The sequence below is a fragment of the Cataglyphis hispanica genome, chromosome 12, assembly GCF_021464435.1.
Source record: "Cataglyphis hispanica isolate Lineage 1 chromosome 12, ULB_Chis1_1.0, whole genome shotgun sequence".
In the NCBI taxonomy this organism is placed as follows: Eukaryota; Metazoa; Arthropoda; class Insecta; order Hymenoptera; family Formicidae; genus Cataglyphis; species Cataglyphis hispanica.
The window spans coordinates 3916447-3988535 of NC_065965.1; the positions used below are offsets into that span (position 1 = coordinate 3916447).

Genomic DNA, 72089 nt, shown 5'->3' on the forward strand with positions numbered 1-72089 from the left:
ACGCGCACGTTTTATAAGTCCGCGTATCCGCGCGCGGGTGCTACAGTAATCCGAAGACGAGTTTCAGCCGTGCGGAATCCAAGAGATTAGAGCTTAATCGCGAGAGTCTAATTGCTCCTCCGAGGCTACGGTAACTGTTCCAGACTGGTACGTTGTGTGCCAAGAATACCGGATCTTCGTGCACACATACCAAGGCTCGAGCACGGCTCGGGAGAAAGTCCTCCGAACGTGCGATATCCACGTTACCGTTTCGTAAAAAAAAAAAAAAAAGTATTTCCAACACCCATATGTCCCGCGCGATTACAATGTCGGAGACGAATGAGTGATGGCATTCATGTGGCGAAATTGGATTCGCATTGAAGATTAATAATTTCACTTAAACCTAAACCTGGATTTAGCTAATAAAAGAATATTGACAGAAATAAACAAGCAAAATAGAATTTTGACATATCACAGGCACATAGTAGAGTTTACGGTATCTCTGGAATGTTTCTCAACGTTAGTTTCTACAAGACTACTATAGAATATAAATATAATATATATATATATTGATCCAAGCATTTAAGGAAATGATTTTCACGACAGGAAGCAATTATTAAGACAATGCTGTGACAATGCTTGGATAATGTATACGGATGATAATGTTCATGGATCTATAATAACAAAATGCGCAAAGCATCATTTACGGCAATGATTACGGTGTTCTTTGTCAGAGTAATTTCAGAGAGATATGGGTGTGTATAGTTTCTAGGATAACCCACTTTTTGACTGAATGAAATATTAATGAGAAATGTTTTGAAGATTTTGAAACCGATTTTTTCAATTAAGCAACACATTCTTATAAATTAATTCATTATGGAAATATTTGTTATTAATTTTTCGAATATTAGTTTCATATAATACTGTCATTAAAAGAGATAAAATAGCTACAATGAAATATATAATTTAATATATGATTTATGAAATATATTTATTATAATAGAAGGTCTGTTGACAATTCACAAATATCAAATCGTATATATAATATATGTTTACTATTATTTATTACTCTTATTTATTGATGACATACTCGTGTGTCTAACTGCCCAAATGTGCTTTCTTTAACTGTAGACTGTAGACTATTGATTTTTGGACTTGGCCTATTTTTGCTCCGAGGTCTGCAGTTAACAACTGCGATTTTGTTTTTTTTTTCAGATGACAAAAACCACCCAACCTTGATATGAATTCAGTTTCTACGAGATATAGAATTTCCCAGAAATACGTTGGTCTTTCAGTTAGAGAGATTAAAAAGAAAAAAAAGATTAAAAGTTAATTTTTCTTCAAAATTAGACTTTAACAAAATGAATTCTTTAATAATTTAATAGAAATTCATTATTTATTAATTTTAAGTGTATTAAAAATTGTGCATTTTATTAATTGGATCTTATATTTATTTTTTTTATTTAAATAGAACACAATTTTTAAAGTCAAAATTTACTCTTTTTTTATTTATCTAATTCTTAATATATGATATATATTCTTAATATATAACATATATGATATATATGATAAGGGGTACATGATGATTTAATCTTCAACGCTTCGCAATAATTGGCATGGAAACTTTGACAATGAAACAATCATTATCAGAAAAGATATTCAGTGGGTCCAGAACACCCACTGTGAGGACGAAATTTATTTGTTGCGATCTTTCCTTTCTTTGCTCGTGCTCTCGCAATGAGTCTACTTATGTAGGTATCTAGACAACAAAACAAGATCCGTGTGAAAGCCGCACGGCGCTCTCTTGAATGGTTGCTGACGTCAGAGCACGAGGAAAAATTGCGCAATTTCACCATTCCGGCCGAGGCGGAATTTGTTCGCGCAGCTTTCTTCCGGAATTGGATCCGCTCGAGGAGACGGAACGAGAGAGGAAGAGAGAGCCCAGTGAGAAGGAGAAGAGGGAAAGAACGGGGGTGAAATGGCGATGATTCGTTTCGTAAAACACGCGGCGTATTGTTTTGTCTGGCAATGCCTACAAAGCTTTCAATTAACATACATTAGGTATGCTAATACAGGATAATCAGTACACCGAGCCGTAAGAATATAACAGAGAATTCACAATATTTTATTTATAGGTAAGATTCTTTAAATTCTAAAACTAATATTACTTTATTATAATAAATTAGATACGCTCATGTAAAGTATTGATTTTTCTCGTAAATAAAGAGAATTTTGTAGCAATTTATTAACTTGCATCGATAGAATTAAATTTTATCGTAAATACATATTTAACGATATTTAACATGTGCTAATTTCAGTGTGACGAGTGTTTTAAATTAGTAGAGTATTTATCATCTCAAGCACACACACACACAAGCTTGTTACCGCTATAGATGACACTTCTCCATTCTCAGTGACGAGTAAATTGGATAGTTTCCTTGACCCGAATAATCAGTAGATTTACATAGCTACTTAATGTACTATTATAATAGCCTGTTATACGTAACCGTTTCTTCCTTATGCACGGATGAGCGAGTTGCAGCAAACGATCGAGAAGAAACTAGTTACTAATAAGATCGCGTGCACCGTAATATGCGATGACCTTTACCTAGGTACACTTCTAATGATCATCGGCGGATGTTACTTTCCTTCCGATATATCCGTCTTTTGAAAATATTTTTCGGCCTGGTTCGTTGCTCTCGAATCTTTTTCAAAATAAATTGTTACAAACGAGATAAAGCTATCCTTTTGAATTCTGTTCTTTAATCCTGGAAAGGATCACTCCGAGTTTGAAAGTTCACTCCGAGTTAACTCTTGCCCTAAATTTCATACTTATCTTGAGCAAAAGGAAAGGAGAAGTAAAACTTTGCGAAACTTCTTTAAGATAGCTTGATTTTGCTTTCTTAGTGATTGTAGGTAGCCCGAGATTGTTAAAGAGTTTAGATTATCAAAAGATGATATGTGATTGATCAAGGTTCTTGAATAAGAATAGTATTTCTAAGTTTCAGTTTTAATCCTTTCACAGGCATAATGTTTAATATATGATATTTATATTTTTCATTAGTGTTTTAGACTTTTCATGCATGAATGTTCATGTAACTCTCTTATTATATTTCTCAAATATGAAAATTAAAAATTAAAAATAAAAGTGCACAAAATTGATCCCGCATAATTTCTCTTTAAATAATTTCTCAACTTTAATAATTTATACATATAAGTATAGTAACAGAACTTAAGTAATATAGTAGTATAAGATAAGTAATTTTATCTTATAGTTTGTGATGATGAAAGAAAGCATAAAGACAAATATTAAAATATATTTTAATATAATTGAAAGAATTATTCTATTCATTATTACACGCAATTTATCCTTTTTTATGCAAAACATACAAAAAAATTGATTCTACAAAAAAATTAATATTTTATTAATTATAATGATAATTTTAAAGTCAAATGCAAGAACAATAAAAAAGTCATACATGGATATAATTGCAAAAATTAATTTGAGTTGTCTTTTTTTCACTAACTCTTTTATTAAATTTAAATAGAATTCTTTATTTGCAATTCTATGCATGTTAAGAATTTAATTTTACACTATTCCGTTGTATTATTTTTCATCGTATTTATATAAATTGAATTTCCTTGTATAAATTGAAAATATCCCACATATGATAACTAAATAAGTAAATATCAGCATATTGCATTCTTCGAAGACCCTGGTGGTGGCCCTGAATGCAGCACGGAGAACTTTCACTGGCATCCGGTCTGCGCTCGACTTCCGCCGGTGGAGCCGAGGTAGAATGGACCTTACCAAATTCGAGCTCTTGATCGATGACTCAGACTACCTTAGTCGTACCACCCAGCTCCACGACGATGATTAATAAAATAGAAAGTCGCGACTTACGATCAAATAAAAGGTTCGAACTTTTTGTCGCACTGCTTATATCTGAACGGGGAGAAGAATCGCGGAGAGCGGGTTTCTTTTTCTTTTTTCTCATAACAATCGGGATCGGCGAGACGATACGTAGAATTTCGATTTTTCCGCTAGGCGACGATCGTACCTCTCGCAGTGGCCGAGGTGGTTTTTGGTGAAAGCCGACGACTCCGAGAGGGGAGAGTATATAGGCCGCGTGTTGTTTCAAGCGTGCTCACAACTAACGCACTCGTCAAAGTCGCCGGTGTCCTTCGAAAATACTCCGACAATCGAACCCGAGTATCGACATATTTTTTCTCCGGCATCCCGCTCGCGTGAAAAAAAAAAAAAAAGAAATAAACAAAACTCTCTCTCGAGCTTTTCGGCCGGTTCCAAGGTGAAGAAAAGGTACGCGCTCTATAAGGGAGAGGACACGCGGCAGAAAGAAGTCACAAGTGCCAAGTGTGTGTGCCAATAGGATTATAACAAGTCCTGCTTGCTGAATCAGCTGAATCACAGAGGAAAAGAGGTTTGTGATTATTCGATATGTGATCAGTGATACTGTATTCTGTTAATTGTGGTGTAATTTGCAAGTTCCATTTGATATGCAACGGTTGTTTTGCGCTTTCGAAAGAGGTGAAAGACACGTTTGACATACACAGATGACAGATATAAATAGTGTTCATCGAACAGTTATAAATGATATTTTCCATTATACGCGTTACCAGAGAGAGAGAGAGAGAGATTAATTGCTCGATATTCAAATTTTTTTTTTATTTATGAAGGAAGAAAAGAAATATATATACTATAATAGATGACTAATGCTCATCAAATTTAGCTCTCTTTTTCTCTGTCTTTCTCTGTTGGAACTTCTCATCAGAAATTAAACTTTCTTCGATTTTAAAATTCGCACATTTACCTATTTAATTTTGTCAAGGATATCTTTCTTCGGTATATTGTCTTTCGTAAAAAAATTTTGCCGAAAATTTACGCATCCGCATAACTGTGTGCGGACTTGTCAAACATCGCGACTTTTTTTGTCATCGATAAAGAAGAGCAAAAGAGACAACAAACGCTTCCTCTTTGGCTGTCTCTTTCTCTTCTCATCTCATCTCCCCACTCGCGTGGTTCCGTGCAAGCATACGTTGAAAAGGCAAAAGGGTATGTGGGGTAGCGAGTCAGTATGTCAGCGTACTGGCATCTCTCTTCGCGCGGAGAGGCGCGTCCTTCCTTCTCCGGCTCTATGTCAGAAATAAGGCCGCGCGTAGGTAGAAGGAGACCATATGTTATGCGACGCGGCAGTTTATAAAGAGTAAAAAGAGGATGAGATCGCGTCTAACTTGTGATAGAAATGTCATATCGAATCCGATTGAAACCATACTCTAAAAATCGATATCGTATATTAATCTGACAATGCAGCCAGCCAGAAATTTTAATATCGTATAATATATATAAAATACACTATAATAAAGTTGATTATAGCTAAGAGAAAGAGAAGGGCACAATAGTTCGAGAGATGGAAGAAGAGAGAGGGAGTCGATTGAACTTTATCCTCTGATTGCCCCCTTAGCCGCGTAAAGCAGTCCGTTATGCTTTCTACTAGATTTCCACAAGTTCCTTTTGTCGCGGCATGATTTTCCGCTTTTCTGGCCACGATTATGTGATCGCGGTGAAGCTCGTTAGCCGTTGAAATTCAACGCCATGTGATGGTTCCTGTGATGTTAGAAAGGCCACCAAATGCAATTTCACGCGCTTAGCAGAACGGATCTAGAAATTACTCGTCGTCCGACAAAACAGATCTTTAATTTTGAAAAATTATTAAATCCACGTGTTGATTTCAGACAGGAGCCAAAAATTTTATTCAAGACAACAGAATTTATAATTATGATTATGATTATTATAACTTAAAATTGTCAATAATTATTAATTATAAATTTTTAATATAATTATCTTTTAAATTTTGAAAAAATGTTATTTAATCATTATTTTTTTATACATAATTATAATTTTTTTTATTCTGTATACGAAGACAAATAACGAAAAATATAACTGACACACATAATGTTTTCTTAGATGAGTTTATACAATTTATTAAAAATGACATGTAATAGCAATTATGTTAGATGACTTTGATTTATTATCTATGTTGAATATTTCTGAATAATAAGAGAAAATATTTCTTTTATTATTATATATTGTATATAGCATTTTTCTCAGAAATACAAGAATAATCTGTATATTATAATGTATACAAAAATTTAGTATCGTTATAAATATCTTGCAATTGCACCGGTATGGTTTATTCTGTACGGAATCTTGCTTCCCATTCGAGTCACTTTCACGGGAGTGCAGAATTTGGTGCACGATGTTTCGTGTCACGTCACATTCTTATAGGGTTTCACCTGGTGTGTGTCCCGCGTATAACGGTACCGATGTTACGTCATGAACACACACCTGTCACGCACGCGTTGTGAACAAAGGGTTGCACCATGCGGCCTGGTAAAATAATAATACGGAAGGAGGGCCTGCTACTGTCACTAGATATCTGATTTCCTTAATGTGGAACTTGGACGTTACAAGAGAAGTTTTCTTTGCCAAAATATATGGCAAACATCTTATCTTTCTAAATTTTATTCTAATCAAATTAATAATTCATTTTTCTAAGGATTAAAAAAATTGTTTATTCATGTTAATTAACATTGCAAGCAATTTTGATTTGAAAAAATAAAACCAGTGTTAAATTAGAGTGAATATTGATATAACTAGCCAGAAATAATAGTATAAAGGAGAAGAGCGAACGATCAATAAAATTACATAGATAATGTAGAATTGTCTGCAGAGAGAAAGAAAATTAAAAGGAAAAATTCATACAAGTTTGATTTCATGTATTTAATTTATTTATGATCATTTTTTAAAAACTATTAAAAAACTACACATTGCAACTTATGCAATATTTTACGGAGGACTTTTTCTTGAAGGGACTTGACATGATTATGTAATCTATTTTCTGATTAGCAGAAAGAAATCAATAGTAATTATGTATCGTTGATAAGAAACAGAAACATGTTTCATTTTATCGCTTTCTCGTGGTTTCATGTGTATTAGAATTTAATATTTATTTAAATTTTATTTTTCTCTTTTGCCTTATCCTTTTTATATTTAATATTTTTCTTATGTTCGAATGTTACAATTATGATGCAAACTTGTCATAGACAATTAGATTTACGATCTGTATATTAAGTTAGATAACACGTGATTAAAATGAGTTAAAAAATTTCTGACAAATTATAATATACTTTGTATACATCTGTGTAACTATTCAGATTATAAATTTACCGCAAATTGCTCCTTAAATTTGAAAACACGATAATATCTAAATTCCGACAAAACACCGCATTTTTTAAGACGTACTTGAAAACAGGATTCTTACTCGCATGTGTCTTAGATTCCATATACAAATGTCACTCTTCTCTCTCTGTCTCTCTCTCTCTGTCTCTGTCTCTCTCTCTCTCTCTCTCTCTCTCTCTCTTTCTTTCGAATATCAACTACTTGACTGTTCTTCGTAGTGGTTTCTCGAGAGTCGGGCGTCTATGTATGTATGCATACGTAAATACCGTGTACATATAAAAAGCCGGATTTTATCGCATGCGTAAGTAGGCAATCCTCTCCTTTTCTCTATAGAAGATTCTCGTCATTTGGGAGATTTGGGTCTTCGAAACGAGATTCTTGGAGAATCTGGTTTGTTCGGAATAGGCCATATTGCTCGGACTCACGATTTTCGATAGGGTACATGATGATTAATTTTCGAGGCCGCTTTCTCCTAATAGAACCCGCCTTTCTACCCATAGGTACAAGTCCCCCTTTTTTGGGACACCAGTGAGTCTGTAGATTTTCGTTTCGTTACTCACGTTCTTTATATACGATGCCCATAATAATCACATTCTACTTTCTTTTGTTACATTATTTGAGAATATGCAGAGAAAAGGCCGTTTCCTTCTTTTAAATAAAATCTATATAATAATGTAATAAAGAAAGAAAATACATTTTGTTAAAAAGTTTTGGACGTTATAATACTTTTACATACAGGTTTTAAAACATAAAATAAAATCTGTATTTTTATAAATATTATTTTTTATAAATAATTTATAAATGTAAGCATAAATTATATATATAAAGTAAACATAAATTGTATATATAAAGTAACTCGCTGGCATATCAAATAATCATTAGATTAATGTTGTAAAGCTATAAAAATACATCTTGCGCTGTAATTGCATAAATATGTACCTGTGGTAACGGATTAAGAAAAAACAAAAAAATGTCTGATCGACTTTAAAACATTCTCCAATGCGTTGCGTTTTCTGTGTGTATGTGTTGATTGGACTTTTCAGTCGAGGAAATTCAAGTAGAAGAATATAATTGCTTGATCGAATTTAATTCTCGAATCATGTACGACATAAAGCTTCGACAGCGTAACTATTGTTCATATACAGACGGTTGAGATTCAGTTGAATATTGACTAAACTTGTACGAGCTTACGATGGACGACTCGTCTAGATTAAATGGTTGAAGAAGCAAAGCGACGGTTCACAGTGACTGAAACTCGTCCGTGAATTTCTACTTTTTTTTCGTTCTTAAATATTTTGTGGAAGCTTCAACACTTTCGACGGAGCTTTTAATACGGCATATATACGATATAGTTATTTAGGATGCCCGTAAGTCGACGAGCGTATAAGGGATCTCACATGGTCTAGCGAAGAAAAAAGGCCAGCCGGATGACTAAAAAAAAGCCGAGAAAAATAATCGGAGTGAGAAAATTCGATGAATGAAAGTAGTTTGTCGGATCTTCCTTCCAGAAAAAAAAAATGCATGAGCAGAAAGAATAACTCTTATACCGGGAAGAAGAAATGTTTAAATACTCGCTCTCGAATAGACCGTTCGTGAAGTTACACACAATCGATCAAAGTCAAATAACGCTATTAGAGTATACATTTGTCAGTCATAATTTTAATAAACATACATGGACGCGTTATGTCGATAGTAATATTATCTTCCAATCAATTGGAGTGAATTCGCATTCTGATAATGTCAGTTTCCTTGATAATATAGCGTTATTAATTAGATATTCGCATAAGAATATCTTTTTAGTTCATCAAAGTATTCAGTAAATTATAATTTGCTCAATATTTTATAGAATTCTAATATTTAAGATTAAGCAGAATTTAAAATATCCATAAATGCGAATACGAAATCTAATCCCGCACAAGAAGATCTGTTTATCGGAAATAGGTTTGCGTCGTTACTCGAATAATGTAAACGTCGAAAAAAAAAAAAAATTGCGAAAGAGAATGTTCACTCGCACTTTCGCGTATTATCTACCGTTTGTCGTTATCCCTCAATGTGGGCCGGTTACCGTAAGCCATTTCCGGATGGACGAGTTAGCACCATGCGGGTGAGAAATCCAGGTCAGCTCACTGTTGTCGGTTAGCTTTCGAGACTCGCTCTTATCGGTCGTGGCATTACGCAAATGCAGGCATATGCAGACCGCAAAGATTTCGAGAAGTGAAAAGGAAAGTGCGAAAGGCAAATCGGCTAAGACGAGCGCACATTCGATAAATCATTGTCATCATCATCATTTGATCGTTCATTTTTATCGGGTCTTTTCGTTCAGTTATAAAATATTGTTATATATGTTTAAACGAAGGTGATATTAGATGTGTAGCATGTTAATCAAGATAATTAGACGTCTTATGAAGTACACAATCTGTTTCCCCGAAAAGTCATAATAAATTCACCGCGAGTGGAATTTTTGTATTCCACGTGAGTATTGCGAAATCTGCGTTGCTCGCGCAGCTCTTTACTTCCGACGCCGGGTTATACGACGCTGTGCGAAACGACGATTCGCGAAATTGGACTTAGGAGAGATCAGCAGAGTCCGTATGTCGTGACTCAATTCTCAAGCGGAGAAACGACTCCTCGTTTCAACGACTTCTGCGACGTCCTTCGTGCGATTTTTTGAAATTGGAGCCAGTTCGGCGTGTCAGTGTCGCTTCTGGTTTCCATCGCGATCCCATGTTATTCGAGTCACGAGTCGAGCATCCATATCCTTGTCTTTCTCTCTCCGTTGCTCCGAAGATTTGTTCTCTTTGCAACGACCGTATGACGGATGGCTCGCATTCCATTGTCTCGTTCTCTATCGGGAAACTGATCGATGTGATAAAAAAAATTTTCAACTTATAGTGACGCCAAAAATCGACGACTCCGCCCCCGCAGCTATTATTGGCATCGCATAAATTTGCAATCTCCTCGTGATGCAGGCGCTTCAAAATTTCACGTGTAGTTTTCATTTCGTTGCTTGCGCATTTCGATTTTACTCTATATACAGAAGTGACATACGCATTGCTACGAATTGTTATCGCGAGAATGCGAATGGAAACATTATATATATATTACTTACGTCACTTTCTCATTACGGCATCTCTAATTTTAACCTTTCCATTGAAAATCTTTTTTCAATGAAAACTTTATTTGCGCGGGCGACGCGTGTGACGAGATATCTCGTCCAGCGCGTGTCTTTCACCTGTACTGTAAGATCCCTACTACTCTTCGAGGAGAGAAGAAGAGAACGAGAGAAGGAACACGCGCGAAAAAAGAGCAGGAACGATTGAATGTGTGGTAGGGGCACCGCCGTCGACGGCGGTGGGCCTGTTTGGGCCTGACGTCGCGCGTAAGATAGAGGACGAGAGGGGCGATGGACGAGCGCGATCGAGATCTTCAGTAGGTCACTGGGACGTGGCTCATGGCTGAGACGAGTGTGGCTCGCACCTTCAGTCGGTCCCCGTCGACCAGGAACACCACCTCTGGGCCCGTCAAATCCTCGCGATCAGACACGAGAGCACGACGGTAAAAATAAGAAAAAAAAAAAAAAGGAAAAACAAGAATTGGGGGAAAAGGAAAAAGCGCATAAGCGGGCCTAATGAGGACCAACTGACGCGAGTTGTTGGAGCCTTCCCGTTGCGGTCGGTGCATTCGTGGGTTCGTTAAAGGGGAAGAGCAGGTGGCTTTCACGGGGGGATTGTCCAAGTGCTTGCGCGTTTCTTCTGTAGAACGAGGCTCTTAGGAACCGGAAGGATACGCAACGAGGTGCATCGATTAATTGTTCTTCTTTCGAAAGACTTTCGTTCTGGACGCGTTCCTCATTCCGAAAAAAATTCGTAATCATGCGTGCTTTCGTTTGCTTACGAAAGATATATTTGACGTATTGAATCGTCATTGTCGTTACAAATCTTCGTACGAGAAATTACAGATTTTAATTTTGATTTCGATAACCAGACGAGCATAATGAACGTATTACTTTTCATTATTGCGGATTGTGATTGTATTTTATAAATTTTGCAAAAGGCACGACTCTCGATGGACGTGATATATAATAATTTTTTTTTCTTACATTTTTTCAGAAAAATTATAAAACGAATAGTGTAGATTTTATACTGTGTTATGCAAGTGTATATTTATTTTCGAGATTGAATAGATTTTCGGGACGCTTCTGATCGCAAGTTCCGTATTTCGAAAGATGTGGGTTAAATGTTGATTGCATAATGCGTTACGTATGCAGCGGTTGACAAAGAAATATGTCACTCTTGCGCGTCCGACTGGCGATTGACGGTTATTCTTTGACTGCGTCGTTTTTCCTGCATACTTTGAATTTCACCTGAATTCCTTGTTTAAATTCAATATAATTTTGTTTAATTATATATTTAAATCCAATTATATTGTAAATTTAAACAAATTTATTTTAAGATTTTATTTATAATTAATAAGATTTTATTTAATTATTTTTTTTACCAATCTTATATATGTTATCGAATCATTTTAATAAATAATTTTAATAAAATTGTTTTATTATAAATTCATATAATTATGATATAAATACGATTAAGATTGTTTGAAATTTTATCCTCTATATATCGATAGATAATATGACGCTTATAACTGCTAAATTTGTTGTTTTTCTTTTTATTACAGAGAGGACACGCACATGATGGAGAGGACGTGGCGGAATATATGGAAGACAGCTTTTATCCTTTTGCTGCCCTTATTATTGGCCGTGAGTAAAGTACTTACCTTAATCTAATAAAATTAATCATACAATCAACGCGCATTCTTGTGTACTAACAATAATTGCAAGTTGAACATAAATCCAGCAAAATCGTTTTAATATATTTTTTCCAATAAATTTTCAAATACTTAGTGATTCTATTCAGTTATTCTTTTTTTTTTGTACGTGAAATATAGAATAAATTCGAATACATAGTGTAATGGATTCTAATGCTGACGTTTTGCACGTTAATCTCGTGTAAATGAGCCGAAATCATCCATGCCAAACGCATTGCCAATCTTCTAATTCCGCCGGGAGGTTGATTACTGCATTCCCGCGTGCATGCGCCTCGCGCGATACTACACATCCGTTCATAACGCCTCATAGCAAATCCGCATGCCAACGACGATCGACAGTGTAATTTCACTGCGCAATAATTTCTCAGTTGAACAACGGAAGATTATACTACTCGCGGTTAGCGCGCATTCTCTCTCTCTCTCTCTCTCTCCTCCTTTAAAGTGACAGACAGGTCGTTAATACGGTATAACCGTTATGTGTCGCTGTTCAAGTTATTTACGCACCTATGTAGTGTGTATCTTCGCGTGACGTATTGTAAATTATATGTTTAGAAATGAAATTATTAAAGCGATTCAGAAATATAATTATAACATGCATTTCGTCGGTATTTTTCATATGCCTGTTTGTCTGAATATTGATTAAGTCTGTTTTTATTCGCGAAATGATATATAATGTTATGTTTATGAGATTTTTCTTATTAATATTGTACATGGATTTACTGATGGTATGAATAATTTTTGCATTTATTTTCCGGATGATATATATAATCGACTTTTTTGAAGATATCAGAAACTAAGAGGATTTGCATATATCTCCGGTGTGGAATATCTATTGAGCTCGTAATACGTTGTCTTTCTTTCATCAAAAATATTATCTGTTTCTGCTGTACGAACATTTTCAAATCTTTGAATCTATTTCGCTGTCTTCGCATTGAAAAATATCGTCCCGCACAAAGTTGCAAATATCCGAAGGAATTCGGAGACAAGAGAACAAAGGAGCAAGAAAGAAACAATCGTCGAAATGTTAAAAAAGAAACTAGTGTAATCGTTAAAAAAGATCATTCGGAGAAAAGTGATACTTCATTGATGCTCGTCTCCCCGAGACCGCTACGCGCCGTGGTACGTGCCCGTTGGCCGAGAATCAACACGACTTTAAGTTAATGCTTAAGAAGAATCACTCGTTGCCGCGGGCGCTACCTGTGCCACATATATAGCCGCGGCTTTCCGAGGCAAAAGTCTGAATGAAGCATGCCTGCAACCGCGTCGGATAATCGGTAAATACGGATATGGCTGGCGGGGACGCGCATTCAAGTCAGCGTCAATGATGATCGTTTCGATTGTTTTCATCAACACGTGGGAATTGACTCTTCCACGTGGGAATTGAATCAATCGTACGAAAATTCTCATCAACGACAGTGCGATTATCTGGTGCATCTATGTCATATATTATATATATTTTTGTTAACACGATCGCGTTTATTGAAAAGTACTGCAAACAAGATGATACGTGCAAATTTTTTTTGGAGAGAGAGGGATAGTAATTCAAAGAAATTATAGAATCAAATTTATTTTTTATACTTTATACATTTTTTTTCTCGGTGTATTTTTTTCGTGATATTTTTTTTTTATTTGTATGTGAGTTCTCTCATTGTAGATTCCATTTTTATAGAGGTTTACCTGGTGCATCGCACAGCTTCTGAATTAAAAATCAGTTGCAGAGGACATGTTAACTTCGATAGCTTTGATCGATCGTGACAGTTTATATACTCTTGCAGAGCTGCAAGAGCTGCTCTAGTTTTCGCTCTTGCAAAAATAATGAATGAATAAAGAATAACTGGCAATACCGAAATTTTATACTATGACATACATTGAATTTTTGAAAGGGTGAGTATGAAAGAAAATTAGTTTTCTTATTTCGCAGTTTACGGAGCTCTCTTGTGAGCTCCTTTTCCCTCACTAGTATTATTTATGCAACATCGTTCTCGGCAACATAGCGGGAAATATAAGAAAAATGCGAGCACAGCGAGATTTAATGCGCTTAATAATTGATGAGAGAAAACATGGTAAAAGAACCAAATAAGACTCGCGTTTGCGAGAAACTGGTGTACATACGGATTCAATTTGTAATTATCTCCGATATATTTTGAGATTTATCGAAGAGATGAGAATGGGGCGCGTCGAGAGGAAGATATGCATGTGGTATAATCTACATGTTTCCTTTCGCACACGCAGCGTGACAGCATGACACGCAAATGTAATAACGCCGAATGCAGTCATCAGACGACGACGAAGGATAAAGTAGGAGGAAATAGGCGACCGGTGCATCCACATCAACGCCATGTACGCACATATATATCTGCATTAGTGTATTTCTGTTCCATGTATACGCTTTATACACTCTAACGACATCGGTTGTCTACATAGCCGAGCCGTCGAACCGAAGATAGTAGGTCACTGCGCCGGACGCGATGCCCTCTCTTTCAACTATACTCTCTAGACGGTGCTCTCTCTTCGTCTGTGTTTCCCACTGTCTTCATTTCATTCCCTCTTTCTCTTCGTCGTTCACCGACTTCCTTTTTCGTCTTCTCACCTGTCTCCGCTTCTCTCACGCTTTTTCTTTTCTTCCATCATCTCTCTGTCTCTCCTTGGATTTCTATTTCTTCCCTTCCCTTTCTTTATTATGAGTAAGCACGACGTATAACTTTATACCATATTTGTATCAAACAATCGGTAGTTAACTTCCTTGAGAAAGCTTGCGGACAAAAATACTCGAGGGATCATTTGTGAACATTCTGATTGGAGAGTTCACATTGTTTAAATCAAGCATATTTATTTTAACGTCAAATTTAATAAGATCTATCGCCTGTTTATCAAAATTCTTAATTCGAATAAAGTAAAATGTACAAACGCACTTTTTTTTCTAATAAAAAAAATTGATTATTCTGTGATATAAAACTGAAAAATTTTTAGGAAATTTATTATCGAAATGAAACATTAAATAGAGTTTTCCTTAATACGCGTAGCTGATTCCAGCTGATTTAGTTGCGAATGAGAGAGTGACTTTGCTTACCGTGTTGAGTCAGGTAGCGAACCCTCTTCATAATTTTGACGAGATTAGAAAAATCTTCAAAGGTGCCATATTATTGGGACGGGGTTGTGGAGATAGAGGGGTGCGGTTTAACCGTAGAATCTAATGCATCTCACTAATTCACCCCGGCTACAGTGCATAATCTTTTGAAGTTGCAATACCTTTGATTCTCGCGCATTATTCAGTCTTTATTTTCTCTGATATCACACGCAACATGGAATGAAAAAGCAATCTAAAATAAGTGCTGCTAAAATTAGACTGACATTAATCTGCAAAGTTAATAAGAAATTAGCATGCGATTGCGACCACGTCGTTTCCTAAGAGATGACAAGTATTATAGAAACGAAGAAATTCATTATTTCTGATTTTCATTTATTTTTGATATATTACGACTTATGTCATTTAAATGCGACAAGAATATATAATGCGAAAAAAGCACAGAGACCAAAGTAAGACTGAAAATATTAGAGGAACAAAGATATAACAAACGGAAGTGATTGTTTCGTCTTTTAAAGATACATGATTCAGTATTGAAAGTACTCTTAACCGTAGTATCAGACCGCCATTGACAACTTCTAATGAATGGGAATAAAACTGTCCCTGTGTATTTGCGACTCTTAACAACGTGCAATCTTGCGGATGACCACGAAGTCTCATGCTGCACTCGTTCCGCCAGGTAGTTTAGCGATCTTGTAATTTGACATCGTTACCGGCCTTTTCCATGTTGTGTTTCAACTATCGATGACGATCCTATAATCAGAAGATTGTCTTACGCGAAACTGTTAATTTTAATTGCGTTTTATTCGTTCTTAACAATCAAAACGCAATTAAAAATCTGGTTCAGAAATAGATTTTTCTCTTAAAATAAGTGCGTTTGAGAAGATAATGGTATCATTTTTTGCGCGCGCGGATATTATTATTTTTATTTAAAAATGTGTGTGTGTTATAGATTATGGATGATATGCAGTAAATGTTTTTTATAATTGTAATAACAACTTTATATTTTTTAGAATTATAAATTGATTTATTAATTTAATAAATCTAGGGACCTAATCGTAGGATCTTCAAATCTAGATTTATAGATATATATCATTATGAAGATGTTTATATATATTATAATGTCTATATTTGATTAATCTCTTTTTTCTGATGCTATAATTAATAATAAATATAAATATAACAAAGAAGTAACTTTTTTACTGAGTTTTTTAAAAGTATTATCATTAATCTTTATGTATTGATATTATTATCAGCTTTGGTGTTTTATTATCTTGCAGCTTTATATATAATTGGCAGTTACCGCAAACGATTGTATAGTAATTGAATACAGCCTTCTAAATAATTTGATGACGATACTTAAATCGTAAAAGTATGGTTTTGATTCAGAGAACAGACTAATTTGCCTCTGGCGGAATTAATCTATTTTAAATCCCTGCTGTTTATAGTAATTTGATTGCTCTTTTATGAGGACAACGCAAAGCTCTTCGTTGTTATTAAAACGTTCCAGCTTGTATTTATTATTGTTTGTCTGAAGGGCAAGAGCTAACATTAATATGAAATATTTTGTGATATCCGTATCCCAGGAAAGGCATCGAGGAATTAATTAATAATACAATTTTAATTGTAATAGATTAAAAAAGTTGAAGTTAAAAATAAAGTATGCTACGTTTGCATTACATCGTATATTAATCGTTAAAAAATTTCGCTTTGAAATCCTGCGTATCAGGAATTATAATTGCTTATATATCTTTTTACGAGAGAGGATTATTATTTTTTTTATCATATGCATATATATATATGCAGAAGCTGGGTACACCCTTATATGAATGAGATTTCCATAACTGTTTAATCGCGAATACTTTCTCGTCACGGTAAGGCACATCAAAAGTTCCAACAATCTAATCCACGGCGTTTTACAACCGCCGTTTCATAATCCACGAGGAGTTGTTGTAGGATTAAATTTAATCAGCATCCGCGAAATGAAATTTTAATCATGAGAAGAGGGTCATTGACACGCGAGAGGGCCGCACAAATGAACGTTGCGAGGATTACCGCGGATAAAAGTTAGCAGGAGTTGCCGCGCGATTACTCGGCTACCGCCGCCGCCGCCGCCGCCGAATTCGCCGTGACGTTTGCGCATTCGATGCCTCGTCGTTTCGTAGTGTCGCGCCCATTTCTGCTCTATCCACACACAGGTCAGTGTCCCTCTTTAATTAAAATCCCGGCCGACGAGTTTTATTCCGCGAAAGTGCACGCCCGTCGCGGTTCTCAGCCTGGTTCGCACGCGCTTTTGTACGCTTATGCGCTAAGGCATTAATCGCTATACTCTTAATTAGATCACGCATCATCTTCCCGCGCTCGCGATACCTCGAAAAAAAAAAAAAAACGTGGACAATTTAGGTCCCTCTCTCGCCCTCTTAAGGCGACTAATCTGTAGATCAGATCTACGAAGCGTTTGAATGCAATTTATTCCACTCTACTTGGACTTTTCATTCGTACCGTTATTATAAAAATGGATCAGATAAAGAGCATTAAGTCTCGGTAAAACATTATTGTCTTCAATTTAATAATGATCTTGCCTGATTCTTACTATTTCGTACAATTTCCCTCGGTAAAAGTAAGTTTTAGATTACAATGAATGATTCTTATAATGTGTACTTATTAATTTCACTAATTCTGTTAATACTTGGATATTATCATCTTAAGCTAGAACGATCAATGATCTTTTAGCTTAGCGCTTGTATAAAAATAAACGTTCCATATGAATAGTTTATTTGATCTTCTATTTCCAAAGCACAGCGATTGTTCCATTTCCATATTCTCGTATATATGTTACACATTTATACCCGTATTTATACATATGTAATATTAATTATTAATATGTAATATAATTTTTTATATATTAATTTTTGCAGTAATATTATTCCTCTTAATGAAAATCGATTAATTAACGCTTAAGATATAACCAGAGCTTGTTTTAAAAATGTACAAGCAATACGTTACGTGATTGAACGAACTCATGCTGTATCATCTTGCAAAACGTCAAGGAATTTTTTTCGCCACTGCTTCGATTTTGACGTTGAACGTTCCGCATAATAGCCTTATCGAAACGTACAACGCGACATGTAGGTATCGCCGTCTACGTTGACTGACCCGGCCTACTTTTTCGCCACCATATATAGCCGAAGAGACATCGCTCGTATTACGACTCGAAAATTTCTCTCTGTGAAAATTTGTTATCTTATTTTTGATAGCGGGCTGTGTTACGTTATCGAAAGCGTTGCACGGACCCGCAGAAACGCGATGCTTTCTAAACGAGAGAGATTCAATAGTTTGTCATCAAATTTGTCATATGTGTATATCGAAATTTCTTTGATAATTGGAATATACTACGAACAGAAACGAATCGATAGCCATCTTGATCTTTTTGTATCTTTAAAATTATGCTAATATGTTTGATATTGTATCTATATTAAATTAAATGGATTAAGAAAAATATATTAAGATGTAAATATTAAATATTAATCATATATAAATCCATATATCAACCCAATATATGTATGATTTTTTGAAAGTTGATATTCGCAACTCCTTACTATGCATATAAAACGAGAGAGATAAAAATACCGTCAGCGTGAAATATCGGACACCGGTATCCGTCCGTAGCACTCAACCTATTAAACAGCGCGGCCAATAATGCTATTGTGTAAAATTGCATGCAATTAAAGCGGAACATCTGAAACCGTCGCCAACGGATCTCGTATCGAGCCGTAACATCCGTGGCAATTAAGATGCTCGTTCTGCATACGCGATTTAGTGAAAGTATATACATAAATTCGTTGTCCAGTCGCGAGTAATTCAGCGGATGACAATGGAAAAGTGAAATCAGCTTCTTTTTTGCTGTGATCGCCAAATGTTCTTCGTCTTTCATGCGTCTTTGCTCGAGTCTTAAAAAGAAGATAAATTTAATCAATTTGTTGATTGTTTATTTATTTTAAATCTTCTAATAAATTAACCTAGCTAAATTCACATTGAATATTTTTTATATTAAATTTTATATTGCTACACAATTATTAAATAGGTTATCAGCTTTAATATGATGACGTTCTATTAAAGTTGACAATTTGTCATAAAAGTTATATTTGATATTAAGGTTAACGATTCATCGTGAAAGTTATTTTTCGCTAAATGTTAGATTTAAAAGTCTCGAGTTTCACCATTCGCACAAGAGTTGTAATCGTATCTCTAATCCATTTATATGCACAGGAAAATTAGCAACGTAGCACGGAGAAAGAAGTAATAAAATAAAAGTAGAATAAAAAGCTTAACAAAGTAAAAGTAATGAGATATAAAAATTTAGATATAAAAATATAGATAGCGTGGATATGTTATTCATGAGGAGACTGTACGGACTAATTAACTCGGATTTTATATTCTGACCTATATACTTGTTACCATACTCGCGTTCAAAATTCGACAGACCGGCAAAGATACCAGTTGCATTTATTTAGTTTCATATAATCGTGATGTATTGCATTAAACAGTATTTTTTATCCCCGAAAAGAATCCCCGAGTCCGATAAGATGTAGAGTGCAAGTAGAATAAAAAAAAAAAACGGGCAAATATGCTCGGTGAATCTGTTGTCACGATTGATGCCATCGAATTAAAAAGATAGTCTCCTGTTTACTTCTCTCTTAGCGTTTTTCAAATTAAAAATAAAATAATTGCTTTGGTTTTTTTGGGGAATCTATAATCGAGTCATCGGAACGAGTGAAAGAGATAAGAAAAATACGAAGAAAATAGGATTTTTCTCTCTTGAGATAGAAAGTTTAAACAAATTTTATGGCTCGATTCTTTTAAGAGTTTTTAAAATCCCTCATTCCGAAAATAATCTTTTTTACAGCTAATAATTCATAATATTAAAAATGTGCATATTTGATGAAGTAATTATAGGTAAAAATTAATGTTATTTATATTGTCTAAAGATTAACAACTATACCAATTGTACGCTGTTAAGATTTATGCGACCTTACGCATACATAAACACGAACGTTTGCTTCTGTAATTAGCTTATAATGAAAACTGTTGCAATTGGCACACGAGACGATCTAGTTTTATACAGATATCTCTGAATATACACTATGTATATTTTTTTTTCCGCGCGCCACTTAATTTTTTTTTATACATAATGAAACATGACATCTTAGCACGCAAATATATCTGAGACTACATTTATGATCGTTAGATCGATATATTAATTGTACGTTTATTTTTAGTCATTGACATGTCAAAAGATTCATGTCGTGCTATCAAATGGAAAACGCTACAAATGCTAAATTTTAGATATTAAATTAATGACGAAGCAGAATATGCATATATATATATATATATGTGTGTGTGTGTGTGTGTGTGTGTTTAGAGTTGCGTGTCAAATTGGGGAAAGCATAAGAGAATGGGATAGATACAAATAAATTCGCATTTAGAACGATCTCCCTTGGCGGAAGTGAAGACGTTGTTTCGATACGCAGGTATAATTACGTTTCTGCAACTCTGCGCTAAATCGGAATACAAAATTGCCCGAGGGAGCCGACTGAACATAAGCCCGCATTCGATTGCTCTCGACGAATCCTCCTCCTTTCGCTAACAGTACACATGTTTTCGGTCACATTTTTTGTCAGCATATTCTCGAGCATTATTAACATACGGTACCTGATGTGTCCTGGCACAAAAGTCTCGACACCATTCGATTCACGATACAAATCCAGACTTGTGTATAGATTGTAGCGTGCTATTGTGATCAGAAGATTAATATTTACAGAGCATGTTGTAAGAATTAATATTGAACAATTGTTTTAAAGTGTGAAATGGACTGTTAACATCCACAAGAAAGAGAAATTAAAATATTAATAGTTTTCAATTGCATGATACTTATATTATTATGATTTAAAATCTCTACTGCTTAACGAGACAAAGTTGACTTTTTAGAAATGAGAGTATCATATAATTTTATTAGAATTTACTTGCGCATATATTTTTACTTGTTTTAAAAATTAAATTTGTACAAGAGAGAGAGCAAGAAAAAAAATGTACAGCAAAGAGTAAAAACCTTTTATTCACGTACATCGGAAATTTTCTCGTCCTCAGTAACGAACTTTCAGGATATAGGATCAGAGACGCCTTTCTCAAGGTCAGATAGTGCTTTCTTTCCGCGATCCTATGGAATTTCGTGTACCGTAAATCGTGTTCGATTGGCATTCCGTTGCAAAGATCGCAAGGGCCGAAAACATTCGTGGAATTCCTAATACAGCCTCGCTTCCACATCGTGCCATAGGGAATAAAGAGTGTGACGACGAAAGGGAGAGACGTATTACGTACGACTCGTCATTCGTTGTAATTCCAGAAAGACCGTAGCTTTCGTCGAAGAAAAAAAAGAGTCGAGAAAGACGGCGAATCGTTGCTTTTCGTCACATTTAATGCGATTCTGTCGAAATTTTAGTTGAATCTTCCGTTATAAGAACTACAGAGCGCTTTCGAAAGGCGTACGTGCAGGGTCTCGAAAAGGGCACGCGTCTCTTGGAATTGTTGCAACGCAGCTGAACAATATTTAAAGTTGCGACACAATATTCGTTTTATGCTGTTTGTATACTTGATGAGTAGATTGAAAAAGTTTCGTTCAAACAACTACATTTGTATCTTAAAAGAATGACTGCGGCGCAACCGATTCACGATTAATTGCATCATTGCATCTTAAATTTCATGTAGTTTTGCCATTTACTTCTATCGCTCTTTAAAAGGAATATTTTTATTTATTCTAGTATAAATATTTTATTTTCATAATAAGCAATTATTTTTTGATGTTTCAAGACGCGTTATTTATTCTTGTTATCAGGGCGTACGGAGTGAAGCACCGTTGGTCGACAGCAGCGCGCTACCACTGGAACACAGATCAGTTTATGGGGCCCCGGCTCAGTACGGCCCGCCGACGGTCCACGAGGAGAACTGGCCGCTGGCGTCGCCCGATACTCCGCAGATCAAGCATCTGCAAGTGCAGTGCGAGAAGACACACATGCGGGTGAACATCGAATTCGATCGGCCGTTCTACGGTATGATATTTAGCAAGGGCTTCTACTCGGATCCGCATTGCGTGCACCTCAAACCCGGCACCGGTCATCTGAGCGCGACCTTCGAGATCTTCCTCAACTCGTGCGGCATGAGCTCGTCGGCGAATCACAACGTCGCGGCTTACGGTGCCCCGACGCCATCCGGCAGCTACGTGGAGAATACAATCATTGTACAATACGATCCGTACGTGCAGGAAGTGTGGGATCAAGCGAGAAAGCTGCGTTGTACCTGGTACGACTTCTATGAGAAGGCGGTCACCTTCCGGCCGTTCCAGGTCGACATGCTGCACGCTGTCACAGCCAACTTTCTCGGCGACAACCTGCAGTGTTGGATGCAGATACAGGTCGGCAAGGGTCCATGGGCCAGCGAGGTGTCCGGCATCGTGAAGATCGGCCAGACCATGACAATGGTTCTGGCTATCAAAGACGATGAGAATAAGTTTGACATGTTGGTGAGAAATTGTGTCGCCCACGACGGCAAGAGAGCGCCGATTCAGTTGGTCGATCAATACGGTTGCGTCGTTAGGCCAAAGATTATGTCTAGGTGAGCCTAAGTGCTATATGTAATTTAATATTGCTTTATTATTTTGATAATATAAAATATATAAACGGTACATTACAATAACGTTAAAATACAATATAAAAGTATAAAATAAATAAATAATAATATAAGAAATATATTTTTGCATATAATATGAATTAGAGAGAGAGAGAAAATTGACGTGGTTTCCAAGAGTGAAGAATAACGAGGCTGTTTCTTCTCTAGGTTCCAGAAGATCAAGAACTTTGGCCCGAGCGCATCCGTTGTTAGCTTCGCCTACTTCCAGGCCTTCAAGTTTCCCGACAGCATGAACGTCCACTTCCAATGCGTGATTCAAGTTTGCCGGTACAATTGCCCCGAGCCTAAGTGTGGACATCCTGGTCTCGAGTACGGCGCACCTGTCGCCGGCATCTCTCACGAATATGGTGCACCGGTCTCGCAAGGTCTTTCTTCGGAATACGGTGCCCCGCCTGTGCCCGAATACGGCGTGCCACCGGCTTATCCGGATCCGCGACATCCCAGCGGACCAGCTGGAGCGTACAGGTGAGAAAGCGTAATTTCTGTTTAAAGAAAGCTTTTCTACGAAATGGGATTCATTGAGATTCATCAACTCACGCAAAATGAAATCTGCTAGATCACGTCCAGAATCTAGCAATTTCTTCTTACTAAAAAATTATAATTTTTATGGAAAATATTTATTTTATTTAGCAATATAGATGCATACATAATATTTAATAATTAAATAATTATAATAATTATATAAAAAATTAAAATATGATTATATCATATCATATTAAAATAAAATATATATACATATATTATAAGATCGAAAATATTTTTTCAGATTATTTCACTGATTTTTTTCTCTAATTTTTATGTATAGGTTTATGAAATATTTTTTGAATGTTTTATCCGCGAAAACGTACGTATTTTACGGAACAAAATATAGTACACTGATAAATATACAGAAATTTAATATTAGATTAAGATTGCAGTATATTTTGCAAATTTTTATCGCTGTCGAAACAATGTTTCGTTAAAATAAAAGTAAATCGAGGACTAAAATGTCTAATATATATAAATATCATGACGCTAATACATATTTATCAAAACTGCTCGTTTAAATAAATTATTCGAATTAAAATAGGAGATTATCCTTAGCGGGAATATATGAGAAGAGATTGTTGCAAAACAATATCGTAACAAATTAATTTCTGCCCGCAGCGAACCGAATCCAGATGTGGTTCCGGCGCCGCAGGCGCAGACCTCGTCCTCTTCACCCAGCTCTACGCCTGGCGACGCTACGGCGAGCAGCTCACCCCAGAGTTCCCAGGACAATATTCATCTCCCTCCACCTCCTCTACCCGGCAATCCGGCGGCGTACCAGACTGTGAAGCGAAAGGGTACCGCTGGTACGGAGGAGCTTGAAGGTAACCTAGCCATCCTCGGAGGTCGGCCGAGGTCGGTCGAAGGTTTCCCGGCCGAGCTCAGAGGCGCCAGGAGGCGAAGGCACGACGACCCGCACGAGTTGGAAGACGACGATAGTGTAAGTATTTTTTCTTTCTTTTTCACTTTTTTTTGAATTTATTTTCTAATATATAATTTATTTTCTAACAATAAATAATATATATATATATATATATATATATATATATATATATATATATATAAAAACAATGAATGTGAGACCAAAGTAAAAATTTGTAATAAAGCTTTAGATTTTTTTAGTAATTGTATAGATGACTTATTATAGTAAAGTATCTCCTTCCAATTTGCCGACAACGTACGCTCATCACGAAATACATTATCAATGACGCGTTCTATGGTTTACCGTTTGATATCCTACTAGGACGCGAATTCTTTTGCATTACAACGGTTATCCTCAATTTTTAGAATATCTATCACACGGTGACCCTGTTCTCCACCCACGTGTACAAACGAGCGGCGCAGGAGATGACGGATGTGAATACTTCGAGGGTCATTCAAGTGGTCGCGCCGGGTGACGTCAATTTTGCGCTGGGAACGACGAATTCCAGCAACGACACCACTGTGGTGATACAAAACGCCAGCGCATCCGCCGATCCGGAGACGATCTGCATGAGTCTGCCTGGTTTCGTGGGCGGTCTGGTGATGCTGCTGCTGGTGGTCGTGGTTGCCTCTCTGGTAGCGGCTTTTCTCTTCGTCAGGGTGCGCGCTGTGGACCGTAAGAATGCCGCGATAGGTGGTAATGGCTTCGTACATCCGGCATACGTGCCGGAAAACTGCAGCGTGCCGAATCCGGAGTTTGTCAAGGTCGCTAATTGAAACGGCATATACGATGCGCAGAATCAAAAAAGGACTCACTCGCCGCAGGAAAGGAGGACGACGATGGAAGGATTCATTCCCTTCGGAGGATCGTCCTCGCGAACGACCGGCAATACTTCGAAATTGTATCGCGACACTATTTCATCCGAAACTTGTGACACGTCGAAGACGCTTCTTGTCGAAAGTTGCAAAATCGCATTTCTCTTCCCTCTCCTCTTCCATCATAGTAGCTTCGTGTCTAGTCTAGTTGTGTCAGTCGCGCTCGTCGAATTCAGAGAAATAAAACGACTAGATCGCTATCGATCGAGAAAGCGTGAGTGCGATCGTACGAGACGGATCTTTGAGTAGCATGTAAATAAGAAGTCCGGAAGGACGAGAAAACTTAATGAAGAAATGGAGAAACGAAATGAGAGGAAGGTAAATGAGAAAGAAGCTACACTGACGCGCATTCCACCGATCGTTCGCGAACGGAATCACTTTTTCCCTATCGAACAAATTTCGCGATCGATGGAACGCGCGTCGCAGTGATAATAAATATCGCGAATCGATCTCCGATGACGCTTTGTGATCACTGCAGCACGGTAGTAATCAACGTAATTTCTACACGTCCGTTCTCGGTATCAGGAAGCGAGGGATCAATCGCAATCGCCAGAGTAGTCTTTAGGAGGGCATTGTAAATAAGTCGCGCGAGTAGTCAGAAGGCCCTTCAGGACCCGCTTGTCTCGCGTCTCCTTTCCGATTCACCGCGTACGCTATTATTTATACGCATCGTATACTTTAACGAATGCGTTTCTCTTCATCGTTCTTATCGTATCTCGTCGCGTTTTATCACACTCCGCGTCGGCGATTCTCGACGTCATACATCGACGTCGACGGCGGTGCTCGACGATACCACATCGCGTCTTCGCGATCTCGGTTCAGCGAACGCTCCCGGTAAACATGTTTGTCTCGAAATTGGCTCGCAGAAAGTCCTCCAAACGCAATGCCTGTCTTTTGAAAGTTTAATTCAGAGCGAAAAATCGACTATTCGATCATGGAACGCTCGCTGAGCCGCTTCAAACTCAACGAGAACTCTATTTATTATTTTTTTCTATATCTCTATATTCCTTTTTTAACTCTACATCCGGATCGATCTAACCTAATTTATTAATCAAAATTATATGATCTTCCTACTTCGCTTAGTACTTAAGTTATCCGTCTAGGAATATTCCCGGGAATTGGGAATATGTTTTACGTATGTGTCTTAAGCACACACACACACACACACGTATATACATACATACATATACAACACAACCTTCGTACATACTGACATGTACGTGACGTATGATATCATACATGCAATAAGTGTGTGTTGTATGCGTTATTACCAGCGCGAGAAATGTATTCACGAACATCCATTACGATAACAATTAATTGTTTGAGAAATATTTTAATTACATGAACATTTTTATTTATATAAATATGCGTCCCTGTCTCTTCTCCTTGAACTATTATTTATATATCCTTTATATTACATTGAAACAACGTATTCAAAAAAAAATTTCGATACTTATGGAATGCATTTCTTCAACTGTGTAGTTTAAAATTTCTAGTTCCTCATTTTATACGATCAAGTGAAGGCACGGTTGATCATGGAAAAAGGTTTGTATTTGGCAACCATGACTTTACGTTGCTTCGCGAATTTTTTTACTTTTCGATACTCCTTAGCTAAATCGTACAGACTGCTATCCGATTCCAATTTTTTGGACAAATTCTCCTGGAATCGACATCTGCAACATAATTTTTATGACAGTTTTGAAATTTGCATTACGTTATTGGTTTATACCTTAGCATATCGCTTTTCCAATCGCTTGCGTCTATCATACGAGATGCTTTTTCTTTATTAAAATTCATAACTGTCCCCAATTCTATTCTGCAAAATAAAATCGAGATAATTAGCAAGGAAAATTAATAAAAACAATCATTTTCGAAAAAAACATATTTTGTTTAAAATAATCGTAACACCTGATATTTTTATTTTTAGCACAAAATCGTAAACTGATGTTTTTTCGATCGATGATTCGCAGGCTAAGAAATTCATTTAGTTTCATGCAAATTATTTTTATGTGACACATGTTCTCTTCGGAAAAATCTTGATTGTCGGTCGATCTAGAAGTACATTGATTATTTATTAATTGTTATTATAGAATGATATATATATATATATATATATATATATATATATATATTGTTTTTACTTTTATTATTATTACATTGGAAATATATTAGTAGATTATATTCTGTAATTACAATTAATAGGATTTTCATAAAAGTTATATAAATTTTCATGATTCATATGCATATTTATTTTGTGTAGATTAATAATTAAATGATGCGCTCTTTTAGTAAAATACTGCTGCAATTTATCTCCAGGATATCGCGTAATCAGAATGCTTTGTTCGGATAGAACTTGCTCTACTTTTTTTGCTTGACATACTTGTTCTCGACCTCTTCTTGTCGCTTCTCGACAACAGGTTTCTGTATCTCGACGACCTTCTTTTCCTTATTTCTCGAACTAGTCGGTGTCTTAACATTTCCGGAACTGCGGAGCCAATCAAACGTAACCGGTACGTATCGCGCATAAATATTACTGCTCTATATATGTATATAAACAATCGACTTACTTTTTCGTCGATTTATTTGGAGCGGAGAAAAATTCCATTTGTAACCAATCGGTCTTTCTTTCCTGTAATTTTCAAAGAAAAAAACCTTTTTTGTTCATTTCATATAATCTAACGATAAATTTTGGAATATTAAATCTTGCATAAGATCGACGACACTCACTTTGTTCGTTCTTCTTATAAATGACTTTTTAAATCGTTTGGATAAATTCAAGTTACTTTGTTTACAAGACTAAGAACAACGTATATATAAAGGCTACTTTCGCATATTTTCAATCCGTAATCCGTAATCCGATGGAAAAGTTGAAGAAGATGAAAAGTTTTAAGTTCCGTTCGCTTATTCATGATTGATCGAAAATCTATACGCGAGGAAAATGGGAAAAACTCTGGTAAACGCGTTCACACCTACCATGTACACAGTCTCGAGTATCGACTCTCTCGGCTTGCCATTCCAAGTCCAAATGAGGGGCAGGCCCGCGGGATTGTCCGTAAAAATTCCTCCGATCTGGTTGTAGGACAGCCTGCGGAAGTAATTGGAATCGTGAATCGGTCGAGCGACACAAAGGCTTTCGCGACAGTAATTAAACATTCTTTGTAAATTCTTTTTTCGCACGAACCTCGCCGTGCCATTAACGTCGAAAACGACACCGTATCCCATAGTGTCGAATATCGCCAAGAGTTGAGGCTCCCTTTCTATCCCCAATGCATCTTTGCCTCCTGGCGTGAACACAGTATACATATCATCTTGAAATCGATAGCAGCGATTTTTTTAAGCCCGTCCCCGAAGGCCGATTTTCTTAGTGGAACGAGTATGGTATTTACTAATATGATATCGTCACCAGTCAAAAATTGATAAATCCATTTTAACAATCATCGATGTAATTTTGAAAAATATTTGATAATTTTATTCATTATTCACTATCACTATTTTTTTATATTTATACTTAATTTTTTGATGGATGACGATAAATTCGAAATATTGTTGTGTTATATAAATTGTATATACATATATAAAGAGTGTTCCAGAATTATCTCAGTTTCCAAATATTGATTAGATAATGGACAGAAGGAAACACGATTATGATACACAATTATTTCTTATTTACTAACAATGTATATTTAAAAATTCGCAAAGGACATACAAATCTTATTTTATTAATAAAATATAATTCGAGCTTTATGATTTTTATTCTAATTATTTAATACAAATTATAATTTAATATTTAATTGTATTATGTAATTAATGCATCAAGTTAAATTAAACCAATGTAATTATTATTTAACTTTATTTGTATTTCATTTTTTAAATCAATTAATGCGAAATCTGTCAAATAATTTAGAAACAATCTATGGAACAGATAATAGTGGAATACTCTGTATAAATCGCACTATGTAAATGGCTCAAATTACATTTCCGGTTTTTCGGTTTGTAAATTCTAATAGCTAATATGCCATTGGGATAAAATAACTCGCCGGAACCATCGGAATGGAATTTTAAAAATGGCGTCAGCCCATCTTCATAATGTTCCATATCCTTGCGACTATATTTTTTGAACCTAATATACAAACAAATTGCACTTAATCATTCAGTGATTAATCATACGCAATATTAAATAATTTAAATTGTGAAATCGTTAAAAAGCATGCTCGACTTGCGATGGTGTCTCATTAACTTTACTTATCGGCCTAATTGTTTACTAATTAGTAATTAAGTCATGAGATTTTTTGCGAAGTTGGCTGTAACATAATTTAATCATTGTTTAGTCCGTTTACTTTTTAATTACTTTAATTCAGCACCTACTAATTTATTTGATTAGTTATAGTATTGGACCCATCGTCTTTAATCTGTTTTTTTTTTTAGTGTATTAATTTTAAAATATTATTATATTATAAAATCTTATGATAATAATTTTAATAATTTTCATTATTTTATAATGCGCAAATAATATGCTTATTTATTGCTCTCTCAATACTATTTAAAAAGTATATTATTTATATATATTTTACATTTACATAATTTTTTTATAGATACACAGAGATAGATATGAATAATGAATATCACTTACAAATCTAGACTGGGCTTTGCCGGTCTGGCTTCATATTGTATGATTTTTCTCATGGTTTTGGTAATCGGTAACATCGTCCAACCGAGTTTCACAAAGTGCGCGTTCGATAATTGGTACTCGATCGAATTTGAAGGATCTGCAACAGATATTTTCCATAACTGGAATCCGGTAACGAGAATCGATCACGCACATCGCATTATTTCACGCGATTGATAATGCGATTTGCTGTGATAGTATAAGAGGAACATAGTACTAGAAATGATTTCATTTAACTTTAATATAGTATTCTCCGCATTTTTTATTTTAACATTGCACTCGTTAAATCACGCGAAATTCAATTTCTACATAAAATTGAAAAAAAATATACTAGTTTTTCATAATGTGTCCAATGTTTTCTTTTTGTATTTTATAAAAATGTCTGTGGACACTTACTATTAACTTTCCATTTTCTCGCCTCCTCGAGATCGTATCTTTTTTCAGTTGAAACTGCTTTGCGTTTATTATTTGTAGAAAGTTTTCCCTCTTCATTAACGGCAAAGAGTCCCTCTTTTGCGTCATCAAGCGAAATCGTCGCTTTCTTACTCCCAGGCTCCTTATTCTTATTTAGGAGCATCGTTCCTTCCTTCTTGTCTTTATCTTTCGCTTCTGTCTTCCTATCTCGGTGAGTAGTTGGGTTTTCCTCGTTTTCGTCTCGATCGCGTTCATTCCCATCCGGCTTTACCTCGGATCTTTTGGTTGGCCTCGATGTCTCTATCGAAATGTTCTTCTCTTCTACTCGATCCAATCGGCCGATTTTCTTCGTTTTGTTATCCAGCAATCGCGTCTCGCGTTCTTCCCTGCGATGATAAGGATTCTTATCGGGATTCCCGTTGCTCTCTTCTACCGTATTCCCGTTTTTCGTACCTCCATCTTTTCGTGTTTTTCCAGCCGCAATCCGCGGTCTGTTCGCTTCTTCTTGCATGTCACGTTGAGTCAAGCGGCGATCTTGTCGATCCTTATCTTCAACCTCGCCGAGTCTGTGCTGATTTGGATTATTGTCACGTTTTTCGCGTATTCTTGCCGTTTCTGTGTCGATATTTTTTGTATAGTCCTCACTACGTGCTCCACTTGTCGATACTCTTGTTTTTTCGTGCCGAGGTGAAGGATTGCCATTTGCTTCCGATTGATCGTTGGCAGTTTCGGTACCGAGACCCTTTCCGATTGTCGACTGAATAGGACGCTTAGATTTTTTCGGATCGACTTCTCCTAAAGCGTTTAAAACGTTATCTTGATGTTTGTCATGTAATTTTGTCGTAGTACTCGGATATGTTGTTTTTTCGCGCCGAGATGAAAGATTGCCATTTGCTTTCGATTGATCGTTGACGATTCCAGTACCGAGACCCATTTCGATAGTTGATTGAATGAGACGCTTAGCTTTTCGCGGATCGACTTCTCCTGAAGCGTTTAAAACGTTATCTTGATGTTTGTCAAGTAATTTTGTCACCGTATTCGGATATGTCTTCGATTGAGAGTCAATGTGACTCTTGTAATGATCTTTCAATGATGCTATGCCATTTTTTATAGGAGGAACTAATTGTAATTCTGCATTATTGATGTTATCAAATCTTGTAAAATCATTTTTCTGCAAAATATTCGCATTGAAATAATTCATTTTGTATTCAACTTCAGTAGGATTGGCAGATTTTAATTTTGATGTATTCTACAAAAAGATAAGATAAGATAAGATATATTCTACAAAAAGACAATGATGAATGAATCTGTTTAGCATAGGCATAATTTCATGAGTAAAATAAAGATTACATGTGACATGTATAGCGAGAGCCATTCCTTCAATAATCGATTGAAATGTTCTGCTTCGACGCAACAAGGTTTCTCCTAAAATAATTTTTATATGCAAGTGAAAAAAATATTCTTGCGAAAATAAATCTTTCACAAAGAAGATAAAACTCTCTTGTATTCTATTAAAGTATTATGTTAATAACTTGTATTTTATACCGCGTATTGCAGAGTCCCGTCGTTGATAATGCTGTCGCAGAATCTGCAAATTTTGAAATGGGATCGCGTTTTACATGGTTTTTCTCCCCATTCGCGAATAAAATTACTTGCGAGATTTAAGAGAGTTTTCGTCTGAATATGCGCCGGCAGTTCTGCAATATTACAAGAATTTTATGCAATGCGAGAAGCATCGTGAAAAAAACGCTGCCTCTTGTAAATTAGCGAGCGTAGCAATGAAAATAAATAATAAGAGATAGTTATTTGCGTAAGTTTTAGCTTACAATTTGAGATAGCAAAATAATTCCGTTTTAATTTATAATAATATTGCATTTGCTTTTTTTTTATATATTCGGTATATGCGGTAATTTATACAGTTGATTATTGTTTAAATATTTAAAATAAGAGATAAAAATATTTATATAATAGTTTTATTTTTGCTATCATCTATTGCACACATCTATTACGTGTAAAATTTAAATTTAATAAGACTAAAATTAAAAATAAAAAAATTACAGGTAACAGGAACAGTTTTTTCACCTTAATAGACATTTATGTCTTCAGTAAAATAAAATATCGTTATAATTGATTTACATACATCCACACATTCATACACATACATACATGTAGAAATTTTACGATATCCTGTTTTTGTCTTGAATAAATAATACCTTTAGCGATTTCTTCGCAACATGTCATGCTTTCGGCTCTTTCCTTTAATAAAACAGATAAGATTCCCAATTTTTTGGATGCTGGGATATACGATAAATTAGCTAACGCAAACAAGATAGATCCCATCTGCGTCGAATAATTTTTTACTGTTGGCGATTTTGTGAGATGCTTTATCGCAGCCTTAATCTGAAAAAATGTATACACAATTGTGTATCAAAGACATGTTTATTTGAACTTATTTATTTGAAATTGTTAATAATCTTTTATTTATTATACTTGCTTCGTTTGCAATATTTTTTGATATATCCGTCAATTTGATTTGACAAGATTTGACAGAACATTGTGTATTACAAAAAGAATTTGCGAATAGACCTGGCCATTCCATTACTTGTTTGAACGGATTTTCGTGAATGCTTAGTGCCATCATTTTACTCGATATTTCTAGTGCTCCTTTCAATGATATTTTTTTGTAACGAACAGGACAATAATTAAATTCATGAAATCTGAAATAAGACTTATCATGACGACACTCTTTTTTAAATCGATTAATACATGATATAAAGAATAAAAAAAAATATTATGTAAAATAATTATAAAATAGATAAAGAAAAATTTACTTACTCAAGAAATTCCACAAAATTATTCAATATGCTATATATCCTTAGGAAACAATCCAGATTCGTTATTGTCGATTGATATTCATTCATCAAATTTGATTTAATCGCTGTTTGATGCTTCTCATGCATTTGGAATAGCTTTTAATATCAATAATTTGAGGTAAACATATTTTTTAACAAATTGATAGTTTAAATAAAAAGTTATTTGTAAAAAAATATTTAATAGAAATGCTGTTTTGCATGGTGAATGGATAATAGAGGGATTAAGTATCTTAGTAAGTTTAAAGATATGATAAGGTTAGAGATTTAAATAATCAGCTCAATAAAGTAGATGCAAACAGGCCGGACTAAGTATAGATCATATAATTAAACATTTAGATATAAATGCGTTAAATAATTTTACGGAATTGAAAGTAGTCTCAAGAAAAAAAAATTATAGAGTATTGCATTATTCAAAATTAAAAAATACAATTCAATTTAATTGTATTTCTGCAATTTATGCAACAAATAGATATAATTTTAAAAGATTTAGGAAAAAACCTCGTTATAGTGTAATCCTTAATGTGATCTTTTTTCTTCCGTATTTTTGATCAGAAGCGTTGACATCTAAAGCTTTGTCGCAAAAGGTAGTAACCAATTTTAAATAAATTCAGTTAGAATTTTCCGCAACAGTGAGCGAATTACGAGCTTCATGGCGAATCTTTCTGGCAAATCAGTCTGCCGTTATACCATTTGTTTCGTCGATATCAATCTTGGTCGTAAATCGTCGGCTTCTCGTGACACTTTTTGTCGATAAAGCGAGCCTCCGACAGGCGACAACTGACATTCGTTACACGAAGCGAGATAGCCGCGTTTGTTTCAATTTTCGCGATAGCCCGCAGTCACCTTTATGTTTACAGTGCCATTTACAACACTAATAAGGTATGCAGACTATGCATTCTACGAAAAAGAATGATAGATAATAGCTTGAATATTTGGAATTTACAGCTTTTTTTATAGAGAATATAATAAATACATAAGACATAAAACAAAAATATTCTCACATGTTTATATAAATTTTCTTATTTTATTATATTATTAAAGTTTAGATACATAATGCTCATAGAATATATACATGATATATAGATTTTCTTATGCATATAAAGTGCCGAAAAGTGAAAAGCTCTTTCATCAATTACGTTGATTGCTAGAAAGAATAAGAGAAGCAAGAAGAATAAGAGCAAATATTCGCGCTAGTGTTTCTGAAAGTTTTTTATGACGCCAGATATAATTTATTGGCCGCCCCAAACAAGTCTCCGCATACTTTTATATACGAGCGCGTTCCTGCGCAACTGCAATATTCATTTGAATACGACCGAAAAAGAGAGGGGAAAATGGCGAGAGAAATAGCTGCTGAAATCAACATATCCTACGCACTTTCCTGTTCACTTTTAAGCGCGTAAAAGTTTATGTAGACTCTACGCGCGTGCAATCGCTTATGAAAAAGAATGTCATAAAAACTTCGTCTACATTTGCGTACATATGTTAAAAAAAAAAAAATGCATTTTTTGTAACGGAAATTATTGAAATATATATAATAAAAGCATAATAATAACGGAGATGGAGATAAGAGATTAAATAAAAATTTTAATTACAAATTAGTTTTCTAAGACGTTAAAAAATAATTACGCTTATATGTTTAATCTAGATATATATGTACATACATTCATTTTTTAGTAAATTAAACAATTAACAAATTAATATTTATATATCTCCTTTAAGTATCTATTTGCTGCAACATTATGGTGTTAGTCGAAAAACGATGCAATCGCGATAAAGTATATACATATATGTGCAGCTTATATATACATATTTGAATAACGAGTCGCGAGAAAACGTTGATATGATAAATAACACTCGTCTGAACATGATGAACTCTACGATCGCCGATTATCCTAGTATTTATGATCCTTTATACAAATCGAATTTCCACATTTCCACGATATAAATTCCAGAAATGCGAAATGCTATCGCAACGCGAGTAATCGTATACCTCAAACGATCCTGCGCATGGCGCTGTTAAAGGACGGAAGAGGTTCACTTAGAATTTTTACGATCTCTCGGAATCATCTCAATGGTCTCCCGCGTCCCACGGGAGTCTTGTGCTCCGACGTACATACGTTCTAGATTAATATAATATCGCGAGGCGCAATATTAATATCGTCACACGTGAGTGTAGCAGTGACGCGCTATGCGTCATATGAGGAGAATCCTCTTGTCCTTTGCAATAACCGTGAGAGATAACGAAGCGCGAGCCTACGTTCCAGCACGCGGTGGAATAATCTTCCTGCGATAGTGGAGGAATTTAAATGCCGAGTTTCCGGCAGCTTTTTTAAAGAGCTGCTCGCGCATCGCATGCTCGAAGGAAAGAGAGCGAATCTGCATCTCAACGGAATAGCGCGCGCGAGCGTGCAAGAATGTTGGACCACTCGAGGATTCCATCAGGCGTTACGCATTCAAGTTGCTAAATTTGCGATAAACTCTCTCTTTCTTTTCGTGAAAGCGCCCCGAATCATCTTTATAATTCTAACATTCTCGGCAGCGGGTCTAAATGCTGTTAAATAAATACCAGGATATCAGAATTTTAAAGCTTCCGCACGAATCTTTTCGATATAATCACACGATAATTTTTAGCAAATTTTTAGCTATCTTTTTAGATATTTTAGGTTTAATTTTTCTATATTATATTACAAATTTTTTCAATATGTTATCTGATATTTTAAACAATATTTTGTATTAGTAAACAATAATTATCATCAAAAACGCAACGTGTAATAATTAATGTGAAATAATTATGACAGCGCTATATATATTTTTATTGTTAATGATCTGCTGAATATATTTAGATGAGTGAACAGCAGGCTGGTAATGATTTTATTCGAATTGAACACTCGCATAAAAATTACGAGCTTCGTAGATTTCAACAGAATTTTGATGTTCATAAATATTACAGAATTTCTGACAAGAGTTAAATGTCCATTCGCACGCGCGAACGTTTTATTCATTTTCATATATTCCAGATTTAAATCATAATTAATCTTTGTTTGCATACGATAAATTTCAATTTTAATCGTGTCTTTTAAAACCTAGTTACTAAAATACATTTAAACTTAGTTACTAAAATACATTTAAACCTAGTTTCTGAAATACCTTTAAACCTAGTTAATAAAATATATAGAATGCCTTACTTTTCACGAATGTTGAATGCATGTTGAATTTAGCACATTGACTTTCAATTACAATTATTTTAAAACTGACCTAATAACTTTTTCACAGTACTGTGAATGCCAATTATAGTGTCGACACATTATTTAAATAATTCAAAGTATGTGCAGAATGAATTGTCGATAAGAGGTAATCATCTTATCGAAAGTTCGATAAGTTTAGACTAGTTTCTGCATCGCGAGACGCTCAGTTCTGTAATTGCGTAGAAATCTGATTTTCATCAAATATCAACCTTGATGGGTTTGCGCGATTGATGAGTGTAATATTAATGAGAGCGAATTGCATCCTCGACTGACGCACTACATATTCGATTACGAGAAATTATCGAAAAACGATGAACGCAACAAACTTTATGTTTTTGAATGATATAGAATCTAAAATCTAAAAATCTACATAATCTACATCTCTTATCTAAAAATCTACATAAAATTTTTTAATAAGGTAAATTCACATAATATCAACGAAATGTATTTAAAAAATTGTAAGATTATATTTTAATTAGATAAAAAAAGGGACTATTTTTTCAAGTGCGATCGATAAGAGTGCAGTTTATATTTTATTTTACTAAAATAATAAAAAGCAATAAAATATTAGAAGACGAGAGAGAAATGTAAAAAAAAGTACAGAATCTATTGAATTACAATTAACCGACATTGATGAACAGGTAAGCGCGCATACTTCCCTCTGAGCGATATTGCATTTACGCGAGCGAGACAATTCACTTAAAATTCTTGCACGAGAGCATTAAGTATCTTATTACGTTACTCTTGAAAAGAGAGTTCAGGTTATGGTTCCTGTATTTTTCTTTTTTGTTTCTTTACCTATCTCACTCAATTAACGTGGCTCTTCTTCTCAAAGCCCGCGGAAATTACAAAGCGCCTCGTCGTCGCTTTATCACCCATTCGCAATTATTTTTGCGAGAGAGAACCGACACGAGGCCGGCTCGTCACGATGCCTAAGGGACATAGTTCCCCGAGGCGCCCGTCCGAGTTCCTCAATTAACGCATTCACGCCGCTTACTTTATCTCAGACGCGAGAGGAGGGCGAACGGAGGGGGTCGTTAACGCGGTTTTCTTACGGATAGGACTCGTTCGCGATCAAAGGAAACGAATTTCATGTAATTACCGGCGAATACGCGCATTTCCGAAGAGGACGGCTCGGAAGGAGCCTGTACGCCGATGAATTTATTACCAAAGTCTACTCTTTTGAGGATCATTCTTTACCGAAGCTCGTCTTCCGATTATTCGCTCTTTCTTTCTCTCTCTTTTTGTCTCTTTCTCAAAGCTTTCACCAATTAAGGTGACGCTCGCGCGAGAAATGACTTGCTGGTGGCCCATGTGAAAAGGACTCGACGGGTTACCGCGGCCCGAGGGCGTTCACTCGGTTGTTCTGAAATTCAGTACGAGTCCTTTGATCCTGTTTTCCTTCTTGATTGCAGATAAGAAGAGAGGTGCGTTTAAAAATATTCATCGCAATTTATAATAATGTTGAAAATGACGCTATGTTATATCATTGCTTTTATGATGAAATATTCTTCATTCTATGTTGTGTGGTATGCGCGATTCAAGCATTTCAAATCTTGCGCTCAGAAATTCAAATATTTTTATGCTTATTGCCAGTTTTAAATCAAAGCGAGTCAGCATTCAATATTCTCGTTTATTTTTGGACAAGATATTGCTAGACAATTTTTAAAAATTGTACAAGTAATTTTATATAAGAAGACAATTTATTTATTTTTGTGATGGTTAATAAATCGAAAATAAAAATTCGATACGTAAAAAAAATAATATGTTAAATATTGGATTACGTTTTCTCGTAAAAGATTATTTCAAATAAGGATGAAGACATAATTTGAAAGAATCTTTTATAGAGTGTTTTTTATACACATGTTTTATGCTCCCAAAACTTGATCATCGATCTTTATGTATCGATAAAGATTTATAGTTTGCGTACGAAGCGAAGTAAAACGCGTCTGCTAGGGACGACTTAGACGAAGAAGTGAAATAAAGCGGCTAATAAGAAGACCTCTTGTATCGTAAAATCATACTTGTCTGTATTCTTATATCCGAGTCAATAACGACCCGATAAAACCGCTCGTAAAATTTTACTTCAATCGTTGCGTATATAGCTCTCAACATTTTTCCTTATTAGTAATAGAAACATGTCGCAAAATATTATCATATATTTGGCTTTCTTTTCTTAGGAATCTGAGAAAAATTTAGATTAAATTAAACACATAACATTTTTATTAATATAAATCTGAGAGAATCAATAAAATAAAATCAATAAAAAAGTATATGAATTAATTATATTTGTGTTTATAAAAATAATAAATTGTGCCTTAAAACATTAATTTTTTTAATACTTTCCAAAACACATAATTTATATAAAATAAAGCGCGATTTAAATTTTGCTGTTATTATAATAAAGAAATTATATTTTCATTAAAAATGTTGTGGGACGATATTTAGCTATTCAATTGAGGCTGAAGAGCATTTAAATTGATTTGATATTTCCGATTAGGGAGTATGTGATAACGGCTCGTATTGTGGTGAGGATAGACATAAAATTTAACTATCGAGCGAGCGTGCAATTGCGCATTTTGGATAAGTGTTACAGTCAGCTGGTACGTTTCTAGTTCATACGATCCGTTTACGCGAGCACTTTCGCGAAATGAGCTTGCACAGCAGGTGAGCTTGAGTTTCTTGCGAGATCTCTATGTTTTCGTCACGAGCGATTTCCGCAGCACGCGCTTACATCCGCTTTTAGTCTTCGCTAAAGTGACAAGTTTGCGAGAAACAAGTTCCTGAATGAATATATGAACATCTGTGGCAATTTTTTGCGATTTTGTGTAATGTGTAATATGTATCTTAGCTCACGCTAAATTATAGTTATCACCGACGGGTAAAACGGTTTTTTATTATCTTTAAATAAAAATATACTTGTAAGAATTTTGCAAGATAATCGGTGATAAAATGTTAAAAAATGTACTTAAAAAAAAAAAAAAATAGAAACGAGTCATCTTAATCTCTTTAATCTTGCCACGCGATAGATCGCGAGAAGATCGAGGCGCGTCGGAACGTTTCTAATATCCTGTCTGTCGGCGGGAGATGAGGTGAAAGGTGAAAAGGATTCGCATCATGGATCAACGCGAGGGATGCAATCGCGAATAGATTCGCCGAAGGATTTGCTCACGGAGATCCTGCCGGAAGGGAGCGGAACGGAATGATATTCTGTTCCCCGTGAAGCTGGTCCGGACAGTTTCGAATATTAGATTAAATACCGCTCGATCCCCTGTTATTAGCAGGATGCTCTAATCAAAGTCGATCCAAAGTTCGGTACGGTTCGACGTGGGTGGCGCGCCTTATTAAAGCAGAGACAACTCTTCTCCTCTCCCGTCCCGCGGCCCGTCTATCCCTCTATCGGCAGCTTATCCGCGTCGTTGCACGCCCGAGGGGGCACCCTCGTATATTAAGGGATCATAGACTTGATGCGCGTTAAGTGTAGTTCCTCGCCGAGAAGATGCTGTAAGTGAATCATGCCCATGTAACGCGTAGTAATCGACGTCACTTCCTAGTGCATTTTCGGAAGTGCGTCGTGCCGGTGTTTCGTGCATCGCTGCTTGCACTTACTTAGACGCGACATGCATGTCCGTGCATGATGGTGTGCGCGCGATACAGCTTCATCTACGGAATTAATTGAGAGGAGAGTCGTTTCGCGTAACGGCCGTTTCGCGTGACGCGCAAATTGGATCGCGCATTAAGTGGCGCGTTAAGACAGGCGGTAATCAACGATTTTTACATTTTGTTACGTTGCACGTTATCGGCTCTCGTGCCGTGTAATGCGAGTCAATTTATTTAATGAGAATTTATTCGCTTTACTTTACATTTTTTTGTTTATTATATTCGATAATTATATAGGATGTTTCAGAAAAAACTTGTCAAACTTTAGAAGCGTATTCTAATCATTGTAAAGATAAAAAAGGTATATGAATATGTGTCCATAAACGCTTCTTTTAAAAAAAAAAAAAGAAAAAAATTTTTTTATCACGACAGAGTTTCTTAATAATAATTTCATCGATCGATAAATTGGCAAATGAAAGATTGTATGATCAGCATCCCTTGATGAAATCTTTTAGATTTTTATTTAGACATGTATCGAGAATTTTTCCTTACAGTAAATAGATTAAATTCCTAAAATTTAACTTTCTGAAACACTCTAAACATATTATTAAAAATGTATATTTGATAATATTAAAATTTGTATAACCTATTACGCAATTACCGTTTCTCCTCTACCAGTTTCTATAAACGTTAGATATTAACTGTTCACTTTATTTGCTTGTGTGTGCGAACGAACGAGAGAGGTGTTGCATAAAATTAGCGATAATGAGAAACGTCGCGCCTTAACGAAACTCTCGAAACTCGTTTCGCGTTCGACGCATCGCGATGCATAATCGTTATCGTCTCATTGTACGCCCGATACATTCTCCATCGAAACGCCGCCGTCGCGTCGGTCCAGACGCGATTTCGGCGTTTTCCATAAAAACGCGTCAGAAACGACACGTTGTAAATGTCTCATTCACGCTCCATTTCCCGGTTCCCTCGTATTCATTCATGGCCCGTTAGTCTTTAACTGCAGGTGCGTACGCGCACGTGAGCTCGATGTTCATGCTAATTTTATCGCTCTCGGATACAAGCGAGAAAAAGAAAGAGAGAGGGATAGAGAGAGAGAGAGAGAGAGAGAGAGAGAGTCAAACTGTGGGTGTCTAGAGGTAATCGCGGACTTCGACAACGATCGCCGACACTTCTTCCAGTCATGCGCGGCGCTTTAACGAAACTCACGTACCAGATATGTTTGCGATGGAACAATATTTGGCCACTTAATTGCCCTTTTCCTCCCCGTCGTCGATGATAATTCGACGCTTACAATTAGTGTCCAACTGATTAATATTTAGCGAGCGTTTTAACGGGAATCGAGAATCTCGCGTATGTAATTGAATTAATAATTGACGGCTAAAATTTACCGCTAATCGCTTCTATATATGCCCGATATTTGTGCGGTACTCTATAATTTTCCTATCGATTATTCGAGATCATTTTCCGCTAGATATGCTTCGGTATATGTTTATTTCGCTCGCTTGTTGCGACGTTAATATCGAGATGTTTACAAAGTTTGTGCATGCATATTTTAGTATACAGATACTACATAATCGTCAAATATGTATTTAGTAGCAGTAGAATAATAGATTTGTAAACAATAGCATCGATAGCCCCTTTATTATCCCCGTAATTATTACTAAACTGCATTAAAATAATTTGGTTGTGCATAAAAGTTTTTTTTTAATTTTTTACATTTTATACAATAAATTTAAATTTTACTCAACTAAAAATATGACAAATTAAAATTAATTAACATTTATTATATTTTATATATGATAAATATATTTTTAATATTAATATCATATTAAATTTTGTCACGCGTATATACATGTGAGCTTAAATCCTTACTGACTGCGGTTAAAATTAGAGATTTAATCTAAATATTATCGAACAACTCTGTTTATAGAGGTTTAATTACATTTTGAGTAAGCGAAAGATTTTACATATGCTAGACTACTCACTTAAAGGATTAAAGAGCAAATATGTGCACTGGAGGATAATTTTAACTGCAATTGAAAATCCTGTTTGCGAATGTCGATGTTTTTGCCTTAACAAATAATCCGCTTGTTCATCTTTCTCTTTGACAGCGATAGAAGCGAAAATGACAGGGGAACACGAATCGAAGAAATTACTTTCATTTCTTTTCACATACCAGTGATTCTGTATCTCTCGAAGGTGCGAAGATAGGAAGATGGAGAGAGAAAGATCGGTGATAAATGCTCCAGAACTCGCCGTCAATGATAGAACGGTAGTCGCGAATCAAATCGCGGAACATTTCTTAGCCTTTCACATTAATGGCTATTCCGCAAATGAAGTACGCCATTTATAATCATCGCAATTTGTTACTCAGAAAATTGATTTACTTCATATTAGAATATAAGTGAGAGAATTTAATCCTCCTCAAAACTTATACTTTTAAAAGAAGGTAGTTATATCCAAATATCGTAATTTAAATTATATTTGAAAAAAGGATTGAGAAAATATTGGCGAAAAATTTACATTAGAAGAAAGCAGAAGTCAATTGTATATAAATTATTTATTTTGAAAATTGACTGTAAATTATGAAATAATCGAGTATCTTCCTTTCCTTTTCTCTTTTCTCAAGTATTACTATGTTAATGATGACGTGTTATCGAGTAATATCTTTGTTTTTTATCTATCAATATATTCTTCGATTTTATTTTATCAATTTTAATTACTCCATATATTGCTCAGGTTTTAACAAGTCTTGATTTTGCCAGAAATTTTTGACAATTAGATAAATAAAAATAATTATTTGTAGAAATTAATTTTATTTTATGTCAATTGATTGATGAATTTGCTTGAGAGACGCTGTAATTTTACATATAAATAGCAATCATTTGAACGGTTGCTTAAAAGAAAAAGTAAAACAAGGTGATTTACTACTTGACTTGTCTCGCTGTCAGTTTCGCGTAAATCTACCACTGATGCATCGAATCGTAAAAACGAATACTGCGCGATGCACGTCCAATGATTTATTTGTCTCGTCTGCCTATCGTTTCGTTCATCCCGACCATGTCGGTTCGCCATGCCGTGGCGTCGTTTATTCGTAATCGGACGAGAGTAATACGGCCGCAGCGATGAATTTGCTAGATGCGAGAGCGGAGAACTAAATGTGACAGTAAACGAGAACATCGCGTAAAGTAAGGGCGTAGGAGAGAAGAAACACGTACACAGCGACGGTTTAAGGATACACGAAGGGAACGGTTGTTCTTCTTTTACTACTTCCTGTCTCTCGGTGGGTCCTAACTCCTGGCGCGTTGAGAAAAACCGCTGCGCGAGATACCCGAATGGCATTCAGACAAATTTCGACCAGAGCCAAGAGCATCATAAAAGATCGTCCCTCCTGTTCGCGCGACCCTCTCTCTATCGAGACATCCTGGATGAGCGCGGCAAATTTCCATGGGGGTGGCGATCTACGACGTATCTCGGCCAATCCTGCATCTCTCTTCGGAAGAATGAGCCGCGACCCTGCGGACGTCGTAAATAGTTATAAATTGCTATTCGCGAGCGAACGAACTGTATGCATAATTTTTGGCCGGTTGCCATCGGCCGCGTTCCGGCTACTTTTTGTTGCTTCATTCGAAAAGTGGGGTGAGAGAGCGAGTCATAGCTAGAGAACGTACGCGATATTGGAAATGTTTCCCGATAAAACATGCACGTAGACTGATGACATCGGAAATATCGAATCGAGTTCAATCTATGAACTAACTCGCTGCTATAAAAAGAAAAAGAAGCGACATAAAAAAATAATAGAAAAAAAAATCAGTCGAAATGTACAGATAGTTTTTTAATTGAAAGTTTTTTTTTTTACTCAGCAATTTGTAATTATATTTATAATATATTATGTGAGAGACAGTTCAATTTTTTCAAAATAAAGGATACTTTTGTTTGCGACAATTTTTGATCTCGCATGCTATTAAAGTTTCCATCGTCCATATCTTGCGTAATCTCTACATGATCGTCTTTATTTTATTCCTTTTTTCTCTTTTCTCTTCTACCTCTTTTTTATTATTCTATTCTTGGTGCCAGCAAACTTTAAATGGACTTTGCCCAATAGCCTGTGCTGCCCAATCCCCAAGAGCTAATAAACTATAAATTCTTTCCGCTTCTGGTCACGATATTTTGTTAACTCAAAGTCAATTCTGTCTCGGCTCTCACGACAATGAGGGGCGGTTTTTTTAAGTCTCGCGGAATGGAGATATAAATATATTTTATACGCGACATATATATGTATACAGGATGATACAAAGCGACCATTCAATTCACGATTTTCTCGAAAACGACTAGTAATAGTGAAAAAGTCGTAACAATCATTATCTCTCTACGATCTCATTTTTTTTTTTTTTTTAATACGATGTACCGAAAAAGTGTACTTTTGAAATGAAATTATTAAAACTTTGAATTCGATGTGTGTATAACAACAGCAGATATTTGATAGCAATATAAGTAGATATTTAATAAAATAATTATTTTCAAAAAACATCATTTCTTATAAGCTTTAAGATATCATATATTATAATAAATTACTTATCCCGAGGTTGCGGCCGATATGTTCTTAATATAAATAAATGATATGTTCTCTTTCTTCTCATGATAAAACAATTAATAATAAACTAGAAGAAGCAATTTTTTTAATTATTGATCGCTCATTGTTGACATCGTACATTTATCGAAATTTTATAAGGTATTAAGACGATTAAATTATCTTGGCGATCGTAAAATACAAAAAGTTAAGAATGCGACGATGTATTAAGGACGAGAGTATCGAATCGTTCCGAACAGATTTTAATGCGATTGTTTACACAGTGTGATCGTTGTCGAAAGAAAATAAGCCGACGTACTTAGCGGAAGTCACGTAGACAGGCTTATGGTGCAAACAGCTTCTCAACGGTCGGATCTATTAATTTAATGCTGCGAAATTGCTTTGTTTTTCCTCAAAACAGTTGACGCCTTGACAGTAAACGCCTAATGTGAACTTTCATCTGACGAGAGAGAAGTAGGATATTGCAAACAAATTTCAAAAAATAAAAATTTTATGACAAATCAATTTTTTTACTATTAAGTTTGTTAGAAGAAATAATTCTGATTTAAGAAAATTAAAAAGAAAAAAATATTATACTGTTTTTTTATTCATATATATATAATAGTTTTTAATTTTTTTCTCTGTAATCAGCTTTGCAAAGCGAAAGTGTAAACTTCCCAGAAGGAAGGTTCTTTGAGAAGCCAATGTTCTGTGCCGATGTCAAACACAGCGGTTTTTAATAAATTATTTTTTCATCAAGGTATTTTGCGCTACTTCGTTTCCTCTGACCCTGGGTATGAGAGAGAAACGATATCTCTTTCTCTCTCTTCCTCTTTACTGCAATCCCAGGAGGATACGAAAAATGCTGGCCTCTCCCTCTATCGACACTACATAAGAACATCTAATTCCGGCCTCTGTTCTCGTCCGCTTCAGCCTCACTGCACCAATTACTTGCGCCCATCGCCTTCGAATTTGCTCGCCTTTGCCGAAGGGCATCCGTGCGGTTCCCGCCATCAAAGAAGGCACTCTCCGGTGTAATCTAAGCGGCGCAATTCTGCGCAATTATCGTGGACCTCGCGCGGGAACAAAGTACGAAATCGTATTTCGGCCTTTGGACCAATGTGGCGGGCGTTGATAACGCCCTACATCCTTCCCCGAGCAGACACATGTATTTAAGCTTATACAGAGTGGTTTCTCTTCTCTACGTCTCTCAATGTGCACCGCGTATACATATATATACGCCTCGCTTTCTCCGCACGCGCTCTGACATGGCGAATGTGAGCGCGACATCGATCCTGAGAGAACGTTTCGAATTTCAGGGGTAGCTCTCCGTGATTGGATTGAAGGTTCCATTGATCACTCGCTTTGACGCTCATTTTGTAAACTTTCTGGGAAAAAAATGTTTTTAACAGATGTAAAGCGCGCGTGTTAATATTGAACAAAATAATTCTGAATGTCTTCTACACAATACAAATTTTTTTCTGACATACAAATATTTTGCATATTTTTATAAGTTGAGATATAATTGTGTCACATTTCATTTAACTTTTTTAAATGATCATTATTTCGTTTCGCGATCTTGCATTGTTTTCTACGAACAGAGTAATATTTGCCAAATTTTACATATTGTTGACTTATATATAATATCTTATACATAGTTTATTTAGATGAAAACGATTATATTTTTCTTATTAACAAGTAAAAAAAATATTGCTAATTTCTATTAATTTTTAAATTTTTATTACATTTGCTTCTTTCAGTTCACAATGAAATAAATATCTTTGCTATATGTTATGAGTGAGGTATCTAGCATATTGTAGGATCCTTCTCTTTGAGGGGTGATCACCCTTATCTTTCACAGACAGCGCTTTAGTTGAACCGAGCTTTTGCTTAGGTAGATAATCGGGAAAACAGCTTCTCTTGCGAACCAACGTCGTATTAATGAGATCCTTTCATCATATGTATATCTATTGAATCAAAGAGGAATATAAGAAAGATGATGAAAAAGAAACAAAATTACAATATAGTTTTTTGATTGTTAGAAAAACCTTTTTTTAATTATAATAGATAAAAATCCTATTTATTGACCAAAAACTTAAAACGTTGTTTGTAAATCAAATATTATAAATGATCACTCTCTAAAACAATAGATTTTATAGACTTTAAATAATGATAAATGAAATAAACGGGTTTATAAAAAATTATATATAACGAGTATATTTGAATAAAATTTCAAATTTATATTAATTCTATTTAATTATAATATTCAAGAGAGAATAATTAATTTTTAATGCTCTTTTGATAAGATTTCAATATTAATATAGATATTATATAACTCTTAAAACAGATTGGCTAATTTATATTTGAAAACGGATAGTTAATTATTATCATATAATCATTAATATTCCTCGAGAGGCAAGTTGTCACATTAGGGGTCTACAAATAGTGGGGTTCTAACTAGCTCGACCATGACCAATTGAATTTTTCTTCTTGCTTTGATCTACTTGTCTCTCTCTCTCTCTCTCTCTCTCTCTCTCTCTCTCTCTCTCTATCTATCTCTCTTTCGTGTTCTGTCTCTTTCCCTATCGGAGTGTCTCGTTTTGCGCAGCAACCGATAATGGACTTTTAATGCGTTTGATTTGCGAATCGCAAGATCCCATCTCGTCCTTTTCGAAGCGTAATTTCCATAATATTTCCGGCTCGCGCGACGTGAAGGGCTGGAGGGAAGAAACGGTGGATTTATCCATCGTACGAGATATTGATGGTTAAATGTCAATAATTCGAATATGGGAAGAGACATGGCATCGTATATTTTATAGAGGAAAAAACGAGAGAGAGAGAGAGAGAGATTCTGGGTACACGAAATCCAGGCGAAATTGCAAGCGCAATGTTTGCACCGAAAATTACATCTTTTATCTGCGTTTGCGTACCAAATTGCCATATGTAATAGAATGAAGGCAAAATAGAAAAAGGGGCAAAAAAGGAAAACGGTTTTATCTCGCAAGGTACTTGCGAAACTTTATTTTTAAGAATAGAAAATGTTATTGTGCTGCTGGCAATCTGAAGTTCTATTTAATTTTTTTACCTCAGTTTTTTTCTCACCTACATTTAGTAGCAGTATATGCAAAGTAGTTAAAAGTACATTAATCAATCTTTTTAATAGTTAATAAAATTTATTATTTTTATAATTCTCCGTTTAATATGATATAATTATATTTAATGCTAAAACTAAATAAAATAAAAGTCTATATACGTTAATTGTATTTATAGAAAAAGAGGATACGCTTATTAATTATTACATATATAATTACATAATATTTCTTTTGTCTCCGGGGAGATTATATCGGTACATATACGATTATGTATTTAGTTTAACAGTGGATCTATTTAACGTTGAATTAGGAATGCTAGAAGCTATAAGTTCTTACATGAATCGCATGTTACGTTTGTTCACGTATTCTATCGAATGCCTTGGTAAATATCGATTGGCATTATGAATAGCACCATGGTTTTCTTTGTCCCATTGAACTGTGGTAACCTCATGTCCCCGTTGAAATCGACAGAAATCCGCCGTTGATAGCTGTCACGACTCGACTGGTCGCATTAAAAAATATAAAAACTTGTCGAGCTTGTCCGCACGCTCATCTGGGTTAATCGAAATTTCTCGCGAGTTTTCTACTCGTCCGATAATGCGGGGAAACCATCCTTCGAAAGGTTTAAGCTTCCCTTACTGGCAAGTAAGCACATCGAAAAGTTTCACACAAAATATGTCGCATGATCGATAATTTCTGACTCGACTTCTGTTGAGATTACTCGGAAGTTTTGGATCTTTAGAAACTTTAAATCCTTTGTCATAAATTTCTTATCGAATTATATAAATCGCGTCTGATAATATAACTGAGTTTATTATAATTCTATTATCATTTATTAATTGCATTATTATATTATTTCGTAACGTTTTAATAGTTTGTTTTCTGAATACTAATTCCAAGCAATCAAAATAAAATAAAAATAAATATCTAAAGCAGTAGTTAATATACGAGATCAAATTTTAATCATAAAATTATGTAATTAATAATGATATATTAATATGCTAATAATAAAATTAATTATTAATAAATAAATTTTTTTCAGTCAGTTTTACAAAATCGAAATTTAAATAAACTATATAACATTCTATGAAATTATATCTTTCTAACTTCTACCTAACATTATATAGCTTTAACTAACGTTAAAATCAACTTTATGATTGTATATCTCTCAAATCGTAGGCTCGTATTATTTTTATCTTTCTTTAAATCGATCGATGGATAACATCGCTACGAAAGATAATCCATGCCTGAATGATTTAAGCAGTTTGTTTGCGTGTTTTAGACTGACCATATATTGATAGTACGTTGCTTGTTAATTATACATGTGGTCATACGTGTAATCGCCATAAACGTCGTACGTCTATATATTTTATGTCTATGGTAATCGCTTCGTTATTTTCATGTTACTTAAGTTGGTAGCAAGTTGGTACGTTTAATCATTTGAATCTCTCTCTCTCTCTCTCTTTTAAAAATTTATTTAGACCGAAAAAAATATTGCTAATATTTCAATACAATATAATGTATACATTTGTATTTTAAGGAATGTTATTTATGGTATGTTAAATATATTTTGTAGCGGTAACCCCCCACTCCTCTCGCTACCCAATACGCACACATTCCTGCCTGGCGCGGCACTCGTTTCTCGCGGCGTATGTTGTTGTTGTCTTCGCGACCTTCGCGCCATTCACGCGACGACACTCGAGTCGGTGGGTAGGAACGCGAGCCCGCTCCGTTATATTAAACGCATTATCCTTCGAAACTTGATCATCTCCATTTCTATAATCGGCGATTATCAGTCTGCGCGATTAATCTAGTTAATTACGGCCCCACAATGTAAGCATATAAAAAGTATACATGTATATCGTAAAATTTGCGCGTTCGAAATGTACTGCTCGATAAATAAATTCCGACTACATATTTTCCAACGTCCATCCATCGTCTCAATTAATCAATTTGACACGCGTCGTGATACGTGCATGAAATTATCGATATTTTTCCCAATCTTTCGATCATTAATTGAATGTCGCGAGTATGAAACGGATCGGTTTCCAGCCGAGCGACGTTGTGACGCATTTAATTAGTAAGACGTAATTACATCTCTATTTTAGTATTTATCGGCATAACAAGTATAAACATAAAATGGTGTAATATTAACTTATACGATAAATATTAATTTATACAATAAATTTGTTAAAATGCGTATTTGGCAATTTATATGAAAAAAAAAAAATTGCGAAATGATAGTTATCCTTTCGAAGACTACATTCTGGGAATATTTATTTTTGATTCCAACTCGTATATTTCTTTATTTGCGTCATAATATTGCTATATAAAACGCGCGTAGCATATATTATTTATTACTTAAAGTATGCATAAAATAGATAAAAGAGCAACTAAAAGCAACAGGTGTAACGCCGCGTCAGATGACGCGTGAAATTGGCCACGCGATTCTTGAATTCCCTTCTTTTCGTTCGAAGTTCGTATACCTAGCGCTAATTTACGAGGTGTCTCGAGTGTCGCGCGATAATTTGGCGCGAATGCAGTTTTTCGCGATAATGCATTTTCGCGTCGTAATATAATAAAGTTCGCTTCTCGCACGCGGATACGATTGATATCGGGAGTGCCGTGAAAAGTGTCGCGCGACCGTTGCGAATAATTAGTAATCGCGCGATCGTAATTAACCTCGTTCTCGCGAGTGCATGATACGTGAGTGCCATGAAAAAGCAGCGGAAAACTGGAGAGGGAGAGGAGGAGAGGAGGCTTGAGATGGCAACGGAGGTGACGGTGAAGTAATCATGAGGTAATTTATTATTTATTTATTCTTTTTTCCTTGCGCGCTATTAATCATTTATCGCAGCGACAATCGCATATCAAAAGCATTATGTATGCGTGACTTTGCATTATTGTGTGACGTAATGCATATAGAGTATCGGGAGATTTTTTATTTTGAAAAAGAGATATATTTAATAAATATATTTAATAATATGTTTATAATACTTAAGCTATTTAGACATGTCAATTAAGGAATTATTTAAACAGATTTTTTTAAATTATCGTACATTTAATGCTAATTATATATATTAATTATATTATAAAATAAATATTAAAAATAATTATATATTTTTTATTATGTTTTTAATTATATATATATATATATATATATATATATATATATATACAAAATAAAAACAGAGCATGTTTTTTTATATTTAATATTTAATAGATTCTATTCCAAATTTTTTATTGCTTATTTTCTCAAAATATAATTTTTAATCAATATTAATATTTAAAATTATATTAAATATTTAAATAATTGATAATATTACCATATTGATACAAAAATTTATATAAAAAATAATACAAAATATTAAAAAATATTAGAAATTTGCAACATTATATAATAACCCGCAATAAATGTGACTATAATCGATCGAATTTTAAGTAAAGCTCACGTAAATTATTATTTTTGAAATAAAAATGCTTGATGTTGTTTTCGAGTAAGAATGATACGCAAATTATTCCTATTAATTTCTATTTTATATTATGAAATTAACGATGAATAATGATGCAATTAGTTCTAAATACAAAAGATAAATCCGATAAATGTATTAATAGGTGATAATGTTATCAATATAAATTTATTAATATAATTTTGTTTTGTTTGCATAATTCGCATTATATTTCGTACACATTAATATCTGATTGATTTCCAAACACTATTCATTATTAGAATATTATTGATTTAATTGATTTGAAATAAGCTGCTTTGAGGATTTCGTTAATTTTATCTATTTTTTTTTGTTAGACGTTTCACTCAGTATATCTAATTTTTCAATTTTAATATTCATATGACATACTCGTTAATGAAATAAATTCATTGCTTTAGATTTTACATTATAATTCATGTATTATAATGTGTCAAAATAATTTTTTTTTGTTAAAATTCTGATCTCCAATTCAATTTAATAAAAGATAAAAATGCAGTTAATCTTATAATTAATTGAATACCGTAATTAAATATTTAGTATGAAAATTGGTCATAATTTTTTATTTCTGTTGCTGATTTGTTAACAAAATAAGTTTTTTAAAATTCAATATATAAAACATTATGTAACGAGTAAAATGACTGATAAGAAAGTAGAAAGTGTGTTTAAAATCAGCAGAAGATCTTTGAAAATCAAGGGATAAAATTTAATCAAAGACATTGCAAAAATAATGAAAGGTTTAAAAATATTTCTTATGGTAAAAGTAACAGATTAACGATGATAATTGCAAACTAACATTATCCTAATTTGTAAAATACTGGAGAGGAATCATCAACATAGGTACGTATCGCTTATATCAAACGCATATCCGAAATATAGTTGCTTGAAATGTGTTGAATTGTGAAAACCATAATAATTCAGTCTGGAACACTGAAATCCCCGGCGGCATTAAGTTGAAATAAGAGGGACGACGAGGAAGAAATATAAATGTAAATATTAATACAGAGAGAGTTGGGCTACTATATGGATCTTAAGAACCGAGGGGAGACTTCCTCCACGAGCTTGCTTCCCTAGCCTCTTTCGTTCGCTCAAATATTTAATGGATTCGGCTAGATCCACTCTTAGCTATATTCGTGTAACTTTCGTATGTGTGTACATTGAGTTCGTGCGCTGTTCAATTTATATACGCACATACGTTAGATGCTTGCGTGATTCTGCGAAAGCTTGAACTCCTTGCGAGTCGAATCACATTTCAATGATGTGGAAGAAAAATTTCTTTAAGTTTGCAATTAAATAGAATGCATCAACGATAAGACAAATTAATTAATCAATGTGTGATTCGTGAAGAAGAAAAAGATGTTATATTTAAAAGTACAACAAAATAAAAAATATATTTTTAAATTATTTAAAATTTTAATTAATGAAAGTTTTAGATATGATGTGTGTATGTGTGATAAAAGTATTAAAACTATTATTAAAAATATATTACAAATAAAGCAAACGGAAAAAGAAAGACAAAGAGAGAAATAGAAAATAAATACATATGCAATTATGTAAAAAGATTCTTCATATTCTTTTATATTATTTTTTTTATGCAAATCAGTTGGTAAATTATGATGATTTACGTAGTTTGTAATATCACTGCAGGCTATATAAATTTTTTTATATTAATTTTATATGATTGCAATTGAAAGTATCTTGCTCTCATGTATCGAATGTCGATGTCAATATAAGATGATTGCGTGTACTCGCGAAAGCGTCTGTTGTTGTGTGCAAGCTCGAGGGGAGCGCGGTTCGACGAAAGAGCGACGGAACGAACGAAAAACAGTCTTTAATTATTTGCGATCGGGCGAGTCTCGCGGGTGTGTTCCGCCGAGTTCGACGGAGAGTTAATTAATCCCGCGGTATAATTAAAGCGCCGTTTCGTCAGACCGAGGGATGAAGGGAAAGGGGATAGAAGGCGGGCCCGCTGCAAGTTAAACTCTACGAAGATCAAATTGTGAATCCGAGGCTGTCCGGGATCGTCCGGCGATTCGAGGGAGAGGGAGTAGAAAGGAAGTGGACTCTGCGACACGACAGGGGTAGCCGGAGACCGATTTAATTAAATTCTAACGCTTTTGGAGAAACGCGCGCGCGAACGAGCGGCGTCGATCGTTCACCGATATGTCCGATGATTCCTCCCCTGTTCTCTTCGATTCGTCCCCCTTCTTTCCCTTCTTCGGAATCGTACGAGGAATCAGCGTGATCTGGATCGACGCGTGCGTGAGATCGTTGGAAATTATTTCTTTCGTCGTTACGTTCCCTCTGTGTTTTCGCGTGTGACGGGCTAAAGCTCGTCAGCGACGATATTGCGTTCTGATGACGAGGATCTGGAAACGCGAGCAGGCGGGGAGGAGGGCGTGGAAAGGGGCTATCACGGGGGGGAAATTTCACGGCTCCAAGTGGATTGAAAGTTTTTGATGTTATTGGATGCTGGATGTCAATTTCGTCGTTGTGCCGAATCGCGGCCGTTAATCGGCACTCTGTCGCCGCCACGTCAATAACGAGTTCGATAGAATTACGAGCCGACAAAGGTTTCCGTATTATTACGAAATTATATCGTAAATCTAATCGTTTGCGTGTTCCACGCCGTGGAATATGCCGTTGGAAAAATATTTGTACGTGTTCTAGCGAAATTCTATTTCTGATTTTTCCACGTTTCGTGCGCACGCACATATATATATATATATATATGTGCGCAGCATATAAATATGGGATGGATTGTTACTGATTTTTATATTTTCCGCGTTGTACAGTTTTTGTGAATAAATTATCGACGAACTCGTATATTGCATCAGTTTAAAATTGGAAATCTGTCTTCTTTAATTTTTTTTATTTTTATTTTTTAGTATAATAATTATTTTATTGCGAAAAAATATGTCTTCACAATTTACAACTCATATATTTATAATATATTTAAATATATGCCATACACAGATTGAAATAATATTTTTTCTATTTTTTACTTGTATATTTTTATTATAAATAGCACAATGATAATTATGCGTAGCAATGATAATTATGTGTGCACGATTGTTGTAGCATAAGTTATACTAAAAATGTAATTTATATAGATTATGTGCGCATTTAAAATAAGCGTTGCATGCACAAAAGATTTATGTATCGCCATATGCTCTCTGGTGCCATATCTCTGTTATTCATATAAATGTGATAAAGACGTAATATTATAAGCGCGCAAAGTGTTCTTGGTTCAAACGTTTCCATGACATCATCGTGGTTGGCCTAATTTTAATCATGAAAGGACATACTCGCTGTGACCACAAACACAAATTAATTACGATTAGAGTGCTGTTTATATAATTATAAAAGCTCTATGCAGCGCGGTTGCTCTTGATCTCATACGTGAATAATACGAACATGTTCAATGATCGTTAAAATGTTCTCTTGATATGCACGAACAGCAATTTTTCAATCGAGGAGCAATATTTTCACATTAAAATCGTATGATAGTTGAGGAAAAAATGCAGGTGGGTAGAAAAGAGGGAGGGGTTTTTCGCACAATTCACAGCGATGCATATACCCTCGTTATTTTCATAGCAATATCTCACATCTGATTTCCGTGATATTTATCCGACTGTCTATTTTCAACGACGTAATTTACACCTTACCCAGGATTCACGATGCGTACGCACGCACGCACTGTTTTTCTAGTCCAATCCATCACACGTACGTGTGCATAATATGTCCGTTCACCGCGTCGTATATAAGCGACAAAGTTGCATAGGCGCAGGCGCGACGAGATTCATCGTCGCGACTCGAAAACGACGGACGTTCGGCACGCCGTTCAGTCGAGCACCGACGTCGACGACGATGACATCGTATCTCACCCTGTATCAGGGCGCCATCCCCATCTCGTCACCGCGCCTCGCCATGTGATCGTCTTGCCGTTCGAGGGCACATTCGGTCATGAGCGATTTATGCGTGAGCGTGTGCGCGCGAGAAAGATGCATTGACCATCGTTGAAATTCGCTTTTTTCTACGCGTATTGGGGCGGAATATATTTCTCACCAATGATTTTTCTACGACGATTACGATGATTATTAAATCTCTGCGAGCGTAGCGATCGAGAGAGACTGATATATCGAAGAGCGACGTGAGAAATGGCAGGGCACGTCGGTGGACGGAACCACGTGCGAGCAATCAATGGCAAAGAAAACGATAGGATTTTTCTGCCATTCTTGACGACGCGGTGTTGAAGTTAAAGGGCTACTCTTGGTGCGTGGAAACGATAGTGCTTACGGAGCATGTGAGACAATGCGGTGGTGTAGTGATCCTTGCGATCTCCTGCGGCGCGAGTTCTTCGTCCTCCTCGTTCTAATTGGCTGCAGCGATGGCTATCTCAATATATTCATCAGTCAGTCTCAGGTCATGAAGCTCTTAGGTATGTAAAACTGCCATTTGACTTTGATATGGAGGAAATTGTGACAACGTGATATACAAGCGTAAGAAACTAAATAATGAATGGCGGTACAAACTGAATTAGAATTCGCGTCTTGAACTTTATATATAGCTTTATTTACATAAAAAAAATAGAAAAAATATATTTAAGCGTGTAACAAAAAGGAAAAATTTTTACATAAAGATTAATTGGATAATATATTCGTATATTTGATTTATATTCGTGTTTACTTAATCATGTTTGCAACACAATCTAACATTTTTTATTTTTTTATAATTAAAAATTTTTTAAAATTATTTGTTTAAACAAATATAAGTTGAGCAATTTGTTCAAGTTTTTTGATATCAAAATTAAAATATGCCTTGAAAAATTAAAAGTAATTAGAAATAAAGTATTTTTCATATGTTATACAACAGTCAATGGCGTTACTTATGTTAGTTTTATGCTTTCAAAGTAAAGCTCTTATTTAATTCATAAAAATAATTTTGAAAATATAATTTTTATTCTACATACATTTATTCTGAATAAAAATTATTTAAAATTTATTATAAGATAATACAATAATTATAGCAATTAAAGCAAATTCTCCGCTAATTGAATTTGACGTATATATTCACTTGTACATCTCATCCGACATCTATTACGAGAAACAGTTTTAATTATATCTGATTTATTAATGGAACAACCTCATCCTTCGCAAGCAATCTTTTTCTCGTCATGCCGTGTCATGCTAACATCGCGCAAGCGCTAGTTATAAAAGCGTTAAAATGCTCGCCCCGTTCTCTCTGCATTACTTTTTCCATTCAATCGAAACTCGCGCGTACATTTCCGCATGACGGTAAACATGAAAAGTTCCTCTCACATGGTGATGTTCGTTAACAGATCCCATTACAATTACGCGTCGGGTGCGCAATATTTTCTGAGAGCAAACGAAAGCCAGCGAACGCGCGAAAAAAGAGTTGACAGAGAGAATCTGTGAAACCGGACCATTACTATGTTGCCGCACCGGTGCTTGCGCATAAAGTCACAACCAACGATAAAAACGGGAAAAAAAGGAAAACCAGCAGAAAAGAATCGAGCTCGAAAAAGCAGTACAGAGTGGAAAGTTAATATTATAAAACTAGTTGAAAAAAAAAACAATCTCTCGAAATTAATAATGAAGCATGAATAAAAAATAATAAAAATTTTTGCAAAGTTAATACTAGTTTTAATACTTTATTTTTAGAAATTTTAGACAATTTAAGAGAATTGACTTTTTCTGAAAAAGTTTAAATTTTTTTCATCCTTTTTGAAATAAATATTGTCAATTAAAAAATAAGGATCCGAAGACGCGTGCAATGTGTTAAATATACATATCTGTTATAAAACAATCGGTAATAATTTTTTTCATTTCACAAACACAATTAAAATCGATTTAAGAGTCAGTATACTTTTCGATATAACTCTTGAAACGCTTTATCTAAAACAAGAATATGCTAGATTTCCGTAAAAATGTGAAGAGGACTTTGAGAATTTAAGAAAATTTCTACTCAAGAGAATTGGAAAACTAAATGTTTTTAGAAAATTAAATATTATTTTTTTTTTATTTTGAACCAAACAGAGATGCATGCGCGTAATATAAGTATTCATGCCAACTAGCGTCGGAAATTTCTTTTCGCTTTTACATTCATAATTGCGAGCCATTTGTGATTGTACTACCCTTTGTACCTTATCCAATTCTGTCTTTTTAACGTTCGCATCGTTTTGCATCCCTAGCATGCAATTAACGCGATTGTAACGTGTCACGGGGGAAAAACTCTTTTTCGCGAAACTCGTTGGCGCGCAGTTTTAACGAACAGGGCGGAAAAACTTGGGGTCGTGTGTAGTAAGGAGGAAAGGGAAGGGATGGAGGGCTGCATATATCTCGAGGCATCGCGAGAGCGAAACCGCGGGATGACCGACGAAAGAGAGCGAATTAGCGTCCGGGACCGCTTACGGCAAGCGCGCGCGCGCGCGGAGTGTCATTTTAGCAATTTGCGGCACGAACCGCTCGTTTTAATGGCCGTCGGTCCATATATCGGGGATCCTGCTATGCATCTAGATAGTCCCCGTTCCATTCGATATCACTTTACGGGCCCGTGATTCATATTCGTGCGCGCGCGAACGCTCGCTCGCGATCCACATCGGACGCGGATCAAGCGTTCTCCACTCGACGTCGTCGGTCGGTGGATTGAACGGGGGATCGGATGGATAGGTCGGTGGAGAATCGGGGGGAGGGGAAAAAAAAAGGTAAAATCACCGTATTTACGAGCGGCCGGTCGCTCGTGACTCTTCGAAAATCGAGGCAATCCCGGGCGGTTGCGACTCTCCGAATGGCAGAACGTTCCGCTGGTTGCGTTGCGCGTTATAGCGGTACAGATTGCGCGCGGCACTTTCATACATTTTACGTTAATCGCGAAATATGGCGCACCGACGACTGCGTGAGAGAGATAGGAGGGAAAAAAAAGAGAGACTGAAGTAGCACGTACAAGCGAATTTACGCGCGAATTGAAAGCGGACGGCGAAATTTAACGACGCGTTTATCCTCTTCGCGCTCTTTGATTTCCATGATGGTCCGATTTGATGACGATTTATCCGCTAACAGTGAACATAAGATTGCGGGAGGTAACGTAATATTGAGAACATTTAGGTATGAGATATTTATATAGGAGATGCAAGTCTCGTAATATATCGATAAACTGGGCTAGTTTGACTCCTCTTAGTGGGTAACTTCAACCCGCCTTCGACGGAATATATAATTAAATTTTGCCGAAATTACACGAGTGGTATAAGCACGCATCTGAGATACACTGAGGAGAGATAACAAGGATAAGAGGGATAATAGCGCCAAGAGAGGGCTGATAGGATCTACAGTTTCTGAAATTAAAGACAAGTAGTATTGAATATATTAACTCATATAAAGTTATTAAGTTTAATACTTTACTGACGCAGTGCTTTAAAATGCTTGATTTTTGAAAATGAAATTTTTTAAGTATATATAAAGTTGATTTTTGTTCAAGAAAATTTTCAAGAACGTTCAAAAGCTTCTCAATATAATTTATACATTTTTTTAAATTTACAGATATATACATAAATTTTGTCCAATTTTCATTAAAATAAATATAATTCTCTTCTCTTTTCATTCTTTATAAAGATTACTGATTTTGTATATAGTTCTGCCATCAATTAGAAATGTAAAAGAGAAATGTTTCAATGGCTAGTTGAAGTTAATGTTCCTATTTGATAATTTATATAACATCGAGGAGATAATGCTAATTTGGTAGAAAGAATGGTGACTCCGTTCCCTGAACGGGTCTATTTTTCAAATGCCCGAGCAGCCGCGGATCTTTAGAGAGAGATACAAGGTAATCTTCGTCACATTTCGGATTCCGTCGTTGAAGGGGTGGAGGTCGGGGACTGTACGGGAAAGTGAAAGGGTTGCTTCTAAGAGGAGTAAGCGGTGGGACAAGTTTCGTCGCCGACGCTCTCGAAAGTCACTTAACTTAGATTGCACGAGCGAAATGACTTTACTTCCCCGGAAAACTTCGTTCCGTTGGAAAGGCATCTCTTCTCGGCAAGCACCAAAAAAAAAAGGGGGGGGAGGAAGGAAAAAGAGAGAAGAGAACAGAGGAATAAGAAGAAAAAGAGAAAAATCGAAAGAGAGAAAGAAAGAGCGACTGCGGAAGGTGGTTGAAAATGGCGTTACGTACGTAGAGGAGTAGAGAGGCGTGGGAGAGAAAATACTTACTATCACATATACACATGCACATCGTCCTTTTGCGAGAACGAAGATACGAGCCGACTATTACCTGACACCTCCGTGCGGATTCAGCATTTACTTCCGTCGCCGAGTTCGGAACGTTTACACGGGGTTTGCTCTGATTGGGCAGGGGATTTCTCACCATGTGATGAAAGGCGCGGGATGAGTTTGCGCTTTGAAGTAATATCCTTATTCCTCGAATGGGGTTGTCTCTCGGCAATCTGGATTTACTACCAAAATTGCTTCGCGCTAGTCAACTGGTCTCACGGTTTCAACGGTATAGAATACCGAATCTTACTTCTCGACGAAGTTATTTAGAGGCAACATAATCTCACATAGATAGAATATTTATTTTGTTTTTTACTTGTTTTATTTCCGTAATGATAAATATAATTCGTATATTTGTGTCATTAAACGAGCATGCTTAAAATAAAAAAGGAAATGGTTCATTTAATAGAGATGGCCTTATTTTATTTTAAAATATGATTAATTTTGCTAATTTTCGTTCAAAATTAAACAAACTAATAGAGGCAGACTCGTAGGACCGTGTTGTGGACATTTGCACGTTTATCTTGTTGCGTATATTCCGAGATTTTGACAACCGCACTCTCCGCGCAATATGCAGGAACTTTGGGACCGGCGGACATTCTAGAATTGATTTTTAATTTACCCTCGTACACGATGCACACTCGCTGCAATCGCCTCCGTATGTTTGTCCTGTCTGGACCACGAAACGCTCCGACAAACAACCGACAACGTGTTCATTGCCGACGACTGTCGGACTAGCTTGTGAAACGACCCTTGTCGATTCCCCAGGCTCCGGCCGTGTCGCTGGAAACGACACGAGAAAATCGATTATTCCACAAGAACGCCCATTAAAAAAATAGTATTGCGCGAAAAGATTAACGCGTGCAATCTATACTCATTTTTGCACATTTCCCTCTCTCTCTCTCTCTCTCTCTCTCCCTTTGGCATCCACGAATATTTTTTCCGTTTAACGTTAACCTACAATTGGCTTCATTATTTTTGCGTTATTCAAGAGAAAGAAGAACGAAGAAGAGAGAGAAAGAGAGAGAGAGAGAGAGAGAGAGAGAGAGAGAGAAAAGAGAAGGAAAGAGCTAAGTTATATAAATTATACATTGCTTCAATTTTATATTCATTTGCACTTCTATTTATGTAAATTTTTGAGTAACTTAGAATTGAGGATCTCTTATATTTGTTCGGAGATATATTATTGAAAAGTCCATTGGCTACTTTTTCTTTGCGATGTAGGAGATGTAAAGGATCATGAGTCGACGAGAATGGATATATTTCAGGTCAAATTTCTTATGTGGTTTTGACGTTTCGAAATTGAAGGAAATAGAACGCCCAATTTTCTCGTCCGTTAAATAAATTGCTTCCATTCTAGAATGATTTCTACAATTTATCTATTTACGTATAATTCATATGACGTATAATAGTTTCTTCTGCAAGATGTGCACAGACGGTACTCCCCCCGATTCTTCTCTTTCCTCCCTGTATTGTCCCTCATTCGTGTCATGCTAGAAAATTTTAACGAAAATTTTACTCGATCTTTTTCACCCTTGTGCGTAATTTTCACGCTGGACCCGACTTTCTCCGAAATTGCCGCTGGCTGGAGCTGGCAAGGTGGAGAAACGGCGTCAGTCCGAATTGCAGTAGTTTGCCAATGGGTAGATCCGACCGGACGATAACGTAAACCGCCATGGTTTATAGCCGCGCACGCATTCACGCACACGCAGGGTCGCACATTCGTCGCCGTGTGCGTTGGTCGTAGGAACGGTCTCTTTAGACGCGTATGTTACTGCAAAGCCCTTGATCCGACGATAATAGATTAATTAATACGCCTTCCTGTGTAATTAACGGCTTATATACCATCGCGTTTCCATCTTTCGTAGTTATGACAAATTGGGAAGGGTTAAGGAGAATGAGCATCTGGATATCTTCATGAGATGAGAAATCTTTTTTAATAATCCAGTATTCAACATAGAGAGAGAAGATATAAATCTGTTTTTAAGAAAAGCGAAATATACATTTTTTTGAAACACGAGATTAAATATCAATTTATTTTTATGTTCCTAATAAGACGAAACGAATAAAATTAATGAAAATAATGTTATTCTTAATATTTATTGAATAGTAATCATTATTCTTATTATTTATCGTATATTAATTGCATCTTTCGTATATGGTTGTATGGATACGTGTGTATATGTATTCGTCTTTCTGTGATATTAGTTACAAAAAAATTTTTCTTTATACATTTTTATTCTTTTATCTTTCGTTTCTTCATCATATTAAAATTTTTTCAAAAATATTTAATATATAATATATATATATATATATATATATATATATATATATATATATATGTAAACGCGAAGTTATTTCTGGAGAAATAAATATATATATATATATATATATATATATATATATATATATATACACATATACATATATTAGAAGACTTTCTACGTATGAACTATTTGATATCGAAAGTAAATCATATATTACGGTTAATTTGTTGTTGGCTAGCAAGAATTCAGCTGATTTGCAATCCGATCCATGAACGCGCCCCAACCGGTTTACACGGGAAATTGATATAACCGTAAATGTCGATGTACGCGATATGCGCGCCATTCGCTTCCATATCCACGATTTCGTACATATTTACACGTGTCTGGCTTGCACGCCAGCAGGCACGTGTGATTTACGCAAACGCGTGAAGAGATTCACCGACAAAAATTTATCTTTTGGCAGGCCATTGATGTATAGCTAAAGTACACATATTGCGTTTTTGTATATTTTATATATTGACTTTTTCTTACGGGAAAGTGGATAAAACGCTTAAAGAAACAAAATTAAATAGAATATTAAGTTTCAACATCGTAAATAAATAATAAATAGAATATTCGAATTAATTCAAGAGGAATCTTCCTGTAAAAATATTTTTCAGTGTAATATTTACAGAATATATTTAAACTTGAAAAATATAAAATATTCAAAAAGGGAATATTCTGTTTTTACATTTTTTTTTTCCAAGTATTAGATAAGTAGATATGATTTTCACAATCGTATTTCTATTTTTTTTTTTTATACTGAGATACATCTGTTAATTTTTTTTCTCGTTGAATGCTTTGAAAGACTTCTATTGATTCGAGAACTCATCGTTTCATGCGTGATGTATGGTACGTGTCAAATACACCGTGCACGCATCACGTACGAAGTGGTCTCATAGGATATTCGTAGGGAGAGCGCAAATAGTATATGTATATAGAGGTGTAGAGGCTACGTATACTCGCTCCGACACTTGCATATTAGTATGATTCGCCTATACGTCGATATACGCGCGTGCACGGTTAAACATATTTGTACGTGCACAGCTAGGGTCAAATCCGTCCGTATTAATTGGCAAACATTAAACTCGTTATATGTATATGAGCTTGTACACACACCACACAAGCGATAAAATGTTATTTCAAGTCGGCAAAAATGCATCTGATCAAAAACATCGTGTTTTCGAAATGTCATATTTTATGACGTCATATTTGTCATTTAAATATAATGAGTAATGTTTGTGAATATTTTTATGTAGATAACACTAGGTAAGTGACTTTTTTTGATCATGCCTTTTTATCGTAGAGGTGCTGTTATATATAAACTTATCTATCAAAATTTATATTTAAATATACATATATGTTGTTTTTTTTCATCGCGAAAGAAGTATTATGATTTATTTTTTATATGTGTAACAAAAATATTTTAAAAATATTATTCCCTCTGATATTTTTATTGTATGCTATTATTTGTTTAAGTGCTTTAGAATATTTTTAAATATCGCGTGTCGGATACACGTGAAACAAGGATATAGTTTGAAAAATAAAAAAAGAAACGCTTTATGCTCTATATACACACGTGTCGTGCATGACGTTAAGCGTTGACATCGTTACACGTACACATAAATTGGACGTGTATACGTCGATTGATGGAATCGATAATGTTTTAGTGACAAAAAGCGTGTCGTTGTCGTGTATAGCCCGTTCCATACATTCGGCGTCATTTAATTCCTTCATTTAATCGCATGACGCGGTACGTGAACGCATTTCGATAGAAACAAATTTATAAAGCAAAGAGCCAGTAGTATACACGTATATATATGCGCACCTAAATACGGGTTTTTCCAAGTCATTTTTTTTTCCCGAAACAAATTTTTCGTTCGATTTGGTATATGGGGACATCGTGTTGGCAGTATTTTCAAGATGTAGTATAGACTATCGAATTTATTGCCCGCGCATAATGCACGTGTTCGAGTCGAGCGAGGAAAAAAGTCGAACGGTAAAGTAAGAACAGGAAAAAATGTACAGAGCGCCGAGAGCCTTTCCATCGAAACGCAAAATGCGCAGAAAATCGTCGGAAAAGCGCCGTCTGCCGTTGCCCTCTGCGGCTGCACATATTGCGAATCTGTACACATACACACACATATATATATCTGCACACACACACACACACACGCGCGCGCGCGCGCGCGCGCGTAGTACCTGTCGAAACCTATCATTGTATGAAATCTTCCTGCAGGTGCGATAGCCGTTCTGCCACGACCAATGGAAATTGCTCGTGATTTCCGAACATTTTTTATATCCCCTTCTCTCTCATCGGTGGTTCGCTCCCCTCTGCGTTATTCTTTTCGCATATTCCCCGGTCTCCGCGTAGATAATATCGTATCGTTCGCTCCACACTTGTAAATCACACGATATATCGCGATGTCGGTCGGCTTTTTGATGTTTTATTCGCGTATGATTTAAACGCGCGTTTAAAAATGCTTGAAAAATAAATCTTTACACGCGTACAGGATTTATTCTCTTTGTAACGCATGTATATCAGTTTACATAGGATAGCAACATTAAGAAATTAAAGGATAAATGGTAACGATAATAAACGTCATTAGTATTACTGATGAATATATCCAGTAAATCTGGCTCTCGATTTTGAATGTTATGTTATGCGCGAAAACCATTTATCTGTTTTAATTTATTGCGCATTTATGTGTTCGTTACTCGTTTATTCTACATATTGCAACGCGTATGTTGATAAAAACCACAGGTACTAGAAGAATTAATATCGATTGCACGTCGAATGAATATTCAGCGCGTGATTGGGGCCACATTGTTGCTACGCGTTCACATTCTAATGAGCGTGCATTCCATTGTGATCAATTATCCTAATTGACAATTAGTCGCCAGACATCATGAGATATTAAAAGTGGAAAATGTGATGTTAAATTAGTAGAGTTGAAATATGAGAAATAATTTTATTCTTTATATAAATAAAAACTTAGAAAATAATCAATTTTTATTATTACAGTTATTTAAATTAATATAAGAATATTTTTATTAGAAACTCTCTTCATAAAATATTTATAGACGTTTATGCTACTTTTTCTTATGTTCAATATTTAAAAAAAAAATTTTTATAGTAAATTCAAAAAATATTAAGTATATATACTGGATATAAATATTAATGCCGATAGAAAAACCATTATCATACTCATTAAACTTTGGATAGATATGCTGATAAGATGCAATTCAAAGTAGAAATAGCTTCGATAGACAAGCGATATATCTATACGAAGCACGTATTGTCAGAACTTTAGTATTGAAGGGAGAATTATTCGTGTCGGATTTATGGAAGAGATAGCGAGAGACATGGTTGTGTGTATGCAAGTGGTACGATAAGTGGCGAGGTTGACGTTTCTGTAAAAGAAGCGTTCCCTCTGAAAATTACATTGTGCAATTCTCATATATAAAAGAGGAAAAATATGAGCTTGTGAAGAAAATTAAGTGTCCGAGAAAAGTTTGTGTCAGTAAAATTGTAGCATAAAATCAACAATGTTAAGTTTTTTACGTTAATTTTAAATCTAATTTTAAATCTTGAATCAATAATTTTAGATGTATAATAAAATGATACTAATAAAATAAATTTATGATGAAATGAGCAGAGAAACGTTCGTATCTCTTATTGATTTTATTTATAGAAAATACGCAATATATGAAAAATGCTTACTATTTTAATTAATTTTGTATGTTCTATATTTCTAGCATTATGTGAATATACTTACCAGATGTATAAAATATTGAACATTTTGCAAATATGTATCTATATCGTATAACGAATAAATATGGCAACAATTCTCTCGCGTATAATATAACTTCGTTTGAAACTACTTGAATAATTCCGAAGCTTCAGGAAGTATTTATCGTTATTAACATGGTGAGAACGTTAGTTCGAGGAGTCAGGTCAGTGCATGGAGACATTGTCGACATCGATTTTCGACATAGCGCTGTGTGATAGAAACTTCATAATGCAAACAGTCGACAACTTGATGCACGATATTGCGTTATTCATATTTGATTAAATTGCGGTACACAGATTTATATAATAGATAGTAAGTTCATTTAATATTTATGTAAAACAAAAAGAATAAACTATAAACATAGGATTATATAACTTAGTTAGCATTATTACTGATAAATAATTGATAGTCTGCAACGATAATCTGCAATGAATAAAAAAGCAAATTTTTTTAATTTTACACATATCATGAATTATATAATTATTTTATATAATTCAAGTTCATCGTGTAGAATAATTCAAGATAAAATTCGGCTTTTAATTTTACATGTCACATATTCTTTTATATGTATTTTTTTTAATGTATTCCGTTATATGACTTTGTTTATATATGTTTTATTTCTTTAAATAATTTCTATATTACACGATATATAAAATTACAAATGATCTTGTGCCGATTTTTGTCGCATATTATAGATTCTCTAAGGTCGGCTTTAAATCAAGGTAGTTTTAAAACGAGACAATTTGATTATCGCGATTCCTTCGCGACTCGATTTGCGCTTTACAAACGATGAGATTGACTCGCGAAATTAATATCATCACGAGATGACGCAAACTTTCATACGATTGTCAGAGTGATTCTTTCGATGATTAAATTAGCATTCTCTGATAGCGCGGGAACATCTACTTTTCTTTTTTTGCACAACTTGCTTAGCCAGTCACCGCGGAGAACAAACATTTTTTTATCGTTCTGCCAATTAAAAATTCTGGATAACTGAACGCGCCTAATTATCGCCCGTGCACGAACAGTCGAGCGAAGTTCTTAATCAGCGACGGTTAATTGCGAAGCTGCGGTAGCGATCGACCGATCTCACGAACAAAACCACTTCTGCGGAAGCTTCAGATACGTATGCCTCGCTTTTTTCCTACGCTTCTCCCCGGACTGAGTCCGTTGGTTTCTTTATTTTTCATAAGAAAAGCGAATAAAAAAGGGAGAGTGAATTCAGAGGATCGAAAATTCTGCTTCTCATAGCCTTTGCGAATTATATCTTGCAGGCTAGAATTCTTCAATTTTTGATTTACCACAACTTTTTCTGTATTCTTTGAATAACATGGGAATGAACTTTTCTTAAAAAGATTTGATGAAATTATTATAGTTTCTCATAGTTTTTATTATCTAATTCTCAAACGACTGTAAAAGTTTATTAAGATTATTTCTAGCGAAATATATATATATTTTTTTTACCACATTTTTGTTAAAAAAAATACAAAAAAAAATACAAAAAAAATACAAGTTGATTCAGAAATTTACAGAAAAAGAAGTTTGATAAACCTGAATTCACTTTATTTCTTTTCATACATGTTCGCTTTCCTCTTTTGATTATGCAAACTCGGAAATGGCTAGCTGATTGTAAAGTAGAACGTTGTGAGGAAAGTAATCAAATTTCAGTCCTGCTGAGTCCTGCAATGAATGTGCATTCCGAGGAACGTCACCCAAGACAGGAGGAAGGGTGACGGGAAGAAGGAAGGGTGGGACATGAAAGGGAAGGACGGAGAGGAAGTACCGTCACTCGAGGGCGATTAACGATCGCTGATAAAACGCCTGATGGTAGGCGAGTTAGAGAGATTGACTGCTTTCGCAATAACGCCAGGATAGCATTAGCAATCTAGTTTATTAATTTGTTCGCTACTTAGAGGAACACGATAATTAATCACTGTGTAATCAGATAGTTATAATAATAATTGATGACACGAAATGAAATGCGAAATAAAGGATAACATTTTTGAAAAGAAAGAGAAACTTATAAAGAAATTAAATTTAAATTCATGCAAAAAAAAATATTACCATGTCCAAGTAATAAATTGATTAAAAAAATTCAATCAATTGTTCTCTGGAGAATAATTTTTTTTCTAAATTAACTAAAAATTTAAAGAAATATATAGGAATATTGCGTGTGAAAGACATAATAAAATAACAGATTTCGCAATTTTCCTGCAAAGAGTGCTGTTGCACTATTATAATTTAGCTCGATTAAATGGAGCCTTTACATTAGCATCAAACATATGTGTTTGTAAAATTTGGAACACTTAACGTATGTTCGATTAAATTGATGTATCGTCGGTATTACATTCATTAACGAACTGTCGGCGCGTTTGTATCTCATCGACGTTACTTCTCGTGATAATTGTCGCTAATTACGCCTCGTGTGTTCGCTTTATTTGAGCAAACGCGCCATTATTTCTCTTGCTTCTTGGATCATTATCTGCCTCGTTAAATTGATTGCTCTAATGAGTCGTAACAGGTTTTGTACCGACGTGTTATATCGATCTAGCTGCACGTGTCGCGACGTCAGTTTCATTTTGTCAGATTGAAGCATGTTAGACCAAATCGCACTTCTTGGACAGTTATTAAAGCGCGAGCCGTTATACCGATGTTTTTTTTCCGGATTTCTTCTTTTAAACTTTTTATCTCGGAGAAGAGAAAAGAAATTATCCCTCTCTCTGCGCGAGATTTCTAGTTAGAGTTAAAATGAAAAAGATTATTAATTTTTTTAGAGTATTAATCAACATTTAAGGTAATAGCGTTTTACATCAATAGAAATTTTTTTTTCTTATTTTTTGAATGCAATCTGTTACTAAATGGAATGTAGATTGCATCCGGCGATGCGTGGATTCTGATTCAAGCTTTTGTCAGGGATACATCACGTACTGTCAAACAATGACGATCGATGCACGAGCGCCGCTGCAATTGTGCAGTTTATATAGAATGTGCTTTTTTTCCATGAGAAAGCCGTGTTGCGAGTAATTCGTGAATAGTCTCTCACTTGGTTTGGTGTTAAAATACTTCCGCGACAAAGAGGCAAAGAGAATAAAATGGTTTTTTTCTCTCCGCGCAGCTGCAGTTTCGAAGATTGTAATGAAAGCACTCGCATCGCGGTGGCTCTTTCGCATTCATCTCTCGATCGCCATCGCCGCCTCTCTTGCGAGGACAGTTTTTCACGGCGCCAGCCACCTTCCGTTTGTTTATAGCTTCAACTATTTACCGTCGCTGAGGAAACAGCAAGATTTTATCACTCCGCGTTAAATTTTTAAAAGAACGACATGCGAGGAAAATCTTATTTATTCAAAAAGCGCAAAATCGTTTTTAAATAATTTAATTTTTTTCAAAAGTTGGAAGAGAAATAATCTTTCGTTATTAATATCAATTGCAGACTCATTTTCTTATCAATATCAATATACATGTATATAAATTGCATGGTCAAAAGTTTAGAATTTTTTTATTTAAAAAAATATTCAAAGAACGGACTTTAATGACAATTTTTATGGCAATTGTAAATCCCCTGCCAAAAAAAAAGAAAAACAATTTTAATTTTTTTCTGTTGTCTTTACCTAACGGATTGATACTTATTTTCCACTATTACTGAAACTGTAGCGAACAAATGTAAATATAATGCAAATTAGTATACAGTTGCACAATATTTTATATTTGCAAAATAAGCAAGCGAGATGAGGGGCGGATAGGATGTTCACTGCGCAAGAAATATATGACGAACGAAAGTTAAATCTGCTCATTGTCTGTATAGCCAAGGCACTTATCCGAACTTTTCGACAGGGAACGAAACCCAAATATTGCTTGCGTATCCTATCAATCGTCCAAATTAATCGCGCGCCGATTCGTCAGTTATCGTTAACCTACGTAGCGCTCCGGAAATTAACGAAATTCAATAATTGAGTAACGAGGCAGATCGTGTAATATTCACCTCGTTCTCTCGAAACGTAGGATCAATATTTAATAAATGTTTCACTCTACCTGAAACAACAAATTTATTGGCTAGAACGATTACCACTCGCTCGAACAACCGCGCCTGAGGGGCTATGCGCGACTAATTAAAAGCATGAGAGGGGGTAATTGAATATTAAGAATTCTGTCCGACAAAGCGACCAGCGACCAACGCGAGGCGGAGGAGACATAGGGTGACGATTGCGGGAAGGAGGGAGGGGGAGAAAATGGGAAGTAACGGGGAATTTTCGCGGGACGGACGAGTTGCGACTGATTTTAATTAAAGACAAACATCCTGTTCAACTAAACGCGACGCTCTTTCGCGGCCAACTCCGAGGTACAACCGTCCCGAAAGACTCGTCCGCTTCTTTTTGCTCCTTCCGCTTTGTCTTTCTTCCGTTACTCCTTGTTTTTCCCGTTCCCTTTCTTTTTTCTTCTCTCCTCTCTTACTCCGTCGTTGATTTTCCGCGGCATTTGCCCTCGGCTCTTTTGCGCTATATCCAACTAAACGTCGAAAACTATACAAACGAACCGAGCGAAGAGAAAGTCGGCGATATAACGGAGAAAGGTCTTCGAGAGTGGAGGTTGCCGTTGCACGGAGTATAGAGAAGTTTCAGAGGAAATGCACGAGCAAAGAGATGCAGCTTGGTTTAGACTTTGGTCGAAATAATTTGTGAAAAGTGACGTCAGCTTGCTCAAACGACTCCTGCTTCTTTATTGCATCCTGCTCTTCATTCGGTTTAAAACTGCACACATAGACGTCCAAAGTAACCGTTGCCGAAATAAAATAATAGTGTTTTTCTCTTGCAGTTTAAAGTATATAAATATCATTTTTTATAAGAAAAAGGAAAAAAATAACGAGTACCTATAAGCCACGTAAATAAATTTATTAACAAACATAACACTTTTCCTTTTTTTTTTTTTCTTTTATAAATCCGAGATAAAACGTCAAAATACTTTTCACTGTATAAACTAATGCAGGATATATTTTTGATATAAAGAAAGATATAATAAATTTTTATGTCTTTACGTCAAGACACACGACGAAAGTAACTAGTTACGCTACTTGTACCTTTGAAGCACTCGTACATCGTTAAGTCTCTCGTAGCGAAACGCAGCTCGTACCGTATCGCTTTGTCGGTGAAACAAGGTGGACTCTAATGAATAACGAATGAACGAGGAAGACCGAGCGGAATGGAAAAGTAAAAGATTAGCTGCTGGCGATATTCCTTCCATCGCATCTATCTTCTTTATTGCAAATTCGACTAGTCGACGCGCGGCCCAGGAACAATAAATGATTCCTCCGGAATTCCATCTGGCAACGCATATGTTCGGCTCGCGAAAACGGAGATCGCGATAAATGACTTAGACAGAATGAATCGTGCAAACTGCTCAAGGTCGTGCCGAGGTGCCGCATTGCGTTCGGTCGATGCACTGGTATCGATCGCCTCTTCCCGGTTCCTTCAATCATTAGAGTTCAACATTTGCGTCTCGCACGTAAAAAATACAAAATTACTCGACCAATCGAATTTTATGAGAAATATTTGTAATATTTTTTTTTACGAAGATATTGAATTTCTCAGTCAGAAATATGTTCAATAAAATCTTTTATATGAATAAAAGAGCTCTTTGGATGATTTGTAACTCGCGAAAAAATTCAATCGAAATTTATTTACAATTTTATGTGCCGTATATTTTAATATATGTCTGTATCTTATTTCTTCCAATGTTTTTCTCGCATTACATATATATTACAAATAAATTTTTATCACGATCGCATATCGTCTTTAAGGCGGATATAAAAAGATATTACGTTAGTATTATCATTACAATTACGACAAATAAAACACTAAATCTCTTGGCAAAGTAAGACACATTTGAGGAATCACAAATCCGCGACAGAATTGGCAAAGTTAAACGACGGGGTGAGCCGAGTATCTGAAACGCGCGTAAATACCAGGGACCACGATACTGGCAAAGAAGCATGTGTGCACGTTATCGACGAAGGGGGTAAACGAGTGGAAAGGACGATGGGGGGAAACAAGATCCGAGCGCAGGAGATTAGTTTCCAAGGTATATATCGACCCGGCACGACTTTTTCCATCTCCGGCGATCCGCGAGACGTTCGAATTTCCGTTGTAGTCGGCCATACGCGCCGAGTTTCCCCATCGACGGGATGTGTCTCCCATACTGGCATGTTGTATCCCTAATGTGTTTACCTTGGCTCCTGACCCTGATCATCGAACCCTTGCGTGTCTCTTCCTCCGTCTGCGCGCTCGGAGTATCCTCTTGAAGAACATCCGTTCTCCTCGTCGCTTAGCCCGATAGTTAGGCGAATACAAATTACGCGCGGCGTGCGGTGTTAATGGATCGTCGCGGCTTAGAAGCGAACGATCCCAGAAGCGTACATTAGTGCGTTTAATTCATCCTAATAAATTACACTTGTTAGTTTTACACGGCAGCAGACAACACATTGGATTAGTTTGCTTTAATTCGAGTATTATCAAATTCACGTGCAAATTATA

At 35.4% G+C, this 72089-nt stretch overlaps 4 protein-coding genes across 8 annotated transcripts in view; 3 read left to right on the forward strand and 1 right to left on the reverse strand.

Annotated features, from left to right (window-relative positions):
• Positions 1-4117: 4117 nt before the first annotated feature.
• Positions 4118-26584, forward strand: LOC126853654 (uncharacterized). 3 transcript variants are annotated; one of them, XM_050599559.1, is made up of 6 exons: positions 4118-4421; positions 11918-11999; positions 22045-22820; positions 23043-23360; positions 24042-24363; positions 24711-26584. In XM_050599559.1, exons 2-6 carry the CDS (start codon positions 11931-11933, stop codon positions 25119-25121), a joined length of 1896 nt encoding a protein of 631 aa, XP_050455516.1. In that variant the 5' UTR covers positions 4118-4421; positions 11918-11930; the 3' UTR covers positions 25122-26584. The 3 variants fall into 3 exon arrangements, with proteins under 3 accessions (XP_050455516.1, XP_050455515.1, XP_050455517.1); XM_050599558.1 differs by lacking the exon at positions 4118-4421 and adding an exon at positions 10656-10795; XM_050599560.1 differs by lacking the exon at positions 4118-4421 and adding an exon at positions 10671-11035.
• Positions 26585-26729: 145 nt separating this feature from the next.
• On the reverse strand, positions 26730-32115 carry LOC126853746 (uncharacterized). The gene is made up of 12 exons (XM_050599778.1): positions 31846-32115; positions 31651-31725; positions 30283-31549; positions 29851-29986; positions 29195-29340; positions 28402-28528; positions 28194-28305; positions 27788-27849; positions 27601-27705; positions 27129-27272; positions 26950-27036; positions 26730-26893 (listed from the first exon to the last, which is right to left on the reverse strand). The coding sequence occupies exons 2-12, from the start codon at positions 31657-31659 to the stop codon at positions 26734-26736; spliced, it is 2355 nt and encodes a 784-aa protein (XP_050455735.1). The 5' UTR covers positions 31660-31725; positions 31846-32115; the 3' UTR covers positions 26730-26733.
• A 17863-nt stretch (positions 32116-49978) lies between these two features.
• The window catches only part of LOC126853667 (tyrosine-protein kinase Drl-like), a 72062-nt gene continuing 49951 nt past the window's right edge, over positions 49979-72089 (forward strand). Inside the window, exon 1 of one of the 3 annotated variants that reach the window (XM_050599634.1) lies at positions 49979-50495. Coding sequence is in view for 1 of the 3 variants with exons in the window: in XM_050599632.1 (XP_050455589.1) it covers positions 55495-55621 (127 nt within the window). In the remaining 2 variants the exon portion in view is untranslated. Of the gene's footprint in view, positions 50496-55045; positions 55622-72089 lie in introns of those variants that run through there. The other 2 variants (XM_050599633.1, XM_050599632.1) reach the window with 2 other exon arrangements.
• The window catches only part of LOC126853668 (tyrosine-protein kinase Dnt-like), a 172259-nt gene continuing 167358 nt past the window's right edge, over positions 67189-72089 (forward strand). The window contains exon 1 of the mRNA XM_050599636.1: positions 67189-67199. The gene's annotated coding sequence lies outside the window, so the exon portion shown is untranslated. The remainder of the gene's footprint in view (positions 67200-72089) is intronic.

Bases quoted from the DNA above. Each gene is read 5' to 3' on its own strand.
- LOC126853654 (XM_050599558.1), top strand. From the start codon at position 10,692: ATGGCTGAGACGAGTGTGGCTCGCACCTTCAGTCGGTCCCCGTCGACC. The intron at 10,796-11,917 runs GTAAAAATAAGA...TTTTTATTACAG, and splicing joins TCAGACACGAGAGCACGACG to AGAGGACACGCACATGATGG. The intron at 23,361-24,041 runs GTGAGAAAGCGT...TTCTGCCCGCAG, and splicing joins GGACCAGCTGGAGCGTACAG to CGAACCGAATCCAGATGTGG.
- LOC126853746 (XM_050599778.1), bottom strand. The intron at 28,529-29,194 runs GTAATTTGAGCC...ATCGATTTCAAG, and splicing joins CAAACCGAAAAACCGGAAAT to ATGATATGTATACTGTGTTC. The intron at 27,273-27,600 runs GTATGTCAAGCA...ATGTACTTCTAG, and splicing joins CAAGAAGAGGTCGAGAACAA to ATCGACCGACAATCAAGATT.